The sequence below is a fragment of the Mauremys reevesii genome, linkage group 1 (assembly GCF_016161935.1).
Source record: "Mauremys reevesii isolate NIE-2019 linkage group 1, ASM1616193v1, whole genome shotgun sequence".
NCBI classification, from domain to species: domain Eukaryota; kingdom Metazoa; phylum Chordata; order Testudines; family Geoemydidae; genus Mauremys; species Mauremys reevesii.
The window spans coordinates 252,018,096-252,089,292 of NC_052623.1; the positions used below are offsets into that span (position 1 = coordinate 252,018,096).

Genomic DNA, 71,197 nt, shown 5'->3' on the forward strand with positions numbered 1-71,197 from the left:
TCCTTACGGATTCAGGGAACTAATTTCCTGGCAGGGACCATGAAAAGCCTGTGGGAAGCTCATGGGGTGAACCACTTGGTTGCCACCCCTTACCACCATCAAACAAATGGCCTAGTGGAGAAGTTTAATGGAACTTTGGGGGACATGATATGTAAATTCATAAATGAGCACTTCAATGATTGGGACCTAGTGTTTCAGCAGCTGCTCTTTGCCTACAGAGCTGTACTGCCTCCCAGTTTAGGGTTTTCAACATTGGAACTTGTGTATGGCCACGAGGTTAAGGGGCCATTACAGTTGATGAAGCAGCAATGGGAGGGTTCTATACCTTCTCCAGGAACTAACATTCTGGACTTTGTAAGCAACCTACAAAACACCCTCTGAGACTCTTTAGCCCTTGCTAGAGAAAACCTGAAAGAGGCTCAGGAAGAGCAAAAACCTGGTATGATAAACATGCCAGAGAGCGTTCCTTCAAAGTAGGGGATCAGGTTATGGCCTCAAAGGCGCTCCAGGCCCATAAGATGGAAGCGTCATGGGAAGGGCCATTCACAGTCCAAGAGCACCTGGGAGTTGTTAACTATCTCATAGCATCCCCCACCTCAAACCTAAAGCCTAAAGTGTACCATGTTAATTCTCTAAAGCCCTTTTATTCCAGAGACTTAAAGGTTTGTCAGTTTACAGCCCAGGGAGGAGATGACGCTGAGTGGCCTGAAGGTGTCTACTACGAAGGAAAAAGTGACGGTGGTGTGGAAGAGGTGAACCTCTCCATGACCCTTGGATGTATGCAGCGACAGCAAATCAAGGAGCAGTGCACTAGCTTTGCGCTGATGTTCTCAGCCACCCTAGGATGGACCGAACGGGCTTACCACTCCATTGACACAGGAAATGCTCACCCAATTAGAGCCAAACCTTACCGGCTGTCTCCTCATGCTCAAACTTCTATAGAACGGGAAATCAAGGATATGCTACAGATGGGTGTAATCCACCCCTCTGACAGTTCATGGGTATCTCCAGTCAGGGCCGGTGCAAGGATATTTTGCACCCTAGTTGAAACTTCCACCTTGTGCCACCCCCCCGGTAACATCGGTTCATGGAGGGACAAATCCCAACGAGCCTTTATAGACCCCAGGGGCCAACTATGCCCAGAGGCTGCTCCCCAGACCAGGTTCCCCCCTCCCCGCCCCCTGAACTCCCCTGGAGGGTGCACAGCCCCTCCCCTCCCCACCCCGGTGGCCCCCACCCTGAGTCCACTCACTGGTTTTGCTGGGCTTGGGCCGCTGCAGCTGCTCGGCATGGAGGAGCTGCCTTCTGGGGGCTCCTGCAGCAGATGCATGCTGGCAGAGGCCCCTGGGCGCCCTCCCACCCCGGTCTCCCTTTGCCACCCTCGGGCTCTATGGCTCCTGGGAGTGTGAGCTGCTGCCGCGCCCTGGCAGTGACTCACATGCCCAAGAGCCACAGAGCCCAAGTGTGGCGAGGGGGCAGCTAGGGGGCGCACGGGGGCCTCTGCCTGCGTGCATCTGCTGCAGCCTGCAGGAGCCCCCCGGGGGGCGCCAGGCTGCTCCCTGGGCAGGAGGGGCAGGAGGCATGGCTGCTCCCTGCTAGCGGCGCCACCGCCTTTGCAGGGTTCCTGCCCCCGTGTGCCGTGCTGGCTCCTCCATGGCTGGAGCTTGCCCCCCCCCCGCAAGCCAATGCTCTGGCTCTCTGGTGCCTCCGGAAGACGGCTCCTCCCTGCGGAACCAGGGCCATCCTTAGGATTTATGGGGCCCTATGCAGTATTATTAAACTGTTGCCCCTATGCCCGACGGCAGCCTGAGTTTGCAGCCCAGCGGGGGCGGAGGGACAAAGCAGAAAGAATGACAAGATGCCCGGCCCGCCTCATGGTGGCGGAGAGTCACAGTTCCCCGCAGAGACCGCTGTACCCTCCCCGTCACGCGGAATGGACATGTAGAAGGTTCCTAATTAAAAGCACTAAACTTAATAAAAAATGTCAGTCACAGGTTTCTTGATATGCCCTGAAGTTTGTCAGACATTTATTTGCAAAAACTTTGTAGTACGGGTGAGTCAGCTGTCTTGCTGAATACAACATTAAATATTATTGAATACATGATGCAGCTCTTCTCTGTTTTACATTTTCTTAATCAGTATTTCTATGCTGATTTTATATTTTAAATGTGCTCTTATGCCTTCATAAAGTAATCATTTCAGATTTAACTCACTGAAACAGACATTAATTTAAATTAATCAGTCACAGAGATTTAGGCTGCTTAACTTAAGCGCGCTGCACTTCAAAGCGCTGCAGCGGCGCACAGCGCTTTGAAGCGCTTAGTCAGCGAAGCCAGCGCTGAGGAAAAGCTCCCAGCGCTGTCCAGCTCTCCCCTCTGTGGGGGAAGCTGCGCTGGCGCTGGCGCTGGGCTCCAGCGCTGGGGGGCTGGGCACTGGGAGCTGTGGCGCGCCGCAATTTGCAGTGCAGAGGTGTGTTTTTCACCCCTGCTGCAGCTGCAAATTTGTAAGTGTAGCCAAGAGCTTAGTGTGTTCATAACAAAGTTCATTGCTTTTAGAAAAAAGGAACACTAATTTACTGTGTGTGATCTCCATAACAATACACATGTTTATGAAATTTCACCAACTTTAAAAAATATGTTTCCAAAGATTTTAGGCATAACAAAGGATTTTATATCGTACTAAGGTACTGATTTTGCTTAAAGCTAGTTCATCAGAATAATCAGAAGTAAAGAAAGGGAAACTCTTTGTCCAGCTATCTGGAGGCAAAGGGCTGTTGCTTCCTTCAATGGGGTGTGGGGGGAGAAGGGGTGAAAGGAGAAATGGGTGGACAGAAAGACTTTGGAAGTAAGTTTTTTTACTATAGTAATTAAAATGTGTATTTTAGATAAGGGTGATCTTTTGAAGAATTTATTTAAAAAAACTATATGACTGAAGATCCAAGCATTTAAGGCTAAAGATGATTGTGCATCTAAAAACCTATGCAAGGATTTTTTAGAGATGTGATTTTATAATCTTCACCAACTCACTAATGAAATATTTTTAAAGCAAATTTTAAACTAAGGTCCTGTAGACTGACATGTTCTGAGTAAATATTACAGTCATGCACAACTGTTTTTGTCAGTACATTCAGAAATAATAATTAGAGATATATCAATCTCCTAGAGCTGGAAGGGACCTTGAAAGGTCATCAAGTTCAGGCCCCTGCCTTCACTAGCAGGGGGTTGGCAAATGCCTGTTAAATGTCATTACCCCTTGAATGGCTCTTTAACAGGTTCAGTGTTGTGCTAATAGGTCTGGCAGGCTGGAGACTCTCTCTTTTAAGTACTAGATTCCCTTCCCAGGAAGACTCAGGCTATGGCTACACTTGCATTTCAAAGCGCTGCCGCAGCGCTGGGAGAGAGCTCTCCCAGCACTGTCCGTACTCCACCTCCGTGTGGGGAATAACGTACAGCGCTGGGAGCCGTGCTCCCAGCGCTGGGGCTTTGACCACACTGGCGCTTTGCAGCGCTGGAGACGATGTGTTTTCACACCCTGCTGCAGCGCTGCAAATTTGCAAGTGTAGCCATAGGCTCAGAGCCTGCAGTATGTGATTGGCTCTCTCTCCCTGGTATGTAGGTGACCTACCTGTGCACTCTCTTGTGTCAGCCTCCTGCTTTTTATGTACTTATAAACCGTTTAACTTGTTCCTTTTGCTCACACCCCCTCATTTTGTGCCTTTACCTTCCTGACTTTACTTCTGAACCTCTCTACTCTTTGCAATTTCCTTTCCCCATTATTTTATATCTACTGTTCCTTTTTTCAGTGTCAGGGCTCTAAATGCCTCTGGTGAAGTCACACTGCTCTTTCCCAGGTGCAGAAGGAGAGAGCTGTCCCAGCGCTGTCAAAAGAACTGCCATCCCAAGTCTGTATAGTTAACTACCTGATAAACTTAAGGGAGAAGGATGTCCCAGAGTCACTGACTAGGATGGCTTTGCCTCCGTGTGCAGAAGAGAAATGAGAAGTGCATTGTCCCAGGTGTGAAGAGAAGCCACCTCAGGAACGAAAGGGGGAATCACTCCAGAATGCAAAGGCAAAATCCTTTCCCATATGCTTTACAAGTGAGTTTCCTTCTCTGTGATTATGAGCACTTCCTTGGCTGATGGGGATGAGATCCTGTATTCTGCTTTGGGGCTCTCCAATCGTTCAGACACGCTAGCCCGGTGCTTCTTTGGCTGAGGCAAATCCTCCGCTGGGGAAGTGAGTTGCTTTAGCTTCTGCAGAGAGACAGGCAGACAGAGGGAATCTCTGTTAATTGAACTGGTAAACAAACTGACACCCAATAGCAACCCACAGTAATTGCTGTGGGCAAAGGCATTTCAGAGAGCTAATCCTCTCCACTTTCCATTCCTCTCACCCACCCACCCACACGGCTGGCTCTAGTTTTTTTGTTGCCCCAAGCAAAAACATTTTTGCTTGCCCTCTCCCCCTCACCGCTTTTTTTTTGGCTTTTACATGTTTGCACTTTGCAGTTTTGTTTTGACTGTTTAAACTTTTTAAAAAATGAAAACAGAATTTGTAGTTAGTGAAATAAAACAATTTCCTACTAGGGTAATTTTAACATATAATTTTAACAAAAACACAATTACAAACAATTTGAGTTCAACTATACACTGTAATGAAAAACATTAGTGTCTTCCAGTTTCTCATAATTAAAAGAATTTATATGAACTGAATTTTTCTGGTTTTTATACTTGCGGTCTTTTAATAAGTCAGTGAAATCTAATTTTTTTGCAAAAGTCCTGACATACGATTTTGAGACACGATGGACCTCAAATAATTTTTTAGTAATTTCAATTTTGAGAAACTGTGCTCACCAGAAGCCACTGATACTGGTAATGTTAAAAGAATGCGTAATGCTATAGCAGTGTTTGGAGTGAAAAAATCATTTCTTGCTATAAATTCTAATACTTTTAGAGGAGAAGTTTTAGGCCTTATTAGCTCAGATACAGTAGAATTGTATGATGAATTAATAGCTTTATCAATGTCAGCAGCATTATCAGTACTGAGCGCTAAATGTAGGGCTTGGCACTGCTTCATGAGATCTTTGGAAAACTGATTTTTAATATTTCCAATATCGTATAAAAATTCAAAAGTTTCACAATGACCATGCAACTGACAAAATCTTTCTTCAATGGAAGTTATAGCTACATCCAAAATACAATAGAAACATTCAACTTTAAACCTTTCGTTTGGCTCGAGAATAGGATCATCATGATCATCATAATAAAACTGCCTTGTTTTTTCCCCGAGGATGAATGAATCGTTGAGGTGCAAACGTCAGTTCAAAATCAAGATCCTCTGCTATTGTTGTTGCTTCTTTGTCAGTTTCTTCAAAACCTTCATCTGAACGGTATATTTTTTTAAAAATATTCCAGCGTTTTATTCAAAATAATCTTTCCCTTGGATATGTCTATGGTTATGTTCTGCATAACTTTGCTGGTCAAATTAATTTTATTTAGAATATTGTGCCAAATAACTGTGCAACATGAAAATTGAAACTGCATCATCTTCTGAGCCAATGTTTCAGCTTCATGTTGAAATGAAGGATCATATGACAAGTCCTGGCTTATTTTGAATAGTGCATCGTAAATCTCTCCTGATGAATATTGGAATGGTCTAATAGCATCTATCCTGCTTTCCCATCTAGTTTGACTTAGAGGTTTAAGTGTGAGTTTTTCTTCAAGATGCTTCTTCAAGACTGCCCAATGGTGTGTGGAAGCACTAAAAAGTTGTAAATTGCTTGCACTGTGGTAAAATATGAAACGGCATCTTTAGATGATTTGGCGGCATCACTGAGAACCAGACTGAGTGAATGCGCATGGCAAGGAATGAAAAAAGCGCGATTGTTTAAATTCAATATTCTTTGCTGTACACCTGCATGTCGTCCTTGCATGTTTGAGCCGTTATAGTACCCTTGGCCGCGCATATTTTCTAAAGGTATTCCATAGTGTTCCAATCTCTGTAGACTTACATGTGTGAGGGCTTTCCCAGGAGTTTCGTTCACAAATTTCACTTCTGCATTTTCACCAATTTTCAGAAATCGTAAAACTATTGACATTTGCTCTGTTTTGCTCAGATCTTGAGTACAATCAACTATAATTGAGTAATATTTGGCATGTTTCAAATTCAATAAAATTTCATTACACTCCATTAGAAGTTAATTCTTTTATCTCATTTTGTGTGTTTTTACCCAAATAATGGGTGTGAATCTCTCCATCTTTCACTCTTCGTACATGCTCAGCCATAACATTATCAAATTTTGCCAATAACTCAACCAATTTTAAGAATTTCCATTATTCTCAAATAAAATATCCGAGGATCCACGGAATGCGAGGCACTGTTGGGCTAGTAAATTAATGATTGCCAGTAAACATTCCAACACTGCTTGCCAACGCAGAATTTCTGAATTTTGCTGATGTTGCTGTACTGCATCGATTGTTGTACCGAAACATAATCTGTTTGACAGCTACATCCAATTTGTCAATGAGCGTAAATGATTTTTCATGTTTTTTCAAATGCTGATGCAAATTTTGCCAGTCATTAAAACCTGCAGTTGCCAGAAGAATGTCTGAGTTACAGAACAGTTGGCAGCAACAACAAAACACTACATCTTTGATCTGTGAATACACTAACCATGATCTATTAATCTGTTCCCCATTTTTCATTTTTTTCCTTCATACTGGATGGCATAAATCAACGATTCGACTCATTAAATGGATATTCAAATGTAGGATCTAGTTTTGAAAGACCTTTTTTCACAATAATAATTCGCATTGCATCAGTAATTATTGTTGGCCACGTACTTGGATCTGATCCTATGTCAGGCTCTTCACCTTCCAATAATTGTTCTTCAGTTTTAGATTTGGATAATAGTTCTTCATTTCTGGACTTTTCAGCTGAAGTAGTAAATCTTTGGATGGATTGTGATTGTTCGTCTTTATCAGTTAGCGAAGATAATCTTTGGTCAGATTGTTGTTCATCTTTATCAGTTGATAAAGGTAATCTTTGGTTCGATCAGTCTCCATCAGTTGATGAATAATCACCTTCAACACATTGCTTAGAGCTTTCTCCTTGATTGTCAACTTTATTTAAAATACTTTTTTGAAGTACGAGGTTTTTCTAATTCTTTTTGCTGTTTCTCTCTTTGTTGCTGGCAAGCAGCACCGGAAAGTCATTTTCGTTTTTGTCCCAGCATTTTAGCCCTATAAACACTGGCATCGACGCGAAATGGAAATTAGCACAAATGGCGCCAATAGGGCAGCACCGTACACACATGTAATCGTGATTTGAGTGACTGTGTCACAACGTGACATGATATTTTTCACATCATACTCCTATTACTTACAGTAAGTACAGTAGTGTAAGTTGCTAGTCATTGGGGCGAGAGAGCTCCCCACGAGCTCGCATACACATTGGACCCAGCCCTGCTGGGAGTTTCCCAGTGCTGAGGCCACCCAACTAGGAGCCCAAGGAGCATGCAATGGAGAGAGCTCTGGGGCTGGAGGAGCCAAGGAAGAGGTGCTGGGCTTGCTGGACAGATGCTGCCCCTCTCTGCCAGGTCACTCACCCCCTGCAGGAGGGGAGGCAGAAGGAGACTCCAGACACTGGAGTGCTGTGAGGGGCTGGGGAGGGAGGCAGCAGCCTCTGGGGCTCCAGCAGGCAGAAGCTCCCCAGAGACCCTCCTGCCTGGCCCAACTCTTACCTTGCTGCGGATCTGGCCCAAGGTGGATTCATCTCCCATCACCACCACTCCCAGGCCCAGGGGTTGGGGCTGCTGCTGGATCCCAGCCCCACTCATCCTTGGTCTTTGCCTTGGCCCCGGCACAAGCTGGGCTCAGCCCAGGCTGCTGCTCTGCTCCCCTCTCCCCTCCCCTGGCAGGAAGCGGCACAGAGGGAAGGAGGAGGAGGAGAAGTCAGAGTCAGAGGCGGGGACAAGCCAAGGAGGAGCGGCCTGCCCAGGCGCCATGTTCCCTCCGTTCTCTGCAGCCGGAGCAGGGCCGTGCTACCAGCTCCCGCCTGAGGGGTCGGGGGTGGCCGCCGCCCACAGGAGAGCAGCAGGGACACGGTCCCCACTTAACCGGCTCCCTGCCCCGCCGCACCCAGCGGCAGAACAACAGGCTGGTTACCGCCCACAGGGCGGTCAGGATATAGCCCAGGATGGTGCTTCAGGTATGAGCTGGGGCCCCAGCATTATGCTGCCCCATATATTTTGCCGCCCTAGGCACCTGCTTGTTTAGCTGGTGCCTAGAGCGATCTCTCTCTCCCTCTCTCACACACACACACACACACACACTTTACTTATCTTTAGCCAGTTCTCATCCATGATTATTCAACCTCCAGGCTTACAATGTTGCTATTTGTTTACATTTTGGGACATGTATCACAAGGTGCACTAGAGATGTATTTATGGGAGGAGGGACGGTCTTCTGTTTAAGGCACAGGAGTGGGAATCAGTACACAAGGGTTCTATGCCTGGTCCTGCCTCACATCTCCAGTGGCCTCAGACAAGCCCCTTGTGACTTAATTTGTCTGTGGTGCTGAGTAGTCACAGCTTCTCCTGCCGCCTTCAATGGGAGTTGTGGCTCCTCTGAACTCATCCGATTCAGAGGGCTGATAATAAAGAAGTGCTGCTCAGTCACAGATCCAGTTCACGTCAATAGAAAAATCAGCATCTTCAGCTCTTTGTACCCATGTCATCAACTGTAAAACAGGGTTACTAATACTGCCCTCCTTACAGGGGTCCTGGGAGGCTTTCATTAGAGGCTGTGCCATGCTTTGTGATCATTGGATGGAAAACGCTAGGTAATATTATTATCCCACTGCACACACCTACTCATAGAGCAGTCTCAGAGAGAGATGCTTTTAGCTACAGATTTCTTCCCCCTCCCCCCACTCCATGTTTCTAGCATTCGTCTCACACCCTATACCCTCCTGAGACCCTGCACTCCCTGGGACTACCACAAAGTGGTTTTCAGAGTCATTGAGCACCAAAACACTTCTCTAATAGACATTGATATTCATAGCTACATGGGTCTTTCTATGCAGACTGTCTGGCTCAGCACACACCACTCATCTGATCACATGCTTACAGATCGTATCACAAACAAGGCTGAGCAATTAACTCACTTATATAGCTAATTTTGACACTCTTGCTCTCTGTTTGTGAATTTCCTGCCAACAGATTATTATTTTCTCTAATTTATTCAAAAATATTCATCCAGTAATTTCTGGCATAGTTCTTGGTCTGTAGCTTGTTTGTGATTCCATGTTTGGAATTTGAGCTGTTTTTAACTGGACACATAAGGTAACAATGTTTGTGTTTCCTGATTGGCCCAGTGGAACTCTGGGAGTCAGCTTGCTGGTGTGAAAAGTCACGATTACCAATTAGAAATGTGCTTTCCATGAATATACTGCAATATTCACTTTAAATACAGCATGCTGTTCCTTGGAGCTTTGCTGCCAGTACATGCATTGCTTAAAATATTCATAGGCAGTAAATGAAAGAGGGGCACAAGCACAGTCAGGGAGACTCCGTTTCAAAATTAGAACAAATATTCATTGAGGATTTTTTGGGGGGGTGGGGGGAGGGGCGGGGAAGGTGGACAGACCCCTTCCTGCATTTCTAATCCATGTCCTTGGAAGCTTCTTTATAAAGAGGCAGTTAAAAAGTCCATGGAAGTTATATCTGACATTTTATAAAGTGAGAGGTAAACACAAAAATCCCTTATCTGTACTTGACTAAATCAGTCACTTGAGCACACTATAAATTAGCACTAACGCATCATAATAAAATATTTGGCACCTACTGGAACTTTTTGGCTGTAGATCTCAAAAGGCTTACCAAAGGTGGATAAGTATCATTCCCATTTTACAGCTGGGAAAGTTAAGTCACAAAGGCCCCCCAATCTGTCTTTAATAGCAGACAGTTTAACCTCTTTCAGTTGTGTAAGATGGTTGTGTTGTAGACTAGGTAGCTGAAGCCTTGTCTATAGACAAGTTTTACCACTTTAATTATATCGGTCTCATTAATGCAATAACCACTCCTCCAGTGTGAGGACAGCTATAGTTTCCCCAGCAACTGCACCTTGATGTGGTGCATATGCTTGTGTGCTCCAGATACCCTGAGAGCTATGTTGGCAGGTGTAGAACTCCTGGTAGGGTCATCCAAGACAGAAAGGTCAAAGGGTAGGAGCCAAACTAAAGGCTGTCCACTGGTCTCACAAAAATGCTCTGTTACAGAAACATCCCAGAGACAAGATGAATCTGTCACAGATTTGCAAATACAAATATCAACTGTGGAGAATCATGATGTGCTGGATGTAAGACAAACTAGTACTGATCAACCCGCAAATCCGTCTGACATTCTGATGCTGGAGAATCAAATCTGCAAGGAAGTTGTTAATCTGAAATGGGGTATCTTCACGCTAAAACTAAGTCAAGAATTGGGAGTTGGAATGATAGATCACTTCAGAGCACAGGCAGACTGACACAAGTTATCGAGAAATGAAAATCTCTGGCCCAAGTATACTTGGAGTGATTGAGATGAGGTGGACTGGACCCATCTAATTATCATTGGAAGGCATGGTTGAAGAGAAGATGATAAACATTGGGAAGGTTAAATTTAGCAAGGAAGCTACTACAGCACTGAAGGAATGGGTATCTGCACATTCAAGAATACTGACCGCTCGCTTTATGACAAACCGAGCAAAAGTCACACTTGTTCAGTGTTATGCACCTAACAAATGATTGTGATGAACAAGGCAAAGATTGTTTCTCTGAAAGGTTGCAGAGTGTCCTTGGCAAGATCAATAAATATGATATTGTTATCTCTATGGGAGATCTAAATACACAGGTACTGGATCTGAGCACATTATGGACAGAAATGGCATATTAGAACAGACTGACAATGGAAAATGTTTTTATAATTCTGTGTCCTATGCAGTCTATGAATTTTCACACAAGGAAAGACAAACTGACGTGGAGATGAAATGATGGCTTCACCCAGAAACAGCTTGATCATGTTGCCTTTAGCAGGTGCAAGAGAAGATCACAGTTGAACACCAGGCTGTATAGGAGTGCTAGTATCAGAAGTGACCACCATCTTGTTTTTGGACAATCAAAATAAAATAAATAAAAAAACAACAAAAAACAAAACTAGATACTAGAAAGTTAGAAGATCCAACAATGAAGGCACACTTCAAGATCCAATTTAGCAATAGATTTGAAGAGTTAAAGACACAGATGGATGACAGAAAAACAATGGGAGTTTTTCAAAGAAGCAAGTGAGGATGCATCCAGGACTACCATGTGGGATGAGACTATCTAAGAAAGAAGAATGGCTCCAACCAAATACATGGAAGCTAGTTGAATAGAGGAAAGAATTAAAGACAAGAAAGCAAGAAGAATGAGACAGCAGTAAAAGAACTATTCTGCAACAAGAATATGTGGTGACAAGACAAGGAAGGTAAAAGATTAGCCAGAAGAGATCTTAGAGAATGGATGGAAAATAAAGCAAGAGACACTGCGGAGGCACATAGGAGAGAGGATTCTAAAAAGCTCTCTAGTATCTAAACAACTGACATCACAATGCTCTAACCTTTGTAGAATTGTGTAGAAAAGCTCAAGATTGTACGATTTTAACCACAAAGGATGGACAGAGTACCCATTGGATGGTACATTTCCAGGCTGTGCTAAACCAGCCAGAACCATTAACACATACTGAGGAATGTGAAGACATAGTGGTCTTATCTATACCACTACAAGTAATCACCTCGGAGGAAGGAACTAAGGCTATAAACCAGCTGAAGAGTGTTAAAGCACCAGGCTAGGATAAAACAAATGCTGAAATGTTAAATGCTGGGGAGGAAGTGCTGGTGAATTACATGTGCAGGCAGTTGGAGTGGTCTGGAGAAGGGACACCTCTTCTCCAATCTTTGGACAGGTGTTATCTGCAAAATCCCTGAAAAGGTAGAACAGCTTATTTGTGATAACTAGAGAAGGGTGATACTCCTAGCTGTACCTGGGAAAGTGTTTTGTATTATCATTTTGAATGGGATGAAAACTGCTTTTGATAAAGTACTCAGAGAAGAACAGGCTGGATTTCAATCTGGTAGGTCATGTTCGGAACAGATTTTCACCTTGAGAAGACTCAAGGCTTAGAATACCAGAAGAGTATAGTTTTAAACAGCCTTGATTTTATTGAAGTATTTGATAGCATGCACAGAGATGCCCTCTGGAAGATCTTGAGACACTATGAAGTTCCAGCAAAGACTGTTAATTTGATAAAAGCTTTGTATGGCGAGGTTGCATCAGGACCAAAAGTAGAGTCACAGAATGGTTTAAGAGTATTACTGGCATAAGGCAAGGTTGCATATTTTCTCTACTTGGCTTCTGTATTGTCATAGATTTTGTGATAAGACTGACAGCTACTGACGAGAACACTAGTATTGTTTAGGCAAGAAATAGGCTGCAAGACTTAGATTTTGCAGACAATATAGTCATGCTGGATACCAACCGGGATGGAATGAAAGGACTCTTTCTGAATCTAAAAGCAGAAGCAGCCAAAGTGGGACTTTGTATCTGTATACAGAAGACCAAAATCATGGAGATAGGAGAGAATGCTATCAACACTGGCAGATGTGTGATTGATGGAGAAGAGTACAAAAGAATTAATGACTTAATCTATTTTGGAAGTACAATATCTGCTAATGGCCATCTCACTAAAGATGTGAAGGTAAGAATTGGCAAAGCCAGAGGATCATTTTCCCATGTGTCAAACGTCTGGAAGAGTAAGACACATCTACACACAAAAATGAGATTGTACAGTTCTATTGTGCGAAAGATCATGTAACCAATGTGGAAGTGTTGCATCACATGGGTCAGCAGACTGAGGACTCAGTGATTCATAGATGCCAAGGGCAGAGGAGACCATTGTGATCATCTAATCTGCCTTCCTGTATAACACAGGCCATAGAAGTTACATTTTAGAAAAACATCCAATCTTGAATTAAAAATTGTCAGTGATGGAGAATCCACCAGGACCTTTGTGACCAGATAGAGACTGGTTTGGCCATACCATCAGGTAACCCCGTGGCATAAGCACAAGGTATGTCTTAAATTGGATTCTTCCTGGGGGGAAAAGAAGGCATGGAGGACAATGAATGACTTATTGCAGGATGATTGAAAATGATATTGCCATCATGGAGACTACAAACATCTTGCTCTGGACAGACAGCAGTGGGGAAAATGAGTTGCCTCATGCCCCACTAGGCTCAGAAGATTCCACAGCTAAAAGCTAAGAACAGTTCCACTAGTATAAAAGTGCTTATGCCAGTCTAGCTTATTCCAGTGTGGGAAGGGGATTAAGGTATGCCCACAAAAGGCACCTTTATATCAATATAATTGCATCCACATTAAGGGTTGTACCAGTATAACCATTCCAGTTAAAAACAACAACCCTAACCAAAATAGCAATACTGCTACAAAATCAGTGTAGACTAGGCCCAGGTGTTAAGGGCCTTTCCAACTGCATAAAGCTGGTCCAGATGATAAAAGCACCCTTTCCCCTGTGCAGAGAGGGCCAGTAAAGCCAAGTCACTTGCCTAATAGCACAGATGTAGTCAATACTAGAAGGCAGGTCTCCTGACTCCCAGTGCTGTTTCCAATCCAGAGGCTGCACTCCTCCACTGTCTTCTCTGCCTTCCTCCCTTCCCCATTCACTCAAGTCTTTTCTCCCCCTCTCCTCTTAATGGGGCTTTGTCTTGTAACTCATTAGGCACCTGAGGTTGGCACTAATCAGCACTGCCACACAGCCTGTCACTTCCAATTAATTTAGAGTTCCTAGCCAGGAAATAAGAGCCTCATGGGCACAGATTCACCTTCCCTGAGGTGACTGAGCTGGAAAGGATGTTGTGAGCCCAGTTTTTTCCCTGATGCAATAGTACTGCAGGGTTCTCCTCTCCACTCATCTCATTTAGCGAGATTTGAATAACTCCCCCCAGCTCCCCAGAGTTACATTCCACCCTCCCCAATTCATTTACATTTCCATCAGCCTGAGCTGTCATTCAAACTGGGACAAACAGGGAGAGATTGTGCTTCTCCAGGTCTTCACAAGGAAGTAACCCAGTGTGTGTGGGCCTCGGAATAGGGGGTGGCCACCTCCATGGCCCCATCTCCCCCCCCAGACATCTTAGGACCTTGCATAAGGCTCTCCACAGGTTCAGGATCCCTGTGATGGAAGAAGAGGGGACTGGGCAGGGGAAAGGCAGCTTTGTATAGACTGGGAGCAAGTCATATGTCCTGCCCATACTAACCCTGGTGAGATTGCCTAGGCCAGGGCAGGGTTAGGTAATACACCTTGTGAAGAGTTATCTGGGGCAGCCCTAGCCAAGGGAGACACTGGTAAGGAGTAAGGGGGAGATCAGAGTTAAGAGCCACTGTCTGATCCAGGACTTGCACTTGGCACAACTCAGGAGGGTGCTCTATGCACCTTCACTCCCCCTGATCCTGGGGGCAGCTGATCTCCACTGGAAATTTAAGCCCAGAAGCCTAGGCCCCCTGAGGACACTTCTGGGAGCCAGGCATTGACGGAGTATAGCATTGCCTCAGTCAAACTCCCTTTTCCATCAACACTCTCTGCACCAGAGAGTGGGAGGGGTAGAGATAGATGCTGCTATGACAACTCTGTGCCACACTGGGGGAATCCTCCACTAGCCGGTTAAGTCAGCATTACGGTTGCCTTGCATCATCATACTCATGCATATCGGTTGCACATAGAACTGCAGATCTGGCCCACTCCAGGTAGGCTGAGGTGCTTGCTAGTCCCCTGGGAGCTGAGCAAATTCATGAGAACCTTCCCAGTGTAGCGACAGCCACTGCAGGTCATTCTGCAGTAGGCAAATGCCAGGCCACCCAGACGGAATGATCAGGGGAGAACTTAGCCAAGGAGGTCCTCACTGAGATGTCCTCCTCTGAGCCCCATCCTGTGAGGAGGTGATCCTGACCACTTTTTTGTGTAATGCCCGTTGACCATGGACTCTTAACTCCTTATACAGGCAAATCTTCCAATGAAGTCACTGGGAGTTTTGCCTGAGTAAGGGCTTCAGGATTTGGGCTCCCATAAACTGGCAGCTACCAAATTAAGGTACCTTTGTCCCACAAAACCTCAACATCACCTTCAGCCACAGCTTCAAATGACCCTGCTGCTTCCCCATTTTCTCCAGCATCCAATCCAAAATGTTCCTCTTTCTTTTTAAAAAACTCTCCACGGACTTGTTCCAGCCAAATGCACAAGTCTGGTTTCTCTCTGCACTCCTTCCAAATCCCTCCATTCATCTACACTGGCCTCTTCCCTATCCTTTCATGGTCTCAAATGATATTGGCAAGAGAACCTTCTCTTACACAGCTCCTTCCATTCTCATCACGTTACAACACTCAGCTAGAGAATCAAAGGGCTGACAGGAAAAGGGATGCATTGGAAAGAACTGACAGATATGGTCACGTGCCTATAGAGAGGTAGATGTTAGGAGACATTTCTATTTGGTCACACCATTGATTCACTATATTCTTTTTGAAGCACTTCCAAACAGTTCGGGCCAGATTCTCCATTTCCCTGCATCTTATCTCATCATTTTACACTACTGCAAATTGCTCCCATTCTAACTTATGCCCACTTTACACAGATGTAACCAACCAACATGGTGTCAGGCCTCAGTGAACCAGGCCCTCCTCTGTCTATCCCTTTAAAGAAATGCTACGCATTGAATTGTTTGAATGACATTCACGATCGTGAAAACTGCTGTACTGACAGTGCCACAGATCAAGGGCAGCATAGTCCTTATGCTGCCTATCTTCATCCCCACTGTCCCACTCATGTATCTCAAATGTGATCCACAGTGACCACCTCTGGGAGCAAGAGGGTACTTTATTCCCCACACCTCTATTCATCTGTGGCCTCTCTTCTAAGCCTGTCAACAAAAGATTCAATTAGGGCCAGTTGCTGAGATGGTTTCGTTCTAGTACAGTAGAACCTCAGCGTTGCAGGCGTCAGAGTTATGAACTGACCGGTCAACCACACACCTCATTTGGAACAGGAAGTATCCAACCAGGCAGCAGCAGAGACAAAAAAACCAAACCCAAATACAGTGCAGTTCTGTGCTAAATGTAAACTACTAAAAAAATAAAGAGAAAGCAGCATTCTTCTTCTTCTGCATAGTAAAGTTTCAAAGCTGTATTAAGTCAATGTTCAATTCTAATCTTTTGAAAGAACCACCATAATGTTTTGTTCAGAGTTACGAACAACCTCCATTCCCAAGGGTTCATAACTCTGAGGTTCTATTGCACTGGATGGAGACCATCTATTATTTCACACAAGCCAATGGGAAGCACTCACAGTCTTTAGTCACTGATGACCTGGGCTGGATTTGAATCTGGGACCTAGAAGTTCCAGACCTTCTTTTACCTTCTTTAGTGATCCCCTGGTTTTCAGCAGGATGAAAATGACGTAGAGTGGAATGCAGATCATGGAAGAGAAAGCCATCAACCAGCCCAGAGCGTAGCCCCACGGAGGGTACACGTACCAGTTGTTGTATGTGAGGGGGGTGTACTTGATCAGTGAAAATAGGAAGGTCGCCTGAGGAATGAAGAACATAAGTCAGAACAGCAGGTGGGTACATGGTGAGTCAGAAACAGGTGGTGAGAGACGGTTCCTGACAAGGGATGTATAAGCAGTAGAAGATTTGTGATCTCCTTACCTAGTTATATCCTTGGTCCTAAGTGTTTGGGAGTTGGAAATATTGTGATGGGTATGTACACTGCTGTTACTTACCAGCCTTAACTGAGTTTTGAAACATTTTTTGGTTTTGGAATTTTCCCTCCCCCCTGTGCTTTTTCCATTCACCAACCCCTCCCCTCCCCTGAACCTTTGGGATCTGAGTATTAGTGCTCTTCTACCTCCTATCCCCCCCACCTTTCCAGCTCCTAACCAAATCCTTACCTTGCCTTGCCCTCTCCAACATGGATCCTCTAAACCTCCAGGAAATTCCCTCTCTCTCCAATGTATGTGTAGGAGGAAGTTCCTTATTTGTAAGCTCTCTGTAGTCAGGGTGCGGAAACTCTGGAGCAGCCAATCAGGGGCTGCAGTTTGGGCACCTTCTCTGGTGACTCCGGGCTTAGTCATGCCTCTGACAGGACTGACTTTTCAGCTCTGAGTAGAGCCCTGGGGCACCCAAGGCCCTCTCTGAAAATACTCATTGAAAGATGAGCTCTCAGCCTGCACCCAGCCCTATAGAGCACTCAAACCACTGAGCTCTCAGCAACTCATGCATGACCAAGCAGCAGCTCTGAAAACTCCCTGATTGTTTTCAACTCCCACTGGAGCCCTCAGGTGGCAGCTCCAAAAGCTATTTGTGCCTATCCAAGCTGTTGAAGATTTTGGCCATAGTGCTCGATCCTGATTCCATTGAGGTCAATGGCAAACGAATGTCATGACGTTCACGGGAGCAGGATTAGGCCCATACCATCTGCTGAAATCAATGGAAACGGAACCGGGCATGAGACAAAAATAGTTAATATCTTTCCTTAATTATAAACGGTTTTCTTCAAACATAGTCGGTGGGTGCATTTTCAAGGTGACTTGACTTAAGGAAAGCAAGGGGCAGGAACAAGATGTTTTTGAACTAGTGGGAGTCACAGAAATGTAGACAGAAGAGAACATTTCAGAACAAGGTAATTCTTTAATGGGCTTTGCAGATACATTCTCCTTTGCCTGCAGAATAAATATGCCAATTTTCAGGCTAAATGAAATTTCTAGACCTAAGACAAGGCTTTACAATAGAAATTGATTTCAGCTTCAATTATGGAGAAGCTACTGCTCCTCCACAGCAATTCAATGAAACAATAGTGCCCCTCTCAAAAGTCCCTTCTTCACTCAGATTCTAGGATCCCTGTACAAACATGCCTCACCATAGTTTGTACCTACCAGGCAAACACCAGGGGTGACAAACTGCCAGCACATCTTAATCAGCGGCCACGGCCGATAACCAATCATGTCCTCGATGTTGTCATAGAAACGGTCCGCACCTTGACCACCAGAGGAAGGGACAGAGAAAGAGAGAGGTAAGGGGTGTGTGTGTGTGTGTGTGTGTGAGTGAGAGAGAGAGAATTTTTGTTCTTCAGAAATTACTCATGCCAAGTCCAGGTTCAGTTATGCTTTACTAAAATGGAAGCTCTAATTCCATACAGCAGGGATTTATTTGATCCTCCAGGTGCTCAGAATTTCTGGAATTCAGGCTGCTTATTTAGATGCCTAAATACGTAGATAGGTGCAGGGGCGTTATTTGCTATGGGGCAAGAAGGGCAGTTGTCCCTTGCTAGACCTTGGTTTTCACCCTCACCCATGCTCCATTAGGTCTTCCACTTTTTGCCCTCCTTTTCTCTCCCCCCTGCCTTGGGATGTGGTCATAAGGAAAGTACATTTTGCCCACCTGAATTTTTCTGAAATGACCCCTATGGCTAGGTGTCTCACTTTAGGCACCCACTCAACAATTTGGTCCTAAAATAATTCCCTAACCTAGCTGACGGCCCCCCCCATAAACCTGTGGGTATACATAGGCTTTGTAATGTGCCCCATAGGTCAACAAGAGACAGTTCTGTGAGATTAACTGTGTGGCTGTGGGTGGAGGGGCTCTCTGAAGAATATTCAGCCCTAGTAACCAGACCGATACACCTGGGGCTTTCAGCTTAATTGTCCTAGGGCTAGTCCAATATTTTCCCTCAAAATGTTTAGGGCAAATTGGATTTTTGACAAAGCAAAATTTTCCATGAAGTGTCAACTTTCCATAGAAAATTGACCTTTTTTGTTTAAAATCTGAAAACTTGGAAATCAAAACTTTTTGCTGAAATAATAATAAAAAATCAATTTGCAAATGTTGACATGGTGCTTAATGGGAGTTGAAGTGGATGGCTCATGGCCTCATTCTCTATGGCTGGGTTCACCAGCTGTATTACATCTTCCATGGTGCACCACATCCATGTGATTCCCATGATGCACTGCAGTGGCTCAGTAAAGGGGGAGATTGGGGGCATATCAAGGGATATATAGTCTGGCCAGGGAGCCCACTGTCCACCCCTAGATAAATTTGGACATGAGGTACCAGAAAACTCCCATGAGGCAGCATTTCTGAATTTCTGACTTTGGCCAGAAATATTCAGTGTGGTGGGTTTCTTTTTTCTCTTGAAAAGTTGAAATTTTCCATACAGGGGAAAAAGCATTTTTTGGACCAGCTTTACGGATATCACTTTCCAGGTTCAAACAGGCCCATGGAATAGTCTGTGTGACATTGCACAATCTTTCCACAGGAACACATTGTGATGTTAAATACAGCATGGGCAAATTCATCCCTGGTGTAAATCTGCTGAAGTCAATAGAGTATCATGAACATAACATAAGAACGGCCATACTGGGTCAGACCAAAGGTCCGTCTAGCCCAGTATCCTGTCTTCTGACAGTGACCAATGTCATGTGACCCAGAGGGAATGAACAGAACAGATAATCAAGTGGATCCATCCCATCAACCATTCCCAGCTTCTGGCAAACAGAGTCTAGGGATACCATCCCTGCACATCCTGGCTGATAAATTCATGGAGGATAGGTCCATCAACAGCTATCTAGTTCTTCTTTAAACCCTGTTCTAGTCTTGGCCTTCACAACATCTTCTGTCAAAGAGTTCCACATGCTGTGCATTGTGTGAAGGAAAACTTTCATCCTGGATTTCTCTACAGGATCAAGTGGAAGGGAAATCATAACTGGGGAAAGAGCTCTTTTTCAAAAGCAAATATACCAAACAATAGCAAGGAAAACACAGAAGACACCTCTGCACAGGAATCCATATTCTACTAATGATATTTAGTAGCAGCATCATTAATAATTCCTTTTCCAAATGTGTTCTAGATAAACACCATTTTCTGTGGTTCCAGCGCGCCCATTGCAAGCAGTGGATGATGTAGTGGAACACGGTGGGATCTGACATGAATGGATTCGGCATGCCCTTGAACACGAGGTTTGCATGATCTAGCTTTCACAAGCAAATGACAAAGTAATCAGGCTGAAGAAGTTATCAGTTCACCCAGTCACCATTGCTTTCTAGCTGAGAAGAAGCTGGAGGCACAGCATGTGTTGCCCTTTCTCCCCAGTACAGATTTGGAAGGATTATATGCATTATGGGAGGGAATGTCCTAAAGATCTCCCCATAGTGATCTTTGCTGGAAGGAACAGAGGTGTCTGCCTTTATCCTGCGCATCCTCAGAGTTGCCATACTGTAACAAAGCAATAGTCCATGAACCCTAATATCGCCTCTGCAAGTGACCCGTGTTGGATGTTTTAGAAGACATAAAAACCCCATTGACAGTTCCCCTAATTTTGCAAACATACCCAGAGAGGAAGTTTCTTTCTGAACCCAGCTGGTGATCTGTTTATGCCCTGAAGCATCAGGATGCAGAGCCTTTATAATGTTTTAATCTAGCCTATAAGAACCGCAGATGCTGTTAAAGTTCAAATGTGTCTAATCCATTTTTGAAGTTATTAAATTTTGGTTCTCTCAAGACTATCCAACAATGATGAGTTCCTCAGGATAATTATACAGTGCATGAGGGGGAAAAAGATTTCCTTCCATCCATTTTAGATTTGTTGCTCTCTGTCTGCCCTTGTTCTTGTATTATGAGAAAAGATTAAAAGGTGCAATTGGTCTACTTATACAGTAACTACCATCCTCAGTTCGATTGCCCTTCTTTCTCTAATTTGAGATTAACTCACCAAAGCCGAAAGCAGAATTCAACTATAGCATAATCATCATTTGCAGTCCCATAGAACCTTTCATTTGAGGATCTCAAAGCGCTTTACAAAAGTAGATATTATTGTCCCTATCCTACTGAGGAGCAAGCTGAGGCACAGAGAGGCCAAATAAATTGTCCAAGATCTGCCCAGCTAAGCAATAGGAAAGCCCAGAATGGAAACCACGGCCCACATCCTTAGCTGGTGCACACTGGCATAGCTCCAGTTGAGGATCTGACCCAAGTTCTTCAGATTCTCAGTTTTTTGAGCTATCCACTAAACAGCAGTGTTGTCGGTTTTATTCTCTTTTCTTAATGCAGCCTCAATCGCATCTTCAACTAGCACCACACACTGAGCAGACATCTTCACTGACATGACCATAGCGATGCCTAGATCTCTTTTCTGAGAGGATGAAACAAATTCAGAAGCCATCAGTGCATGTGTGTTGTGACGGGTTGGATCATAGAACCCCCTTGGGAGCTGCCACCCGATGTGCCAAGAATACCTTTGCTCCCGTTTTCCCTGCCAGCTCAGGACTCCAGCACCCTGTCTTGCTGAGCCAGACACTCCCGTCTGCTCCAACACAGACCCACGGTCTGAATTACTTGCCCCAAAGCTGCAGGATTACCTGAAAACAGCTCACAGAAGTGTGCTTGTCTTTAGCACTCAGATGCCCAACTCCCAATGGGGTCTAAACCCAAATAAATCCGTTTTACCCTGTATAAAGCTTATGCAGGGTAAACTCAAATTGTTCACCCTCTATAACACTGATAGAGAGATATGCACAGTGGTTTGCTCCCCCAGGTATTAACACATACTCTGAGTTAATTAATAAGTAATAAGTAAAAAGTGATTTTATTAAATACAGAAAGTAGGATTTAAGTGGTTCTAAGTAGTAACAGACAGAACAAAGTAAGTCACCAAGCAAAATAAAATAAAACGTGCAAATCTATGTATAATCAAACTGAATACAGATAATCTCACCCTCAGAGATATTTCAGTAAGTTTTTTCTCAGACTGGACACCTTCCAGGCCTGGGCACAATTCTTTCCCCTGGTACAGCTCTTGTCCCAGCTTTGGTGGTAGCTAGGGGATTCTTCATGATGGCTCCTCTCTCTTTGTTCTGTTCCACCCCTTTATATATCTTCTGCATAAGGCTGGAATCCTTTGTCTCTCACTGGGTTTCCACCCCCTCCCCCCACTGGAAAAGCACCAGGTTAAAGATGGATTCCAGTTCATGTGACATGATCACATGTCACTGTAAGACCCCAAGCTTCCATTCCTCCCAGTCTGACTCACAGGAAGGCCTGCTTGCAACCAGAGCTCCAGTCAATTGTCCTGGCTGATGGGAGCCATTAAGGTTCCAGGCCACCATTAATGGCCCACACTTTGTATAATTTGAATAGGCCCTCAGAATTATATTTTATACGTCTAGTCCCAGATACAAGAGTGGTACATTTATACAAATAGGACGATCACACTCAGTAGATTATAAGCTTTGTAATGATACCTTACAAGAGACCTTTTGCATGAAGCATATTCCAGTTATAAAAATATGATAAGTGAATATAATGTAAAACCATATAGAATACACAACGTCACATGTATTTTAAATTATTCCTCCCAACATGCATTTCTTTGCATTTGTCTACACCGGAACTCATCAGCCATGGTGTTGGCTCATTTCAAAAGTGGCTCAAAACTCATTTCAGTTCAGGATGGGATAAAGGGGAGCGGGGGAGTAGAAGTGTGAGCTACTGGGACTTGGGAATCTGCAGATTAAATTATAAGCAATCTGCACAGTAGGCAGAGACATAGCTCTGAAATGTCACATGCAAATGTAGAGCAAGAGTAATCATAGTGGCTGGGAAAGCTGCTAAAGTGGATGCTTGCCTCAGATAACCAGTCCCTGTTATTCCAAAGCAGAAGGAAGAGCTGAGGAGAAGACTCCAGGATGGACAAGAAGCTGCTGGGGAAGCTGAACGTCACGAAGAGTAAGAGGCCTCTCTGTTTGAAGAGATCAGGTTGACACTTAACCTTCCATGGAACAGAAACATGGGCTCTAAGGAAAGTGATGAAGAATGAAGCAGAGAGATGGTGCGTGGTGCATGTGTGAGTGGGAAGAAACCAAGGGCCAGCTTACTGACCTTCAAAAATGCTATAGTCATGGGCAAGAGTGAGCTGTGTCATGGGGTGGAAGAACTGGAAACCAGCACAAGACACGGGCAAAGAGAATTCATCAGAGGTGAACAAATGGAAAGACACTGGCAGTCTCCAATGCAAACCTTATGTGGCAATATTTAGACCAGGATAAAGTCCCCAGAGGCCTTCACCTTGCCTGCAATAGAGGGAGACTGATGAGGTGGCATTAAAGACATGAGTTTACAAAGCATAACCAGAGAGAAGTTAAAATAGGGCAGTCTGGCAAAGAGGCAGCAGAGCCCTGTAAGCAACCCATCCATTGGATGGCAGGGAAAGCACAAGTACCTGTTCAGCAGGCTGAAGCTGCAGAAGGGAAGGGAAAGCAGGAGAGTGAGTGGAGGCATGAGAGGGGAAGGAAAGGGCACCAGCCGGGGATCATGTTATGAAAGAGAAGAGGCGACGGCAAAGATTAGTTGTCCAGGAATCCACGCTGAAGATGGGAGGAGGGCCAAAAAAAAAAGTGTAATTCATTCTTGTGTTAATTACATTGCTGTAGCACCCAATCAGGATCAGGGCCCCATTCTGCTGGGTGTTGCACAAACACACAGGAAGAGTCTCTGCCCTGCGAGTTTACAATCACAATGACAGCAGAGCTCCTGAAACGCAGCACCCCAGTGAGGTGTGAAGAGCTCTCACGCCTCTTGATGGGCTTGGTGCAGCTGGGGCTAGGGCACAGAACTGCCCCCTGGAGCTCCTCAGTCCTAGACTGTGCAAACACAGGGCCTGTTCCTGGCATACATTAGACAAGTCTGGTGGATTCTCTACTACGCATTGACTTCTAATGGTTCCAAGGGGGTGTTGTGGCAGCCAGGGGTCACTGGAGCTATGCTCCCTTCCTCCGGCCTTAGCTCCTGCACAGACTACAGGGAGAGGGGTTGGCATAAAGCCACTACAGCAACTACCCCCTCCTGAGGTTCTCCTATGCAGGTGGAATCCTCCAGTGGCTGGCTACACTGCTTGCCAAAGGAGCAGTGTAAGGTATCCCGGGTGCAGTCACAATAGAGAAGCAATGGCTTCTCTCTCTCCAAACTCAGTCTGACAGTGCTGCCTCTGCTTCCCTTTGGAAGGTTCTCTCCACAATCATAGGAGCTAGAAACCTCTTCTCCTCCCCACCCACCCCTCCAAAAGAGCTTAATTCCTGCAGGAACTGATTATGGGCTTATCTTCATTGCAAAGTTTCACTCAAGTTATAACTCGAGTGTTGCCGCTAACATGAGTCCCATCCGCACACACAAACCCTTAACTCAACTGTGGTGGTGCTTTTAACTCCAGTGGGCTAGGCCATCAGGGGTTACAAGCTAAAACTCAAGGGAGCCCAACGCTGCAGTGTGAATGCAGGCTAGCTCCACTCGAGTGCCACTAGTTCTCAGTTGTCTTCCACAATTCCTCCCCATGTGCCTAGACAGGACAGACATGTTCTCCTACAGTTCCCTGGGAAAGAATTCCAAGTGGATCAGCTTGCTGAAGTGCTAAGAACTCTGGGATATGTTCCCAGAAATCTTAGCCCCACACACAAGTGAGTGCAGCACCAAGGTGGTTTCAGAAACTCAAGTGTTATATCTCAACTGTGCTGCTCTCACTCCAGTGAGGCTAACTCGAGGGGAGTAACTTGAGTGCAGATAACTTAAGCTGACTCTGCAGTGAAGGCTTATCCTGCGTCACCCAACAATACTGTATGGCATGCTGCCAATGCTGGTCAAACTGGCCCCATCCACTGGACTAGAGTAAGGAGTTAGCAACTTCTGCCATGGGTGGGAGAAGCCCTGTTTCTGAACACTGGCAAGGAACCATCTGGGAGGAGCCTGCTCCAGTGAGATGAGACTCCATAATAGACACCCTGAAAGTCCTCATGAGGGATAGAACAAGCACTAGCCTTGAACTCCCTGTAAAGGGATCGACCAGAGGAAGCTCCAGTATCAGGCACCCCAGGAAGAGGATCCAGCTGCGGAGAAAGTCCCAGTAAAGTGCAGGCCTGATTCCCCACTGCCCTCGATCTTGTATATTATTTATCCCTCTGCAAAGTGAGCGCAAAGCCAGCATCAAATGTTACCACTCCCTGAAAGGACAATGAGGCCCTAAAGGGGAAGGATAACCCAGTGGTTTGAGCACTAGCCTGCTAAACCCAGGGTTGTCAGTTCAATCCTTGAGGGGGCCATTTAGGGAATCTGGGGCAAAATCTGTCTGGGAATTTGCCCTGCCTTGAGCAGGGGGTTGGACTAGATGATCTCCTGATGTCCCTTCCAACCCTGTTATTCTATGATTAAAGGTCTGTCTACACTGCACTGGGGAGATGTGACTGCAGTACGTGTAGGCAAACCCACGCTAGCTCTGATCTAGCCAGCTTGCTTAAAATAGTAGTGAAGCCACAGCAGCACAGGCTAGCTGCCTACATAGGGACCCTGGCTACATATATGGGCAACTAGCCTGTGCAGCTGCAGCTTCACGGCTCTCTTTAGCAAGCTAGCTCGGATGTGCCTACATGTGCTGCAATCACACCTCCCCTCCCAAATGCAGCGTGAACAAAACCTCTGTGTATAATAGTGCCCTGCACTGCCTGGCTCACAGAGAGGAGACGGGACCTACTGCCAGTGCGAACTAAAGGTGCATTGTTTTTGCTCGAGTGGCAGGAATCAGTATGGAAGCGAAGGATTCAATCATAACAAATCAATTGCCTATAGTTGAGAACATAACAAAAATAGCCCATTGCACTCAGACCTACTGGAGAGCTACTGTACATAAGACCACTTGTATTTTGTTTATCAAAAAGTGCTTAGAGATCAGACATTTCCAGGCCTGGGGTCTAGTGTTGAGCACCCACATCTCTCCTTGAGTTTAGTGAGAGCTGCAGGCATTCAGCACCTCTTAGAATCATGTCTGACTAGGAGCACAGGATTGATCAGACCAGGTGGGTGGATCATTAAGTCCAGTATCTTATGGTCAGTGCTAGTGCTCCAGAGAAAGGGATAACCCATGCAGTTAGCCAGAGGAATAATGCTCCATGATGGTGGTGAGGGGGATCCCTTGTTCTTCGTAAATCTTTATATGCAGGAAGGAGCCCAGAGCAGTCGTAGATGGACACACATTACAGAAATTAGTGAAAGAGTCCCATAAAGGGAGCTACTCTCCTCACTCCATGTTACTAAAAAGGGAACAGACCCTGGGGCCCAATCCCTGTGTGACTCTGTATCTCCACCAGGAGAAGGTCTGTTTGAGGGATGCATCCTCAAGGTGAAGCTCCCTAGGTGATCTTGTGGAAGAAAACCCAGGCTGTGTTTAAATTCTAGGGGGAGGATTCCATTCATTCTATGGCAATGAGATTTCATTCCCCTATTGCAAGGCTTCTCAAACACTGCCAGGGTGTGGAGCACATTTACAGACAGAGGGCCTCCTGAGCATCACGCCTCCTCATTCACAATTCCACAGGCCACATCCCTTCCCAACTGTGATCATAACACATCCTAGTGACAACCTCACCGATTGCTCCTGTAGAAAAGTAGTACTAGCAATGAAGTCTGTGCACTCTTAGGAGTCTGTAATGGGACATAGCAGCTGGGAATGAAGAAGAAAGCCAGCCCTGTTGGGAGCCACTATCCTGCTGAGTGTTAGCATGCATGCTTATTCATAGAATCATAGATATGTGAGGCGGGAAGGGACCTCAAGAGATCATCGAGTCCAGACCCTGCTCAGAGGCAGGACCAAGTGAACCTAGACCATCCCTGACAGGTGTTTGTCTAACCTGTTCTTAAAAAACTTCCAGTAATGGGGATTCCACAACCTCCCTTGGAAGCCTATTCCAATGCTTAACTACTATTTATAGTTAGAAAGTTTTTCCTCATATCTAACCTAAATCTCCCTTATTTTACATTAACCAATTACGTCTTGTCCAACCTTCAGTGGACCTGGAGAACAATTGATCCGACTTCTTTAGAACAGCCCTTAATATATTTGAAGACTGTTCTCAGCCTCCCTCCCCCACCCCATCTTCTTTTCTTAAGACTAAACATGCCCAGTTTTGTTTTGTTTTTTTAACATTTCCTCATAGGTCAGGCCAGGACAATACATGTTGTGATTGTAATGGCTTTACTTTAATTTGCACTTGCTGGCTTCATTTCTAAGAGTGTTGAAATGGAGTCTGTAGAAAAAAATGGGGGAGGTGCACAGCTTTAGTCCTGTAAACAAACCAGGCTGTGTCAAACCCACTGATTGTATATGCCAAATGGGAAGCACTAATGTAATTTTTTCCCAGCTCTGAAAACCGAGCTTAGAATAAGTTGATAAGTTTTCGGAGCTCTGAATTTGAAGGCTGATGCCACAACAACATGGTGCAGGGAGCATTCTCCAGACAACTCCAGAAGAGAGCTCACATATAGTCCTCTCGCTGCATTAGAGCTGAGATTGAAACCATGAGGACTGTTTTAGATAACCAGAGCACATACGAGCTGAAGTGATGCCCTAAGGCAGTATTTTCGGTGGCCCTGCAATGAATCCATGCTCTGTTTATTGCATTTGTATAAATCTCTCACACAGACACATGCACACACAGAGGGAGCAAGCACAAGCTTTGGGGGTCCAACCTTGCTCCTCTTGAAGTCATTGGGAGTTTTGCTATTGATTTCACTGGGCGCTAGATCAGATCTTTAATTTCATTTGTAACTGTGGCCAGACACTATGCAAATGAGTTTTATGCATGCTAATTCACAGTGTGTATGTATATGGAATTTCAGATTAAATAAATTGTCAGGATTAAATTAACAGAAAGATGGAGGGAGATCACATGACAGGTCAGCCATAAAATGGCAGCCACTGCCACTCGTACGTGGAGAATCCTCTTCTGCTCTAAATGAGCATAGTCTGTGTCAGCCAGAAAGAGCTAGAGGTCCACTGGCAGAACAGCACAGTGCGTGGGAGACAGAACCTCTGCCTGAATGAGCAGGAACACTGAATTCACTTCTCTTCCTGGGAAAATCCCTTTCCAAGCAGAGATAAGAATCATTCCTACGCTAAGCGTATGGGGACTGAGGAATCCCATGGGTGAACAGATTAAATCAGAAGCATGAGGCACTTCTGCTTTTCCCGGAGGCTGACACGGCTATTCCCATCCCTCCCATAACAGCCTGGGTCCTTGTGTTCTACTTACCATACACCCAGCCAACACAGATGACTTCAAAAATGGTGAGGAACAGTAGGCACATACCACTGGCAGAATAATAATCAAACAGCTGGAAGACGTACATTCCACCCTGTGTCAGGCAGAGAAAGGGGAGACGTGGAGGGCTCAGCAAAAGGGTAGGTGCAAGAGAAAATGGCTTGGCTGGAATTTGGACAAATACAAAAACAAGGCTGAGGGACAGGGGAACTGCACACAGAGCAAAGGGGCATAGGAGAAGGGATCTCCCTCTAGGCCTGTCCACACTAGGAAATTATACGAGGTACCACCTTGCACTAAAATGATCGTCAGGCATGGGGCCAGGATGATGTTTCACAATCATTTCATAGCATGATTTCAGTGTCCACAGAGAACAGGGATTTGGGTTTTTTTTTAAAACGCTGCTATAGACCATTCTCCCTGGCAAGTTTCTAGCACTGTTTCTGAATGTGGTCCCTGGCTATGTTGAGCTTTGGGAATGAGCCGCAAAGTTTAGATCCAGGTGTGAACTACCCTGAAGTTCAGTATGTTTAGATGCTGGGTTTCTAATTTGAGCCCATCTCTACATGTTGCAAGGGTCCCAAGCATAGTTGGAAGCCCTGTGGGGGCAATGGCCTTTGGCTCTCTGTTGTGCAATGACAGTACAATGGACTGAGCATTTGTTCTACTCTCAGGAGAGCTATCTGTACAATCTGACTCTTGTGTTCTCACACCTTGTTTTGACAAGAAAATAGCACCTCCAAGGAAAGAAAAAAGTGGAGCAGACACATTGGAAAATTATTCAACCCCTTGAATGGCCCTGAGACAGAAGAAAAGCTTTCCTATTAATCCCACCAAACACTGAGCCGGCTTTGTGCAGTGTTTAGATTATCCCACAGCAATGAGCAATGTGTAAAAGCCCCAGGGAAGTTAGATAGGTCCTGAAGTTCTGATGCAGTTTTCACCCAGTCCTTACTCAGGCAAAACTCCTATTGCCTTCTGCTGGAATTCGCCCACGTAAAATCTCAGCAAGGACCTCTGACTTTTCAGATGACTGCAGGAATACCAACTAAGAGAGGTTAAGGGTTGTATCAGATAGCAAGATCTTGCTGTCTCCAGAGTGTGGGGAGCAGTTATCAATGACTTCTTTCCTCTAAATCAGTGGTTCTCAACCAGGGGTACACGTACCTTGGTGATACTCCGAGGTTTTCCAGGAGGTACATCAACTCATCTCGATATTTGCCCAGTTTTACAACAGGCTACATAAAAAGCACTAGTGAAGTTAGTACAAACTAAAATGTCTTACAGACAACGACTTGTTTATACTGCTCTATGAACTATGCACTGAAATGTAAGTACAATATTTATATTCCAATTAATTTATTTTATAATTATATAGTAAAAATAAGAACGTAAGCCATTTTTCAGTAACAGCGTGCTGTGACACTTGTGTATTTTTATGTCTGATTTTGTAAGCAAGTCGTTAAGTGAGGTGAAACTTGCGGGTACACAAGACAAATCAGATTCCTGAAAAGGGTACAGTAATCTGGAAAAGTTGAGAGCCACTCCTCTAATTTAGTCTAGGACCTGCTATCAACAGCCTTCATACCCCAAGTCCTGTTTTCCACGGATGATAGCCAGCCAACTGTGCCTTCCCTTGGAAGGCCTCCACCATGGCAAAGACTGGCAACATTCTCATCTCACGTGTAGCTCCTCTACTTTTGACCTGAGAGCCATCAGGACTGGAGTTTGGTTAGAAAGTTCCTTTCAGGTGGCCCTTCCCTGGTGCTAGGTTCGGGGGTAGGCAACCTATGGCGCATGTGCCAAAGGCAGCACGCAAGCTGATTTTCAGTGGCACTCACACTGCCCGGGTCTTGGCCACCAGTCTGAGGGGCTCTGCATTTTAATTTAATTTTAAATGAAGCTTCTTAAACATTTTTAAAACCTTTTACTTTACATACTATAGAAAGAGACCTTCTAAAAACATTAAATTGTATTACTGGCACGCAAAACCTTAAAGAGTGAATAAATGAAGACTCGGCACACCACTTCTGAAAGGTTGCTGATCCCTGTGCTAGGTTCTCTCTGAGACATACCCCAGAGGAAGGCTCAGCTATGCAGTATGACACCATCTCACCTGGCACTATATAAGAAAGATATGCACCAGCTAATAAACTAAGCTAAAGAGAGAGAGAAAGAATAATTAACAGTGTGAAATAAAACTTGCTGCAGATAATACTGCTCCAAACAAGTCCATATCCCTCTCCCCCACCATGTACTTCCCTTCTTACCTCAGTGACTAGCATCAGCCCAAGCAGGTAGCATATGACTGCAATGGCCAGGATCAGCAGCTCCCGGCGCCCTTTCCTCTGGAGAACTTCTGGGTACATGTCAACAATGGCCGTCACCAGGCTCTCAACACAGACGAACTGCAGAAGAATTCATGTCAAGAAACCAAGGACCTAATGTCTCTTTTCCTACCCATCCTCTTTCCCACTTCCATTCTTCCACTCAGTTAGTCTCTCTCTTTTTCCTACACCTGAAGCATGAACTGCTTGCAAACAGGGAGGTGTAGCTGCATCTGAGTCCCAAAGGAAGTGGAGTTACCACTGGTGAAACATCAGGAATTGAGCACCCCAGAGGAGTGACTGGAACCACATCTGGAACCGAGTGAGATTATCCCAAGCCTTGCACCTGGAGTAGGGAGGATGTTCAGGTACAACAGAAATGACACATGGAACCTGGAGACAATAAGGGAATTGCACCTCACCACGAAGGATTATCAAGAAATAAATGGTGTGTCACAAGGAACCACTGTGGTATAAAAGAAGTTACTGCCAGGAAGCAGATACTCTGGAGCCAGGAGACAGTGAGGTCACAAGTCACACCTAGAATCAAGAACACTCGTAGTACAGTTGGAGCTGCCATCAAACTACCATTACAGATGGGGCTTGTCACAGTACAAAGGGAGTCCTAGTGAACTTAGAGGAGATTGACACAAAATGTGTAGTAAAGTGCCTGGTTCATGAGGGATGACTGCTAGCCCCTAAGGGCAGACTTTGTGACAAGGACAAAGAAGTGTGGCTGCTGATTGTCACTGGATTGTCAGAGACTTATGCTGGAAGGTACAGGTGCTTCAGGTCACTGGTAAGGAGTAACACCTAACACCAGCTGGGATGTACTGGCCAGTTCTAAGTATTAACATTCTGAAGTAGTAACATGGATGTGTGACAGGTGTTCCAGGTGGCTGAGAGGCACATCACCATTTCCCACCCACGAGTTATGATCTACATGAGGCTCTCAAACATGTGACAGACACCTTGGAGTTCGAGGGAAAGAGGAGGGTTATTTACTGTACCTGGCTGTCCAGTCCCAGGAAGATCAGCATAAGGAAAAATAGACAGGACCAGAGCTGAGACACAGGCATCATCGTTACAGCCTTTGGATATGCAGTGAATGCTAGGCCCGGACCTGCTCATCAGATAGCTGAGTAAGGATGAGGTTTCTCCAACATGACCCAGCAACACAGAGACCAGTTTGATGTGCCATTTAAAAAAAAACTTAGCCTGCTAAGACCTCGCTTCCCCAGAATGTATCGTGCAATGGTCACTGACGTACAGGATAATAACTGCTGACACGGGCTGAGCGGCTGGTTTTGGAAAGAAGAATCAGTGATTTCAAAACAACGGGGAATGCAGCTCTGCTTCTGGACAGTGGCACTAAGTACATCAGGATAGCAGAGAATAAAGCAGTGGTTCTGGATGACAGGGCCTCTGAGTCCACAGAAAAGGCAGAGGCTGTTCTTGGCAACTGGACTGGGGATACTAGCAATTACAGAGGATGTAGGATTGGTTCAAGGTAGCAGCACTGCTAACCTCATGGGTTGGCTTCATACTCAAAGGTGTCAATTCCTAAAAAGTCCACCCATGCTTTAAGTTTTCCTTTTGGCCCTGCCACATTTAGAAAGCACCTACCTGACTCGGCCACTTCTGAAATGGGCACGCCCTGTTCTTGTGCCATGAAGCCCAGCACAGAGAAGATAGCAAAGCCGGCCACAAAGCTGGTGGCACTATTCAGGAAACACAGCACGAAGCAGTCCCTGTTGGGGCAGAACCAAAGAGAGAGAGAGGGCATTGTTTTCCTCTGCAAATTTACCACTTTGGGCAATTGCTTTTGTGCTCAGCTTTCTGAATGGGACATGAATCCATGCACTTGCTTACACTAACACTAGCCTGAGACTAGAACAGCCCAAAACAGAACTCAGCAGTCTACAGCCTTGACCCCTGGCACTACAAGAACTACATGATTATACTTGGCAATAAAAATGACAGAGGGCTGCAGCTATATATTGTAAGCAGGATGCCCCAGTGAAGTCACTAGGGACTTGGCACAACAAGGGGCAACAGGAATCATATGAGGGTAGAGCAATGGAATAATTATTGAGAGAAAAAGGATCCTTAAATCACAAGGGATCTGATCCAAAGCCCTCTGAAACCAATCGAAAGACTCCCATTGACTTGAATGGGCTGGGGATCAGGCCTGAGACGAAAAGGGAACTAGAAGCAATAAGCATTGGATGAAAAAGAACCTGTCATGCCAGACAACCTCTCTGTTGCTCTTTTGGATCGAATGGAAAAACACACGCAGGGTGCACTAAAGGGTCTGGGATTTTAATAAGGCATTTGATGCCATGGGGCAGATTCTCCTCTTCTTTAGACCACTGTGAAGCCGGCTAATTCCCCCGAGATCAGACCCAGGTAACTGAACTGAATTTGGCCACATGCATTACTAAATCTTATTTCCATATCAGGTAACATTTACAATACCCACATCAACTCAACAGTGGCACCTCCAGGAGTCCCATGCCCCCTCTCCCTGCCCCGGTGGCAGAGTGCCACCAGCAGAGCCACCAAAGGCATTTCTTGTAGCCCCTGCGTTTTCCTGGGTAGTCTCCTATCCAGTCGCTGAGCCCTGCTTAGCTTGTAAGAGCTGCCAAGAGCATAGGATGAAATGACGTGGGCCCCACGTGTGATTTCGAAGCAGTGAGTGCCACAGCTCCAACTACATTCTGCTCGCCTGCCCACACGGCCCTCAGCTGGATGTGAGAGGGAGAGAGAGGCACAGGCTGCTCCTACCTGTAACAGTTGTTGTTGTACTTGTTGTAGCTGCCCAAAGCGGTCAGGCATCCCAGGCAGATAGCATAAGAGAAGAAGATCTGAGTGCCTGCATCCATCCACACCTAGAACAGAAGAGGACAGTGGTTTCCAGCCACGGCTAAGGAAATAAATGGTAAAGTCCTGTCAGGGTACACACACTTCGGGGCAGCAGCTTGTCAGACATGGAGAAATCTACATCAGGCAGAGAAGGGAAGAATCCATACAGGGTGTGACATGTCTCTGGATTGATTGTCCCAACTTGGGGGGCTGGAGTGAAGATTCCACCATGAAAAGGGAGGGTGCATGGGGATGTGGCATGGTATAAAGACTGTACCAGCACAAGTTGGAGATCACGTAGCTGCTTGGTAGTGAAAAAACTATGAGTATCTCACAAAGCCATCCCAAACAAGTGCCAATAAAACCTCTATATGACACCACACTGCCTCGTATTCCCTACACATGAGGATGGAGGGAGATCAGGACAACGGGAGCAGCCAGGAGATGTTGGGTTCATAGTATCTCATCACCACCATGGTTTTCATTAACTCAGCCCGGCACCCATTGAGAGCAGCAGAGTTTGTTGTTTATTTCAGCCTTCAGCTGCTGGCTCCTCCTCCACTGTATTGATAGCACTTTCTCTCACACAGTGTGATGCTAGTATACAGAGCCACAAAAGATGGGCTGCAGTGCTCAGAATCTTCCACACAGCCAGGGAAGGATACTAGTAGCAAGTTAACAGCCAGGAAGGAATACCTTGTCCACTATCCTTGCTGTCCCCTAAACAGTGCCAAGCAGGCTTCTAAGTGGCTGCAAATTGGCAGGCCTTCAAATACATGCAGCCAGCCACTGCTGTTTGAATTAACTGAGATCCCTCATGGATCCAGACCTACAGATTCACCCAGATTCATCCCTGCTTCTCTTCCCACTCCACCCCCCCCCCCCATTATAATCAAGGTCCAACCTTCTCCACAGCAAACTGGACTCAAATTCCGCAGCAAGGTGTCTGGCTCCTGCAGCTCTCCCAGGTGGCAGACCAGAAATTCCCTATCATCAACTTCATTTAGATTAGAAAATGGAGGTTTTTAGTGAATTAACTGAACACAAATAAAACACTCAGCCCCTGCGTTGTTTATTTTCATATTAAAATTCCATTTAACTTAAGCTGTCTCCACGTTTTCAACATGTCACCGATTTTTGTGTTGACAAGACATAACTGCATCTGAAAGTCATCAGGGGAAGCTGGAGGTGTTAGCAGCTGGGTAGGGAGCAGTTGGGCCTTTTGCCATCCAGGAAGATGTGGGAGACAGTTTGAGGTTGTGGGAAAAGCACATTAGCTGAATGCTTCTGCTACAATGATCAGCAGTGAAATAATTAATGTTTAAATACTCTCCGTTAGGTCTCAGAATTAACACCCTATTGGGATGCATGGAACAATAGTTTGGAGATCTGCAAACTCAGGGAACTAACATTGAATGCAAGTTACACAGTTTCAAGCTCCCCCCCCCATGGATGAGGGCTAGAAACAATGGTTTTTAAATTAAAGCTGAGATTCTGGAGCACAATTCTGCAAGAAGGTGCTGATTTCACAGCAAATGCCAGAAATGCCGAATCTCAGAATAAAGGGGCCCCTGTTTATAAAAACTGACCATGTGTAGCTCCAATAGTTACCTACACACCTACTGCAGTTTGTCTTATACTAGGAAGCTCGTCTCCCTGAGGAAGCTCCAGCCTCTTCCAAGAAAAGCTCAAGCTGGGCCAGAGAGCATGAAGAGAAAGTTTTTTTCTCCTTTTGTTCATCATCATTTCACTTAAGGCTCAACAAAACCATCTGTCATACACTGAATATTTAATAGATGCTTCTGCATTTGCCAAGCCCCTAAATGGCAATGACCTAAAATGGCAATGACCTAACACATCCATATGTTTAAAATACACTGACAAAAAGGCTATGTTTGTGCTGGGCTGAGATTCCCCCATCAACCCTTTTAAAGAGGCCTCAGTATGTTGTCGGTCTCTTAGGGGAGGGAAGTCCAACCTGATCTAGATAACAGTCAATTAAGGCCTGATCCTGCAAGGTGCTGAACCCCTGCTTTTCCTGTCACCACTTTGTTGGAGTCTCTCCACTCCTCACAGTATCAGGCTGTATTCACTCACCTGTGGGTCTGCAAGCCTGGAAATGTCAGGCTTCAGGTAGAACGTGATCCCCTCAGCAGCACCAGGCAGGGTGACCCCTCGAATCAGCAAGACAAAAAGCATCAAGTAGGGAAATGTGGCAGTGAAGTAAACAACCTGGAAGCAGAGAGAAGGATCAAAAGAAAATGTTGTCACCCTATAGATTATACATCCAAAGCAAATCCCCTAACTCTATTATTAACAACACAAAACCTGAGTCTTTACATCCCCAAAGCCTCTGCTTTCACTGAATTCTAATTAAAGGTCATGAAAATATTTCTATTCATGGCCAAGATTTCCAAAAGTGAGCAGTGAATTTGAGAGGGACAAGGCAGCAATTTGAGACACCCGGCAGAGGCCTGATTTTCAAAGAGTGATTGCTCATCACACTGAAAAATTCTGCCTTTTTAAGGAATCTCAGCTTGAATCTTAGAGTTCACAAAATCTTGATGTATTTTTGAAACCCTTGACCACAGTTTTTGTAAAGCCCCCCCATCCTCTCTTTTGTGTGGGAAATAAATGCATTGTGATTGGTCAAATAAGTCAGATGGTGCTGTTTCTGTTTCCTGATTGGAGGAGCACACAAGCACTTCTGGCACTGAAAGTTGTCTCTGAAATTCACTTTTTGTGAACATTTATGCTAGTAAACCAGATTTATTCAAAGTATGAGGAAAGTGAACTCAAAAGGAACACAAATGTGGCCAAAGTGAACTGGTTTTAAAAAACTACACATTCAGACTTTTCATATGAATTATTCTCCCAGATCTGGTATGTGGTACCAGGCCTTTAAGTATTGACTATTAAAAATTAACTTTCAGTCAAGAGTTGACTTCCTGTTGACTACAAAGTGATGGGAGCTTCATGGATGGAAAGAGAGAAAATCGTGAGAAACATCTTTTATGGAAGAAGGGGATTGAAGAAACTGGCCACTCACCCCTCAGCAATTGTCACAGGTCCTCTAGAAATGTGCAAGACTAACCCTGAGTTGTATAATCCACCCTCACCGCCGCTCAGGGGGGTTATACTCCAGCCCTGCACCATTGAAGCCTGAGTGGCTTCTTTAAGCCTCCTATGTGAAATACGTTATGCTCATCCAATCCAGGAATAGAAACAGTAACATGTGACTTACGCAATCACAGCCAGCCAGCCCAGCTCACATTTTCAGTATTGAGTGTGGAATGCTCACAGCAGTGCCCTGTTTGTGAGCAATCCATTGGGTTAAAGAAAAAAAGACAGAAAAACCCCAAACTGAGCAATTACAAATAATGAGGAAGTGGGAGGTAACTGCGATGAACCCCGTAAGGAGATTAGTTCTAGTGGGATATTCACTCAGCTCTGGTGTTTAATTATTATTGGTAATTGGAGATTTGACACTAAAACAGGCCAATGTTGCAAAAGCCACCAGACCACTTGGGGACTGTGCATCAGCAACTGGATGATTGTCTGTTGCTAATGGTGAAGCAGCGTCTTTCACAAGGCTTCCCCATTACAGTGGGCCATGCTGGTCTAGGACTTCACCATTTCTTCTAAGATCCTTCCCTTGTCTCCCCTCTGATTGACTTTCTTTGCTCTTCTCATAATGGACTAAATTCAGACCCAGCGTAAGCAGCTGTGACTTCAATGCAGTTGCACCCACCCATGCCAATCCGAGTATGGCCCTATGTCTTGTGTGTTCCCTGCCTCCTTTCTTCTTCTCCTCTCTCTGTATCATGGAGAAGACTAAGAAGGTAGAAAAAGATATAATGGCAGCTTGGAGGAGGTTTAGGGGCTAAGGGGATAGAGTTTGCTCTTACTTTGCCTGTGGACTTGACTCCTTTCCAGATGCAGAAGTAGCAGATGACCCAGGCGAACAGGAGGCAGAGAGCCAGCTCCCAGCGCACAGTGCCCAGATTGTGAATACCATCTGAGAGTCCCAGGACTCGCTTCCTGACAGTGCAGGAGGTGAGAGAGGTTAACATCCCAGACTTGCAGCCCCTCTCCCAGAGTTTTCATACACATCCCATAGCACAGCTGCCCAATCTCCTCCATCACTCCTGCTTCCAGTCACCCTAGCCCTGACAGCAATACTGTGTTCTTGGTCACCATAATGCCTTAGGTGTCTCTGTGATCCCCTCACAGCCTGGCCCCTGCAGTTCCACTTCACCCTTTAATCAGCGTGGGCTCTCCAACAATCCCAAAGCTCTCAATAGCCCCACTGCAGCCCCCAATCATTCACAGCACAGTCACTCCCGATCTCACATCACTGCCATCCCTTTGGCTGCCTCACAGGCCACACTCCATCAGCAGCCTCCCCTGCAGCCCCGCCCCGGTAGCATCAATGGCTCCTAATCATCTGCTGGCTACTATGTTTCCTCCAACCACCCCATGTTCTATGTCTCTCTCCAGGAATTCTTATGGCTATGGCCCTCATTCATCCCTACAGGTTCCCCTCAGCACCCAGGCTCCCTAAGGCTAGGTCTACATGATGAGTTGGGGAGGGAGGAGGTGAGTCCCATTTCACCCAGCCATACTCGCCCTCACCTGAGTTGGCACACTGACAATAGCAGTGTAGCCATGGTAGCATGGGCAGGGGTGGCTTGTGCTAGCAGCCCCCACTATGTACCCATGGAGTTCAGGTGGGTTTGTACTCAGGGCATCCAGCACGGTGCTGTCTCTGCCCATGCTACCATGGCTACACTGCTACTTCTACTCTTTTAAGCACTCTAGCTCAGATGAGAGTTGGCATCAGTATATCTACAAGAGCTGGGACCACCACCCCCGTTCATAGTGTAGACATAGTGTAACAGGGACCATGTGAGCCTGCAGCCTCTCACTACCCTAATATCTATGACAACTCTATGTCCTCCTGGCCAAACCTCCCCCCAGAACTCTAGGGGCTCCCTTGTAGCCGGCAATGTTGTACTGAAATCACAATGGTTTTTGTAGCTATTGATGGATGGGCCCAGGGCACGGGAGCCTGACACAGTTCTTCCTCTGACTCATCCTGTGGCATTCTACAAGTCACTTCACCAATGGGGAAGCTGAGACACAGCAAGGAAAAACCCTGGCAGCTGGCCCGCACCACCTGAGTCAGGCTCGTGCGGGGTGGGCTGTGGGGCTGTTTCACTGCAATGTAGATTCCTGAGCTCGAGCTGGAGCCCAGAATCAGGGACCCTCCCACCCGGAAGGGTTCTAGAACCCAGGCTCCAGCCCAAGCCTGGACGTCTACACAGCAATGAAACAGCCCCGGAAGCCCGAGTCTCCTGGCACAGGCCAGCTGTGAGTCTCTAGTTGCTGTGTAGACATACCCAGGCAGGCTAAGTGGGATAATGGATACTGATCACCTTTAGAAAGCACTTTGAAAGCAATGGATGAAAATGTGATATTGTGATTGAGCCCCTGATTCCCACTTGCTCCCTGTCACTTCCCTAGATTAGGTGGGGGCACGGTTGTGAGTGCGAGTCCTTAGAATTACAACTCCCATATTGTTCACACCCCCTGAGGGCCGGTGCTGGATGATTCCCTACAGTGAATTCTGCAGCGTTTCTCCTGTCAGCACTCCTCTTGGGTGCTACGTCTGTTTGCCCTCTGGGTGTTTTCATGGGTGTGTAGGTGCCCAGCAGTAAAGAATCACAGAAAAAGTTGCTTTCCTCTAACACTGAACAAGGAACTCAATTAGAATAAGGGGAAAAGCTACTTTGTCTCTTCCTGCTTCACCGCAGAGCATCTTTGCAGAATCTCTTCCAGCCCCCTCCAACCTGGCCTCCTGCTCTAGATAGATCATCACACTTGGTGTGCATACATGCATGCCCGCTAGGTGTCTGTCAGGGTGGCCCTGCCAACATGTGTTCAGGCCCTGTGTATCCACAACCTGCAGGTGCTGAGTGCATCTGTCATGTTGGAAAGGATGTGTTCGTGTGCGTAAATGCATGTGTTTCTCGGTAAGGGTCAATGTCTCACCTCTGGGGCTGTGTGGTGCATGGGATGAGACAGCGTGTGTCTTGGGAGTGCCCACGTGCCCCATGGATTTCTGTCAGTCAGTGTGCCCAGTCAGTATGCAAGTTTGCATGTGCAGTGAGTGTGCTCATGTGCCCCATGATGTGCGATGTGCCATAGGTCTGGGCTCCGAGATGTGGCCTTACAGAGACTCCATTTGGAGTATTCACACTGCAGTGACCGCTTGAGGAGAGAAGAGTCTGAAACCGGGGTACGTACTCCCAGAACTCAGTAACGGGGGAGGTGGCATTAGCAGGCGCTGTCCAGTTCTCCACGTTAGAGTGATTCAGAAAGTCCACGCAGCGATCTACAGAGGAGGAAGCAAGTCGGTGAGCCTGGAGAATTCTCGTGCTTCTCAGCCTTTGTGCTCCCTCCCGCCTCCTCCCTGTTCACTCCAGCTGCAAACAAACACTTCACGCTGCCCTGTAAAACATCACTCTCCCCGCACCCCTGCCAGAATCCTAGTCCAGGAACAGTCAGAGGGATGGGGGAAGTGGAGGCTCCTTACTGAATAGAACCCAGGTGGCTGTGGAATGCAGGGTACTGTGGGGCAGCGACTATGGTTACCCAGGCTGGGAAGTTACTTAATGTTAAGAGAGAGCTCAGAGAGGAATTTCCCTGGCTTCCCCACAAATAAAGCTCTGCTTGTGGAGCTGCGAGAGTCGGCTCCTCCTTTGGGGAAGGCAGTGACCCCTGTCAAGGCTATGGCAAGGGAAGGACTGTGAGTCGACTGAACATGGAGAGGGAACTTTCATAAATCCACAGATTCCATGGCTAGGAGAGACCACTGCGACCATCCAGTCTGGCCTCTTGGATGACACAGGCCATAGACTTCCCCAAAATAATCCCCAGAGCAAATCTTTCAGAAAAACATCCAACCTTGATTTGAGACTGAGTTTTGCCAGGAAAGCTTATTTTACTCAGGGAACAAGGGGTGGAATAAGCGATACTGGACAAAGCACAATTTTGCCAGTATAAGCTGCAACCACATGAGATGTGCTTTGCCTGTACAGTACACTGGTGCAGCTATACCGACCGTGCACTCCTAGCAGAGACCTGGCCTGAGTAAGCCAAAGACTGACTGAACGAACAGTTCTCTGCTGTGACGGAGGCTGGCCCAGATGCTTGAGGGTCTGAGGTGCAGTGAGTGATTTGTGCTGTACCCCGTTACACTAGATAAGGGCAGTGCCAGCTTCAGTGAAAAGCTCCTTCCATGGCTTAGAGTTGGGTGAGGACTCCAGACTAAATCTGGTCTGAAAATGGGCTTTTTTTGCTGCTGAAAATTTTGAATTTCCCATGAAAAAAAATCAAAAACCATACATTTTGATTCAGAAATGCTGCCATAGGAGCAGGGGCGGCTCTAGGTATTTTGCCACCCCAAGCATGGCAGGCAGGCTGCCTTCGGCGGCTTGCCTGCGGGAGGTCCCTGGTCCCACAGATTTGGCGGCAGCCTGCGGGAGGTCCGCCGAAGCCGCGGGACCAGCAGACCCTCCGCGGGCAAGCCGCCGAAGGCAGCCTGCCTGCCGCCCTTACGGCGACCAGCAGAGTGCCCCCTGTGGCTTGCTGCCCCAGGCACACGCTTGGCAAGCTGGTGCCTGGAGCTGCACAGGAGTTGTAGTTTGGCTGCCGCATGCTCCTGCTATGAGCTGACTTCCCCGGTCAGACTACCTGACCCATGATGCACCATGGTCTGTCCTCATGGTGGCAGGAGGCTGTTGCATCCTGGCCATGGTGCATCATGGGAGAAGTAGTCTAGCTGGGGAGCCCAGCCCATAGAGAAGAATGGGCACATGAGCAGGGCTGGATTTCCCATTAGGCTCAGTAGGCATGTGACTAGGGATGCCTAAAAATTAAATTTTTATCACTCCCAGGTCCTAGCACAGGTGGGGCCAGAGTCAGCTGAGCGAGAGACGGCCCCATGCAGCCCTGCTGGATCACTCCTCACTCAGCCCAGCAGACACAGTGCACTCACCAGCCCCACTGGGAGGTGAGTCAGGGGGCAGAGCAGGTCTCTGGGGGGTTGTGGAGAGGCTCTGGGTAGTGGGGGGATTGTGGAGGGGCACTGGGCAGTGGAGGTGGGTGAGGGAGGTATGTGTGTTTGGGGCAGTGCGGGGTCTGTGATGGAGGGGGTTGAGTGGCAGTGTTGGTGTCCGTAGGCCTAAGTAAACCAAAGTTGTGACTTTGGGCCTGAGTGAACCAAAGTTCTTCCATGCTGTGAACTTTAACCAGCCTAAGATGCTAACAAACAGCAAGCAAAATGTGTAACTGTCAGCTTTCTTAGCTTGCAGCTGTAGGACAGCTTAAAACAGCAAAAAGCGGCAGTAAGACGGGGGGGAGAAGGGGGAGGAAAATCTGTATGCGTCTGTGCTGTGAAGGCCATAGATAAATATGCGAATGAGAACAGTTCTAACAAGCTACATTATAGTGTTAAGTGTAACTGTTGCAAGTGGGAGGGAAAAAGGGGGAAAAACAAGGGTGGTATAAATGCTGGGACCCCGCCTGCGTGCGGATGTGCAGGATTTGAGAATGCTTTTTCTCCCTGGCACCTTTTTTGAGCTCAAATAAACTTGGTTTGCTTCTCCACCCTGGTGTGTTAATTAGTGCAACGCACACCGGGCAACGAACCCCCACTGTTGCTCTTCCTCGGGCCCTTTGGGCCAGCAACAGCAGGATGCCTAAAAGTTAAAAGTTGCAGTACCCCCACTGTCCACAATGGTTAGGTGCTCCGAGCCACTGTGGGGGTATCCCACAGTTCCCATCTGCTGCCAAGCAGTGGGGACCCCTGGAGCTCCTGGCCAGAAGTGGATAAGGGGTTTGTGGGGCTGTGGGCCAGAGCAAGTGGGGGATACACCCCACCCCTTACACTTACAGTCCCTCCCACCCCCACCCCTGCACTACTGCTGGGGAAATGGGGTCAGAGTACAGGGGCTTATCCCGCTACTCCTGCTGGGGAGAGGAGTCAGGGTGCAGGGGGCTTCTCTCACTCCCCATCAAGAGTGCCGGGTGGGTGGGGGCAGTGGGGCAAGCCCCTGCGCCCTGACCCTGCTCCCGGGCAGGAATGCCGGGGCAGGCAGTGGAACAGGTCAGGGCACCAGAGTGCCCATTTTTCCAGGGGACCCCTGTTGACCAGGACCCCTGGACATGGGCCCTGTTGGCCCAGTGGCTAATCTGCCACAGCTTCCAGCTGCTGCGGGTGGCTGGGAATCACCCCACAGCTCCCGGATTCTTCCTGGCAACGGGGGCCCCGGATCTCTGAGCTGCCACAAATGGTGGGGGGACTCTGCTGCTCCTGGCTGCCATGGGGGGGGGACGCTGCTCCCAGCCTCTGTAGGCAGTGGGGGACCCCAGAGTGCCGAGTCATGGGTGGCAGGAGACTCTGGAGCTCTGAGCCCCTGTGGGCGGGGGTGGGGAGCTTGGAGCTAGGGGGCCCCGCAGCTGCCTAGACACCAGGGAAGGTGTGCAGACCCTGCCTAGGGACATGCAAGGTGTAAATCCAGCCCCGCACATGAGGAAACCAAACACCCATTTGGCCCACAACTGCATATTGAAATCAAAATATTTTAGTTTTCAGCTGAATATTTCAATGAAAATTCAAAATTTTCCACATAAAGCAAACAATGTGAAAAAATGTGTTTAGTCAAATACCTAATTTTCTGTCAAAAAGCAGTTTTGATCGAAAGTTTTCAAACCCAGATCCTCTTTCCAGAAGCAGACTAGCTGAAGCTGTACCTGAGTTCCAAGGATTATTACAGGTGGCCCAGGGAAGCACAGCAGTAAAGGAGCTGAACAGGTAGAAGATAGCCCAGGACAGGATGACAATGTAGTAGATATTCAGATAGGATTCGATGACTTGTGAGGCGTATCCAATTCCTAAGAGGGAAAGGGACAGGGGTTAGGAAATGGCCCCAGGCTAGCCCCAAATAGATCAGACTTTAGCTTCAAATAGTGCCGTAGGCCATCCCACTGGAGTTGCAGGTGGGGCAGATTAATGAGCAATTTGGTTCACCAAAGAATCCTGTAAGACTCAGGTTAAGGGTGGGCGATCCAGATGTGGTTTATCATAGTGGAGAAATCAGAAATAAGAAGGGTTTTCACTGCTAATTACATCCCACGCCCAAACAATGGGGCCAGAGCAAAAGCATAGGATCAGGAAGGTGGTGGAATCTCCATCCTTATTGTTTAAGGCCCAGCTTGACAAAGCCCTGGCTGGGATGATTTAGTTGGGGATTGGTCCTGCTTTGAGCAGGGGGTTGGACTAGATGACCTCCTGAGGTCCATTCCAACCCTAATCTTCTATGATTCTAGGAGGTAGATTCTAATCCTGGCTCTGCCAATATCAGCAAATGCCACTCTGAGCAATTCATTTAATCTTTCTGTGCCTCAGTTTCCCCCACTGTAAAATGGAGATCATAAAACTTCAGGATAGTTGTGAGATTAATTCTCTGCGGTTTTAAAGTAGAGCTGTCCAGAAAACAAGAATTCAATTTCACAAAAAAAGGTCCAGGTTTTATCATTTGTTTTTGTTCTGCTTCAGAACAAGAAATAGACATTTTGAAATTTTTCACACAAAACCCCATGAGACCCAGAAATTCCATCGTGGACCCAAGAAACCCATTCATTGACTCACCTTCAAAGAGAGGGCAGATCTTCCGCCAGGCGGTGACCCCTCCCTGGCTGGTGTACTGCCCTAGCGCTGTCTCCAGGAAGAACACTGGGATCCCACAGGTGAAGAGGAAGATGAAATAGGGGATAAAGAAGGCACCTGCAGAGAGAGAGCGAGAGAGTGGGTAGCAAATGGAGGAATCTTTACTTCTCGACATTATCATAATCACCCATTACCAGGCACACTAAGAAGCGAGATGCACCATCAAGGCTCAGGTAAACACCCTTGAATGTAAATGCCTATCTGAACTAAATGGACCTGGTGGACCTGCAAAACTGTGCAGATCTTGCAAGAGAAAAGCCTCTCGGCTTTGTTCTTCTTGTCCTGGAAATACCCCATCACCCCTGTCCTCATGCTATTTCAGCACTGCCGCGTCTGGTCCTGGCAAGAAGACCAAAAAAAGCCACAGAATAATAAATGTTGACTATATTTTTCAGCCTTTAAAACCAGTTTGAGCAAAGGTTTGGGAAGATAAGAGGAAATCTTATTGTATCCAAACTGGGTCCTCCTTACCCAGCAGTCACAGGACAGCTCTCTTCAGTTGATTCTAAACTGCTGCCAGGATCTCGTTTAGTCTCCAGCCTTTCCTTCGCCCATCTCCTAATTTACCTTTCCAAAATGCAGCTGGACTCCACACTTCAGAACCCACCCACCCCAGTCTAATGGCAGACATACGGCAGGCAAATGCCATTCTCCCCCTGGTTAAAACAACAGCCCTCAGGGCCTCATCAGACACAAGGAACAAATGATAAGTGAATATATTCCCATCCTTTGCCCCAGTCCTCTGATAAAATCACAGATGTTTGGAATAAAGATTTGGGCTCCTTCTCTCAAAAGCAAATCTGGTTCTTCTTAGATCTGTTTCTCCCTTGCCAGAATCAGTCATGCAGACCCACTTTCCTTCCCATGAAGGATAATTAACAATTAGGTCTAAATAAAGAACATTTCTCCTTGTTCTTATGCCAGTAATGTTAAAATAAAGAGCAACATCAAAACGTTCCCTAAACACAGATGTATTATAGTTGCAGGGGACGTAGGGCCAGCAGACCCTTCATATCTAGACAGGATCAGTCCAAGTTCATGAAGTAGGAAACATAGATCCTGTACGTATTCAGCTAAAGGCAGCTGCTCCTTTCACAGCCACATAAAAGACCTTCAGTCAGAGTTCTTCGGAGACAACAGTATTATCCAGTACTTGATTAGATGAATCCTTCAGGAGATCCCATACCCTGTTTTCTGATTCTGATCATCCTAGTTGCTGATCAATTTAATGAATAATCATTTCTAAGAGTGCCACCTTACATTTATAAAGCTTCTTTCCATTCTGAAGTTCCCAAAGTGCTAGCCAGGATATCAGGGTTAACATCTATTTTTGCAAAAAAATGACATGGAAGCTTTCATGACTGTACAAGTGGTCAGCCGATCCCCCAACACAGTTCTGAGCCATTGTTTCTCAGTGGGAAGGGTGCTTTGTATTAAAACATGAAAACCACTTTCTGCAGCATCCTGAATTTTCTGTGGTAGTCTCCCAGCCAAGTTTTGCCCAGACCTAACTGTGGTCAGTTTGAGAGATCTAACAAGATCACAGCCTGATATGTTACAGCTACATTAGAAATAATCTTGAGGCAAATAATTTAGTAATTTTTAATGCAACAGACTGTATGAAAGTAGCCTTTTCAGTTACACTGGTCAGGATAGAGACTGCAAGGATTATCAGTCCTGATACTCCTGCTTCACCTGGCAGAAGAGACCCAAATGCAAGGTCACTGTAACCTGGCCTTTACTGAATGGGAAGTCAAAGGGGGAGTGGTATATAGGACTGTAAACATTATCTCACGACCTGCCCGTGGAATGAGAGAACAAGATGTGTTCTTAATACCTTGCAGGACTATATTATTTTAGTTTTCCTTAATAAACCAAAGTCCAACCATTTTTATAAACAAACTCGTGATGTTCAGTTCTCTCCCTCACTCGGTTTCATTTTACGGTCACTAGAAAATCTCATTTTTAACCATGTAAAAGATCTTACTGCAGTTTTACTGGAATAAGGAATTAAGCAAGTCACACAAGAAGCAGCAGTAAAGGGGGATGGACTCTCTCTGTGGGAATAGGTTTCAGAGTGGTAGCTGTGTTAGTCTGCATCAGCAAAAAGAACGAGGAGTACTTGTAGCACCTTAGAGACTAACAAATTTATTTGAGCATAAGCTCATCCAATGAAGTGGGTTTTAGCCCACGAAAGCTTATGCTCAAATAAATTTGTCTCTAAGGTGCCACAAGTACTCCTCGTTCTTTTTTCTGTGGGAATGTTTCCCCTGGCCAGGGGTTAGCTACTTATAGATCTATTACTGGGGAAGAAGTAGAGGTAGTGGTGTCCTTTCCTTTCTCATTCTCCCAGGCACACCCTCCTGAAGCTCCTCAAATTCATCTTTACTCCCAGGACTAGTGCCTTGCCCTGTAGCTTTGAAAATCCAGTGACCTTACTCAGCTTTAGAATTCACTGGGGACAACACACCTCTGTTTGGATAAGTGTTTTTCCTGATCCCCGATTACCAGAAATACCAAAGTACTGGGACAAAGGCTACAATCATGGGCCAGTCAGGCCTGAAGGGTGAGTTTAGTGTGGACGGGAGCATCACCTGGGTCACAGAACATACAGGATGAGGGGCAGTTGTCCAGGTGCCCTTGAGGAGGAGCCCAAGCCCTGAAGGAGATCACAGAATATCAGGGATGGAAGGGATCTCAGGTCATCTAGTCCAACCCCCTGCTCAAAGCTGGACACATCCCATCTAAATCATCCCAGGAAGGAGATCCCACCACCTCCCTAGGTAACCCATTCCAGTGCTTCACCACCCTCCTAGTGAAAAAGTTCTTCCTACTATCCAACCTAAACCTCCCCCACTGCAACTTGAGACCATTACTCCTTGTTCTGTCATCTGCTATCACTGAGAACAGTCTAGATCCATTCTTTTTGGAACCCCCTTTCAGGTAGTTGAAAGCAGCTATCAAATCCCCCCTCATTCTTCTCTTCTGCAGACTAAATAATCCCAGTTCCCTCAGTGTCTCCTCATAAGTCATGTGCTCCAGCCCCCTAATACTTTTTGTTGCTCTCTGCTGGACTCTTTCCAATTTTTCCACATCCTTCTTGTAGTGTGGGGCCCAAAACTGGACACAGTACTCCAGATGAGGCCTCACCCAGTGATGAGCTGCCAAAATCATAACAACCGGTTCCCTCCTCACCCCAGGAGGAGTCATGGCCCACCCCCCCGGGACTCCTGACCCATCCAACCCCCCGCGTTCCTTGACACCCCCCCACCCCAGGGACCTCTGCCCCATCCACCCCTGTTCCCTGTACCCTGACTGCCCCCTGCCGCCCCATCCAACCCCTCCTCTCATTCCTGATGGCCCCCCAGGACCCTTGCCCCATCCAACCACCCCTTCTCTCTGTCCCCGACTGCCCCTGGAATCCTTGCCCCTGACTGCCTCCCACCACCCCATCCAACCCCTGATCCTTTCTGACTGCCCCACCAGGACCCTTGCCCCTATTCAATCCCCCTGTTCCCTGCCCTCTGACCCCCCAACCCCCAAACTCCCCTGCCCTCTCTCCAACACCCGCTCCCTGCCCCCTTACCACGCTGCCTGGACGAGGCTGGAGCTGGGAGCCCGGGGACGCGGGGCCGGGGCAGGAGTCGCGGGGCCGGAGCCGGAGGATGTGGCGGGAGCCGGGCGGCCAGAGGCGGGGAGGGCTGCAGCCAGAGCCACGTAGCCGGAGCTGGAGCATGGCCGCGTGGCAAAACAGCAGAAGCCAGGCGGCTGGAGCCATGGGGCCAGGCTGGGCTGGAGGGCTGTGTCCGGAGCCAGGCATCCGGGTAGGTGGGGTCGCGGCCGCCGCTGTGCCCGGACCCACACTACCGGAGCTGGGCCGCAGCTGGGGACGCGAGGCCGGGCAGCCGGGGAGGGTCGGGGACGCGAGGCCGGGGACACAGGGCCGGTGGCGGCCGGGTGGTCGGGGATGCGAGGCCGGGGCCGGAGCCGGAGCCAGGTGGCCGGGGAGGGTCACGGCCGGGGACGCGGGACCGGGGACGCGGGGCCGGCCGGTCAGGGACGCGGGGCCGGCCGGGACCAGGTGGTCAGGGACGCGGGGCCGGCCGGGACCAGGTGGTCAGGGACGCGGGGCCGTGTGGCGGGGGAGGGTCGGGCTGGCTGTTGCAGGAGCCCAGTGAGAGGTCCGAGCGCGTGGAGAGGTGGTACCTGGCCGAGGCGGGGCCGCAGCCCCCCACCGCATCGTAGTCCGGGTAGGAGCTGCCCAGTACGCCCGGCTCGTCCGCCACCGTGGAGGTGTTGTCCCAGTCATCGTCGCTGCCCTGGGTGGGCTAGTAGGAGCCGCTGTAGGGCGCGGGCGGGAAGGCGGGTGGCAGCGGGAAGGGCTCGGCCGCTGCCGGAGGGGGGAGCTGCTGGACGGAGGGGTTGAAGGCAGCCAGGGGCACCATGGGCTCGGAGCCGCCGTGGGCCGGGCGGGGAGGGTCACGGCCGGGGACGGCCAGGTGGTCGGGGACGCGAGGCCGTGGCCGGGTGGCCGGGGAGGGTCGCGGCTGGATCCAGGCGGTCGGGGCCGCGGGGCCAGGCGGTCGGGGAGGGTCAGGGACGTGGGGCCGGTCACGGTCAGAGCTGCGGAGGGCCGGGGAGGGGGGGCCACGGGGCGCACGGCCCTCCTCGTTCCCTCTATCCCTACCTCAGTGTTGTCTTCCTGGGTCTCAGCGGGAAGCCTGCTTGCTTCTCAGCCCTCCCAGGCTTCCCATGCGAACAGCTGATTCACGGGAAGCAGGGCGGGAGGAGAAGCAGGGAGGAGCATTCATGGCAGGAGGTGGAGGCAGAGCTGAGGTGAGCTGGGGCAGCAGCAGGGAGCGCTTGTTAAATTTAGAAGCCCTTTTAGAACCAGTTTGTCCCATGGGGAACAACCGGTTCTAAAAGGGCTTCTAAATTTAACAACCGGTTTGCGCGAACCGGCTGCAGCTCACTACTGGCCTCACCAACGTCCAATAGAGGGGAATGATCACATCCCTCGATCTGCGGGCAATTCCCCTACTTATACAGCCCAAAATGCAGTTAGCCTTCTTGGCAACAAGGGTACACTGTTGATTCATATCCAGCTTCTCGTCCCCTGTAACCCCTAGGTCCTTTTCTGCAGAACTGCTGCCTAGCCATTCGGTCCCTAGTCTGTAGCAGTGCATGGGATTCTTCTGTCCTAAGTGCAGGACTCCGCACTTGTCCTTGTTAATAACAGCAACAAAGTGTTTTCCCCTGCCAGAAGATCAGCTGTGATCAGAGAGATCTTGGGAATAGCTGGGAGGAGGGGGAATGCATGGGGGCTGGGGAGGAAGGGTCCCAGGGACTGTTGGGTGGGGGAACTGACAGGGTGGGTTCCCTGGTGGAGGGAGCCCCCAAAGGTTCTGATAATTCAGCTGTGTTTTAGATAAGCATCTCACCTGTTGGCTGCCTCTACAAATGGCAAAGCTAGAGGTTCATCCATTATTAAAACGGGGAGCCTACTGAAAGCTGGATTGCTCCTCTCCATCTGGCAGAGCTACTCTGAGCATCCACCTGTGCAGTGAGATTTGTCTCCCACAGCCCAGCTTACCTCACTGTGTGATTGCTTCACTGGAGGTATGAGGGGTGGGTGTGCTCTCTGTGTATGGGCGTGTATATATGAACAGATGGAAGTGCCTGCTCTGGTGCTCATATTCCTGGGCCAACATCTCACGCAGCCTGGGCTTTATGGACTTACCACCTCCATTTTTGTAACAGAGATAAGGGAATCTCCAGACATTGCCCAGGCCGATGATCTCCCCAGCCATGGAGAGCATAAACTCCATTTTATTACTCCACTGGCCTCTTGGCTCCATTTCCGGCTTCTCCTTTTTAAGCAGCACCATGCCGCCATTGGGATCAGCCTCTACAGGTGCTTTACTCTCTGTGGCCCAACGCAGCAGGGAAAACTGGGAGGGAAAACAGAGCACAGACTGTAAAAAGCTGTTACAGGACACACAGGGGTAGTATATCCCTCAATAGTATTCATCACCATGTGTTTTTGACAGGTTTCCATGCCCCATTCGGGGCTTTTGTCCCACCTTCCCACCCCATTTCCGTTGGCGCCAAAGTTTGGTGGTCGGCCATTTTGAAATTTGTGTGTGTGTCTGTGTGTGTTTGAATAGAGGAAGTGTTGTGTGTGTTTGTGCTTGGATACATTGAGAGAAAGGTTGAAAGACTAGAGAGAGTTTAAAGATGAAAAAAGAAAGTTTGGGTAAGGTTTAGAGAAAAAAGGAAATTTGGAAGAAGAGAGGTAAGTTATTCAAGAAAAGAGATGATGGTGAAGGCCTAGTTTGGTATGCTATTAAAGAATAGAAAATTTTGAGATAAATATAAAAGGTGTATTAACTATCAGGGGGGTTAAGAAAAAAGTTAAATAACATTGAAAACTAGGTTTAAAAAGAAAATTTACTAAGGCAAAGTCTGTTCAGTAAGCACATGGTAAAAAAAAGTGATTAAAAAAAGCATTCAATACCAGTGTAGGTATATATAAAAAAAAAGTCAGAGAAAAAGAACAGGGCAAGAAAGCCCCCTTTGCAAAGGGCAAAGATTGAGAGTACGTGGTTGAATCGGAGAGAGACAGAATCTTTACTTTTCCTGTCTTCCTGTAGAATGAGGCAACTACTCGGTTCAGAAACTTTCAGGCTTGTTATCAGCACCATTGGATTGGACCAATCAGAGTTTGTTCTATAGCAGCGTCATATAATTCATTTTCCTGAACCAATCCTATAGTCTCAAGATTTTAAACAAGAGCCAATTCCCTTCTCTCTCCCTCCCCTCCTTTCTCCCCGCCTCCCTTGTAAGTGTCTTATTCTTATCTAAAGAAACAGACCCCCAACATTTTTTTCACCATGTAGCCCTTTTACATCGGGTTTTTTTATAAAAAGTTAAATCCATAAGCTTTTAGTAACAAACAATTTTTAAAAGTTTTCCTGTAGATTTTAAACTAATGGGGTTATTTTTTTTTAGTAAAAACAATGTGAAGCTGCAGCAAAGCTCCTGTTAGCAAAACAGCATCTGCGAGTCAGCGGATCATAGAGAAGGAGTTTGCTCCTTCACCTGCTTTTTAACAAACACAAGTAAATGTTACATTAAGTTTTGCAGAGGTATAATTACTTGAAAAGACAAACCTATCTGAAGACACATCCCTTTTGCATGTGTTTCAATAAAAAAAATCATGCAGAAGCACCCCAGGTTTAAAGCCACAGGCTTTTAGTGACAGTTCATATTTTCCTTATTTTGTAAAACACTGGATCAGAGAGAAGAATTTTGTTGTCCCCCCCTTTAAAAAACAAACAAAAAAAACAAATAGAGGTGAAAGGTTTAGAAAGGAATAAACACTTGAAAAGACAAGCCTATCTGAAGACACATTTCTTTGGTATAGGTGTGTTAATAACATGTGAGTTTGCAGAAATAGTCCAGGGTTAAAAACAGAAAGCCTGTTTATAAAAATAATGTATAGTGATAACGTTTTTCCCTAGGTTTTAGACTAACGTGGTTATTTTTTAGTAAGTCCAATATGAAACAGGCTTTTTCACCAAAGCCATTGTTAGCAAAAACAGCCTCTGTGATTAGAGAGAAGGCCAGAACATAAGAAAGCCCTAGGCCTGCTTTTAAAACAAAATTATACTCAAAACTTGTACTAAAAAGAATAGTAACTTTAACTGTAAATAAGCTTACTATATAAAATAAAGGCTTTTTACAATAAAAGTTTTAAAAAGCTAAAGTATGTAGCTAGAGGCCCTTCGTGTTTTTTTCAGAAAAGGACCCCTGCTCTGTTCTTATCTAAACAATCAGGACCCTGTACCAAAGCTGACCAACACATACTATAAACAATTTTAAAATGTGTTTTTTAAAGTAATGTCTAAAACCCCCTCTTTTTAACTTATTAAATAAACACATGAAAAAACAATCCTACCTGAAGACAGATTCCTTTTGCATATGTTTTAATAAAATAGAGCAGGCAGAAGCACCCCAGACCTAAACCCACAAAACCCTTACTAAGGGTATGGCTACACTGGCGATTTGCAGCGCTGGAAAGCCTCCACCAGCACTGCAATTAGTAAGTGGCCACACCTGCAAGGCACTTCCAGCGCTGCAACTCCCTGGCTGCAGCGCTGGCCGAACACCCCTCTCGGCATGGGGAATAAGGATTCCAGCGCTGGTGCTGCAGCGCTGGTCATCAAGTGTGGCCACACACCAGCGCTGTGATTGGCCTCCAGGGTATAAGGATGTATCCCAGAATGCCTGTTCAGCCACTCTGCTCATCAGGTCAGACTCTACTTCCCTGGCCTCAGGTGACCCGCCCTTTAAATGCCCCGGGAATTTTAAAAATCCCCTTCCTGTTTGCTCAGCCAGGTATGGAATGCAATCAGTGAATCTTTACAGGTGACCATGCCTCCACGTGGCAAACGAGCCCCAGCATGGAGCAATGGCGAGCTGATGGACCTCATCAGTGTTTGGGGGGGAGGAATCTGTGCAGGCACAGCTGCGCTCTAGCCGTAAGAATTATGATACCTTTGCCCAGGTATCGAGAGCCATGATGGAAAGGGGCCATGAGCGTGACGCGGTGCAGTGCAGGGTAAAAGTAAAGGAGCTGTGGAGTGCCTATTGCAAAGCACGTGAGGGAAACCGCAGATCCGGCAGTGCCCCCACGACCTGCCGGTTTTACAAGGAGCTGGATGCGATTTATGGGGGTGACCCCTCTGTAAATCCAAGGACCACGATGGACAGTTCAGAGCCAGTAGAGGAGGGGGAGGGGGAGGCAGACAGTGAGGCTACTGTGGTGGGGGAAGACACCCCGGAGTTCCAGGAGGCATGCAGTCAGGAGCTCTTCTCAAGCCAGGAGGAAGCTAGCCAGTCGCAGCCCCTGGAACTTGGTGCAGAAGAATCACAGGAGCAGGTCCCAGGTAAGCAGCTTTTATTGCAATGCAAAGGTTTTGGGAGAGGAGGGGGCATGGTATGGCTGCATGCCTGCATGCCTAGACATGGAATATCCCATTGATGTGGTCTATCACGTCGCAGTAATTTGCCTCTGTAATCTCTTCAAAAGTTTCTGCAAGAGCATAGGCAATTCACGTGACCAAGTTTAAAGGGAGAGCCATTGTGGTCCCTGTCCCATTCAGGCTAATGCGTCCGCGCCACTGTTCCAGGAGGGGTCGGGGAACCATGCTTGCACAGAGGCACGCTGCATAAGGACCCGGGCGGAATCCGCATTGTTGTAGGAGGGTAACCCGCAGAAGGGAGATATCTTCCAGTATTAACTCCTGTGGGAAATGGAGGGAGTGTTTCAGTGTTGGTTTCCCCAACTGCATAGCGTGGCAGGCAGGAACCCCAGGGTTAACAAAGCCCCGAAACAGGCAGCCTAGCCATTAAGCAAGAAGCACCCTGCTCGAGCACACCGCGGAAGGAAACCCCAGGGTTAATTCCTGAGGGAGATGGAGGTGCTGCGTTTAACAAAGCAGCAGCACCCTGCTCAAGCACACCGCGGAAGGAAACCCCAGGGTTTATTACCATTACCATTTCTGGGAGGCTGTGAATTCTCTAGCAGTTGCTGAAATGTGTGAGGAATGCTTGTGAGACTTTAAAATAACTTCAGATTATACACAATGGAAGCTCTCTTAAAATGTATCATTTGCTGCATTTTTACAGTGACCTTGAGTAGTCCTGGGCCAGTCTTATCAGTGACTGAAAGAAAGCTGCAAAACCTGAGGAGGAAACCGAACAAGAGCAAAGAAGAACTGTTGAAGTCAGTAATGAACCAGTGTGCAACAGAGAATAAAAATGCGCAGGAATGGAGAGAAAAGATGCATCACTGGAGGCAAACAGAAAGCAGGAGAAAGGCGTTGACGCTGAAGAAAACCACGAGGCAGCTTATAAACCTCATTGCGCGCCAAACAGACTGTATGCAGTCAATGGTAGCAATGCAGGCAGAGCACTACCGTGCCAAACCCCCACCCTCCCAAACCTCTTTCCCCTATGCACCAATGTCAGCTCCAAGTCCCGTTCCCCAGCATCCAGGTTCTTACCTACACCATCACCAGCTGCCCCCGACACCTGTACGGTCACCTATGAGCCCAGAGAACTACGACCCTTACTCTCTGCACTCAACCCCCATCACCATGCAACAGTACAATCCTGAGGTGCACAGCACTCCTGGCAGTACATATGAAAAACTATGAATGTACAGTTCAACAACCAACCCCCCTGCCCGTGTACTTCCTTTTTTTTAAATAAATGATATCTGATTATGAATCAGTTTTTATTATTGCATAAAGTGAAAGATAACAAACCCCAATGAAAACACAGGTAACAAACATCAAGGAAAACACAGGCACTTAAAAGCACTGTAACCAGTGCACGTCACTCCTGGTCAAGGCAAAAAAACATTACTGTTGGCTTTCAGACTCAAATTTCTCCCTCAAGGCATCCCTAATCCTTGTTGCCCTATGGTGGGCGTCTCTAGTAGCCCTGCTGTCTGGCTGTGCAAATTCAGCCTCCAGGAGTTGCACCTCGTTGGTCCATGCCTGGCTGAATGCTTCACCCTTCCCTTCCCAAATATTATGGAGGGTACAGCACGCGGATAGAACCGCAGGGATGCTGCTTTCCCCCAAGTCTAGCTTCCCATACAGACATCTCCAGCGAGCTTTTAAACGGCCAAAAGCACACTCCACAGTCATTCGGCATCAGCTCAGCCTGTAGTTGAAACGGTCCTGGCTCCTGTTCAGCTTCCCTGTATATGGTTTCATGAGCCAAGGCATTAATGGGTAAGCGGGGTCCACAAGGATCACAATGGGCATTTCAACGTCCCTTACTGTTATCTTTCGGTCTGGGAAAAATGTACCTTCCTGCATCTTCCTGAACAGGCCACTGTTCCGAAAGATGCGTGCATCATGCACTTTTCCAGGCCAGCCTGTGTAAATATCAATGAAACGCCCACGGTGATCCACAAGCGCCTGGAGAACCATAGAGAAATACCCCTTGCGATTAATGTACTCGTAGGCTAGGTGGGGTGGTGCCAGAATAGGAATATGCGTCCCATCTATTGCCCCTCCACAGTTAGGGAAACCCATTTCTGAAAAGCCATCCACAATGTCCTGCACGTTCCCCACAGTCACGGTTCTCCTCAGCAGGATGCGATTAATGGCCCTGCAAACTTGCATCAACACGATTCCAACGGTCGACTTTCCCACCCCAAACTGGTTCCCGACAGACCGGTAGCTGTCTGGAGTTGCCAGCTTCCAGATTGCAATAGCCACCTGCTTTTCCACCGTCAGGGCAGCTCTCAATCTTGTGTCCTTGCACCGCAGAGTGGGGGCGAGCTCAGCACATAGTCCCATGAAAGTGGCTTTTCTCATACGAAAGTTCTGCAGCCACTGCTCGTCATCCCAGACTTCCATGACAATGTGATCCCACCACTCACTGCTTGTCTCACGAGCCCAAAAGCGGCGTTCCACGGTGCTGAGCATTTCCGTTACCGCCACAAGCATTTTCATGTCACCCGCTTTAGGAAAATCCATATCATCATCGGACTCCTCACTGTCACTTTGGAGCTGAAGGAGGAATAGCTCAACTGCCAAACGTGATGTGCTGGCGACAGTCAGCAGCAAATTCCTCAGCAGCTCAGGCTCCATTTCACAGCGTGCTGAACTCACAATGGCAAGAAACGTGGACGGCGAAACTGAGACTGCTGGGAAGTGAAGCGATGCACCACGGGGCGTTGGAACAGGAAGCGGAATGACCCACACACTTCCTTCCCCTTCCCACAATACTCAGCGCCAAAACGGCGCCAAAACGGGATGAGGTGCTCTGTGGGATAGCTGCCCACAATGCACCTCTCAGTACAGCGCTGGAAATGCTGCCAATGTGGCCACACTGCAGCGCTGGCCCTGCACAGCTGGACGACCAGCGCTGCAAACTACCAGCGCTGCAAACCGTAAGTGTAGCCATACCCTAAGAAAAAGTTTTTCCTCAAGGTTTTTAGTGAGAACCATTAGAAACAGCCTTTTGAAGGCAGTGGATTAGAAAAGAAGACCCCTTTGAAAAACAGGCTATATTACACCCTGGGCATAAGTGTTTTAATAAAATGTAAATCTGCAGAAACAGTTCAGGGTTAAAAACCTGTTTATAAAAGTAAAGTTTTTTCCTAGGTTTTAGGCTAAGGTGGTTATTTTTTAGTAAGCACAATGTGAAAACAGCAGGCTTTTGCAGCTGTCAGCAAAAACAGCCTCTGTGACCAGAGAGAAGGCGGCCCTAGGTCTGTTTTTAAAACAAAATTATGCCAAATACTTGTATTAGAAAGAATAGTAACTTTAACTGTAAATAAGCTTACTATATAAAATAAAAACCTTTTAACCATTAAAGTATGTAGCCAGAAGATTTTTGCCTTTTTTCTCCCGCAGAAAAAAAAAACAAGTAAAAGGGCCCCTGCTCTGCTCTTATCTAAACAACCAGGACCTTCTTCTCCCCCCCCCCACTGTAACGAAAGCTGACCAACACATAATATAAACAATTTTAAAATGTGTTTTTTAAAGTAATGTTTAAACCCCCCCATCTTTTGTAATTTATTAAATAAACACTTAAAAGACAAACCTACCTAAAGACACATCCCTTTGTTTACAGGAGTGTTTCAATTAAAAAAAACAAACAAAAAAAAAACGCACGCAGAAGCACCTCTGGCCTAATCCCTGACTAAGAAAAAGGTTTTAAAAGCTTTTCCCCAATGTTTCTAGTAAGAACAACTTGAAACAGCCCTTTGAAGGTACTGGATTAGAAAAGAAGACGACAACCCCTTTGAAAAACAGGCTACCTGAAGACACTTTTTTTTTTTTTTTTAAATTTAGCCCCATTGGCATAAGTGTTTCAATAAAATGTAAGTATGCAGAAACAACCCAGGGTTAAAAAACACAGAAAACCTGTTTATAAAAGTAATGTATAATGATAAAAAAGTTTTTCCCTAGGTTTTAGGCTCGCATTGGTCATTTTTTTTTTTTAAAAAGGACAGTTTGAAACAGTAGGCTTTTGCAGCAAAGCAGCTGTCAGCAAAAAACAGCTTCTGTAAACCAGTAGATTAGAGATAAGAAGGCTGCTTCTTTGCCTGCTTTTTAACAAATACAAGTGAAAGTTATATTAAGTTTTGTAAAGGAATAAACACTTTAAAGCACAAGCCTATATGAAGACAGAGCCCTTTATTTAACATTTTTACAAGTGTTTCAATTAAAACAATGAGCATGCAGAAAACACCCCTGAGTGAAAACCACAGAACCTTAGTAACAGCTAGTTTATATGCCCCTTATTCTGTAATCCAGTGGATTAGAGAGAAGTTTATTTTCCTCTCCACTTTTTAACAAATTCCTATGAAAGTTATAGTAAGCTTTTATTTTCCTAGGACTTTTAGATTTAAGTATGAATTTTTTGTTGCATTATCAGAATGCTTTTGTTTTTAAATGTTTGCAACCCGTGTGCTGAGACACAGGTACAAGCTCCTGTGTTTGTTTTGGGTCCATAGATTTTATTAAAATAATACAACACAGGCTGGAGCTCTCTCTACATTTTAAAAACAGATAAGACTAGTTAGACTAGCCAGTGCTCCATGTACTATAGTGTGTATTAGCAAGGCTCTAGGGCTCACTCCTTCAGTTTGCTTAGTTTTTTTTTTTAAACACAGACTGCTTTCCTAACTTTTTATATGCTGTTAAAGTTTTAAAAAATCATGAGATTGCATTGAAAAATACTTTATGAAAGTTATAACAAGTATTTTATTCCATTTGCTGATTGTAAAAGAAAAAAACCCACCACTTTGTGACTGCATGAAGCTTAGAGATAGCCTATCTGAAGAATACCTCACCCCCTGATTCCCCCCACATACTTTTAACACTTGCTAAACATGCAGTGTTTTATTATATAAAGGTTTTTAACATGAAAATACAGAATTGTCTGAGATGTAACTTAAAATGACCTCTTTAAAGGATATTCTGTATGCAGTGAGAACTATTTGAAGCATTATGTTTTTTATAAAGTTTATTATGAAAAAGCAGTATTGACTGTGCTGTAACAAACAAGGCTCCTCTTAGAGATATTTTGTAGAAGTTTAGTGAACTAAAAAGGCTTAATATACTATCCTGTCCTTTTAAAAATATCAAAACAACAGCTGGGTAAAGAATATGAAAACTGGCAATTGAGGGGAGTTTACATATGTGTTTTAATAAAAAAAAGATTGCTTTTTAAAGTTTGGATTTATACAAAAAACAGAAGAAAAAATAGCTTATGTAAAAAAAGTTAGCTTTTTTTTTTTTAAACCAGAGATATGGAGCCTACCTTCCTCCCTCCCTCCCCCACATTTCTTCTTTTTTAATTTTTTTTTCTTAATTTAAACCAAGGACAAACAAATTTAAAAAAAAGCCAGAGCCACAGAGATTAGGCCCTGGGGGTAAGAAAGCTGTCCTGAGTTTTAGGGGGCATGTTGATAACTCTTTCAGTGAAACGCTTTTGCAGGCAGCCAGTCTGTGTTAGTTGTTATGCTTTAGCATGGGCAAACATTTATTATTCAGAGGCACTTTCCCACTTTATGAGGTATTATCGCCCTCATTTTACAGCCTATCAGAAATATTAACAAAAACAAGCTTAAAGATACTGTGACAAAGTTCCTCCTCTATCTTGGTGGGTCCTGTACTTATTGGCAGATTTGCTCACCTCAGTGATCTTCCCCACAGTCAGCTCCTCCTGTGTCTGATCAGGAGTTGGGAGGTTTAGGGGGAACCCAGGCCCACCCTCTACTCCAGGTTCCAGCCCAGGGTCCTGTAGATTGCAGCTATCTATAGTGTCCCTGTAACAGCTGCATGACAGCTAGGACCTTCCTTCTGGTGTCTGATAACACTTGTACTCCTCAGTCCTCCAGCAACACACCCTCTCACTCTCAGCTCCTTGTGCCTCTTGCTCCTAGCTTCTCACATACACTTCCTGTCCTCTGGCTCCTCCTCACCTGACTGCAGTGAGCTCCTTTTTAAACCCAGGTGCCCTGATTAGCCTGCCTTGATTGGCTGCAGGTGTTCTAATCAGCTTGTCTGCCTTAATTGGTTCTAGCAGGTTCCTGATTACTCTAGTACAGCCCCTGCTCTGGTCACTCAGGGAACAGAAACCTTTTTCTCCAGTGGCCAGAAGACCTCCCTTCTGCTACTTTGCTGTAGAGGGTAGGAGGGAGAGGGCTGCTACTGCTCTGGCTGCTCCCCTGGCTGGGCTAGACACCACCACCCACCCCCTTTCTCTGCTATCTGCTTGCTGGCTGGCTAGTAGATTCCCCACCACCACCACCCAGTTACTGTTGTTACTCCACCTACAGCCCCTGGGGGGGGGGGGGCTGCTGGCCTGCTCCCCGGAGGAGGGGAGTGAGGGACCCCAGCTCCAGTTGCTGAGGGCTCCACCACCACCATCTTCTGAGCGGGGTCCCTCCTGCCTGGCCACCAGACCACCGCCTGGAGCTGCTGTGTTTGCTGCTGGGGAGCTGCTGGAGCCCCGAGGAGGGAGAGGAGGAGGAGAGAGCCGCCTGCTGCTGGAGGACCTCATGAAGACTCTGCAGACCACCGTGGAGGGGGCACTACAGGACTGAGTATTTTTCAGACTGTGCTCTTGTGGTGGGGGTTTGGACTGTGTCTGTTGGGATGCCGGGGGTGTGGCGTGGAGCCTGCCCCAGGTCCATCCGTGTCCCCCTTCGCCCCCACCACCATCGTTGCCCCCTCCACCACCCCCGCTGGCTGTTTTCCTTCTGCTTCGGCCTCCTGCCTCTGGGACTGAGCTGCTCACCTGGCTTGCCACGCCCACTTCCACCATTTGGGCCTGCAGCAGCAGCCAGCTACCATTGACTTTTTGCACAAGTGCCCGTGGGCGCACCCCCCACCCCCACCCCCTTGGCCTGGCCCCCTCTCCTTTGCCACATTTGTCTGCCCCACCCTTTTCCCTCTGTGGCCCTGATTGTCCTGCCCCAGCCCTGCAGCTAGCCCCGTGGTCCCTCTGCCCCATTCCTAGCTCAACTTCCCCCCCTCCCCTGCGATTCCCCAGCCCTGATTAGCTCCTCTCCTCGTGCGCCCATGCCCCCTCCCATGCGCTTGTGCCCTTCCCCCATTTGAGTTTGCCCTTGTTCACTCACCCCCCTATGCTGTTAGCCCCCCTGATCCCCTAGTGCAACTAGAGGAGCCGGAATTACCCTCTGGGTTGGTGACCTGACACCCTCCCGCCCCTGGGTCCTCGATTGCTCCCCACGCCCCTTTAGCCTTCCCTTTCTGGCACCCTCCTCCCCTGCCTGCAGCCTAGCGGGGAGGGGTGGTCGCTTCCTCTCCCTCCCCTCCCCTCCCCTCGCTGTTTGTCCCCCTCCCCGCTCTCGTTATGGTGGGGGACGCGGCGGGGGAAACCTCTCGCGATGCTCCCACCGCCCCTCCTCCAGAAACCCCTGTGTCCATTCCCCAAGCCTCTACCTCGACCGCCGCTGCCAGTCTATCTGCCACCACCCCCGCTGGGGCACCGGCAGCGGCAAGTACCGGGGAGACCTCTGCTGCTGCCACGTCCCTCGCCCCTTCTGATTCGGGGGGAGCCCCCCCAGCTAGTGGGAAAGGTCGGGGTGGGAAGAAGGGTAAGGGCCCCGCTAAAAAGACCAAGCCCTCCATGGCAGGGACTACCCCCGCTGCCGTGGCCCCGCTACCAGCTGCGACATCCCTCCCTGCTGCTCCCTCCACCAGCTCCGCGGGTGTCCCTCCCCTGGCCCCCAGGGCACACGCCCAGGTGGCGGCGGCCCCCCCGCCTGCCGCTGCTCCTCCGAACACCGCTTCCGCTACCATCTATAGCGGCCGGGGCCCCTTCCCCACCTTGACCAGGAAGCACGGTGCCCGCTGCCTCCTGGTGCCCGCCTCGCCCCACGTGGAGACTTACGTGCGGGCATTGGCGAGGGTGATGGGGCCCACGGCCATCGTGGCGGCCTCCAAAATGTACGGGAGGGTAGTCTTCTTCCTGGCATCGGAGGCCGCCGCCCAGAAGGCGGTAGAGACGGGTCTGGCGGTGGGGGATGTGTTCGTCCCCCTGGAGCCGTTGGAAGACCTGGGGGTCCACTTGATCCTGACCTCCGTCCCTCCCTTCCTGCCCAGTGCCGCCCTGCTGCCTGCCCTTTCTGCCCTGGGTCGCCCTATCTCCGTCATCAGCCCTCTCCCATTGGGCTGCAAGGACCCCGCCCTCCGTCACGTCCTCTCGTTCCGCTGGCAAGTGCAGCTTCAACTGCCGCCGGTGGTGCGTGATGGAGAGGCGCTCGAGGGGTCCTTTCTGGTCCCCTACCAGGGAGCCTGCTACCGGGTGCATTACTCGATGGGGGAGGCCCAGTGCTACCTCTGCCGGGTGATGGGGCACGTCCAGAGGGACTGCCCCTTGGCCCGGCATGGAGGAGCGTCCGGGACCCCCGAGCCCCGGCAAGGCGCCGGCCCTGTCACCGCTGATGCCTCTGGCTGCCCAGCACCTGAAGCTGCCCCTGCTCCTTCTCAGTCCACCGCTGTGGAGGAGGGTGCGGCAGAGATACCACCAGGCGTGGGAGAGGGCCCGCCCCAGGGAGTCTCCTCCCTCGTTCCTGCTGCCCCTCCATTGCCTACCTGAGTCCTTGAGCCATCGCCCTTGCCCCCCGACCCGACCCCTGTTAGCCAGCCCCCAGATGATGCCATGGAGGGCTGGTCCTTAGTGCAGGGGAAGCAGGGCAAGCGGAAGGCTTGGGCCCCGTTTCATTCTTCGGATTCGGAGACCCCCCTGGAAGAGCAGGAAGGCGGGCACCGATGACGAGCCTTCCGCCTTGCCCCCTGACGATGCCCATTTTGTGGTGCCCGCTGGGGACATCGTGGCAGCACCGGAAGGTAACACTGCCCCTCCTCCGGGGTCCCTTCCCGTGGAAGCCCCCAAGGGAGCCCCTCTCGCCCCCTTGCCATCCGAAGCCCCTGCGAGAGCCGAGGTGGGTGTTGCTTCGGGTGCTGGCGGGGAGGGCCCCGGGGTGGCGGACGGCGATCTCCCTTCCATTTACGAGGAGATTGAGGCCCTGGGTCTGACCCCAGTCACGCAGGGGGAGGACGACCCTTTGCCAGCGGGCCTCGATCTGAGAGACCTCACCTCAGTCCCCCTGTCCCTGTGTTCCCTTCCCCTGTCTGCTGCTTCTGCTCCCGCCTCTGAGGGTTCCCTGGGGTCTTCCATCAGCCCGGCTGCAGGTGGCACCCCACTGACGGCCGCCGAGCCCATTAAGGTGATGGCCAGTGCCCCACTGCCTGGACCCACTTCCCATGGGGTGTCCCTCTTGGGTGTGGGGCAACCGACCTCCTTCCCGGACAGGGACCCCATTGATGACCTTCCATCTCCGGATGCCGTGGCTGCCGCACCTGCCATAGTGGCTGAGCCCGGCATCGTTAAGGGTCCCCCTCCCACCCCCCAGATCCCTGAACCTGACCGGGAGGGACCACCTTCCTGCGGCCCGATTACTGAGGCTCAGGATCCTGCTTCTGCCCCTCTCCCCGATTCTCTTCCTGATCCCACCCCTACTCCTGACCCCTGCCCTATCCCTGTCCCCTCCGCCTCCTGTGATGCCATTGCCGCCCCTGGGGATATCCCCCAGGGAGCGGCCTTAGTAATTTTCCCCTGCCCTGATCCACCAGGGGCTGCTGTTCTCCTTTCACCGCCCCCTGTTGAACCGGGGAGCGGGGCAGGCCGCGTGACGTCAGCCCATCGGACACCATGTTGAGGGTTTGCCCCATGCCTGCCCGCTTCGGTGGGCCACGGGGCTGTGACCGGGGCCCCGCTGGGGGACGGTCGTCGATCCGTTACCCCGCCCCCCCATGCACTGAGGGAGTTGCTGCGGGAGTTCCTTGAGGACATCCGTGGCTCCCGTAACAAGGTCCAGCTTGCGCTCCAGCAGTGGGGGGATTTCCATCAGATCCTCCGGGCCGTGAGGGCCCTCATGGGGGAGGGTAAGAGGACTGGGAAGCAGGCTGCCGTGGCCTACCAGCGGGTCCGCCTCTTCCGTGACTCTTTACTCACCTACAGGGTTGGTCACAGATTGCTGCGCGGCCCGACGGTGGCCGTGGGCGTGTCTGCCGGTGAGGATCCCCCCCCAGTCCTCCTTGTGGCACCGATCATCTTTGCCACGTTAAACGCCCGGGGCTGTAGGATGCGTCTCTGCAGGAGCCAGGTGCTCTCCTTCCTTCTGGAGGGGAGGTACTCTGTGGTTTTCCTGCAGGAGACCCATACGGATCTGGCCGCTGAAGCTAGCTGGCGGCTGGAGTTGGGGGACAGGGTCTACTTTAGCCACCTCTCAGTTCGCACAGCTGGAGTGGCAACCCTGTTCTCCCCCGACCTACGACCCGAGGTGCTGGGGGTCGCCGAGGCTGTGCCGGGCTGCCTGCTGCACCTCCGGGTCCACATGGAGAGGCTTGTGCTAATCTTGTCAACGTCTACACCCCGACATCAGGCCCGGAGAGGTTGCGTTTTTATCAGCAGGCGTCCATCTTCCTCGGCTCCCTGGATCCTCGTGAGTGCCTGGTCCTGGGCGGGGACTTTAACACCACCCTCAAGGAATGGGACCGCTCGGGGACTGAGCAGTGCCCGGCCGCCGCGGACGTTCTCCGGGAGATCATTGAACGCCACTCCCTGGTGGACATCTGGTGCGACCACCACCCGGACGACGTCTCAACGTTCACCTTCGTCCGGGTGGAGGCCCATCGGTCGCGCCACTCCCGGCTGGACCGCATTTACCTGTCACATTTCCACCTTTCACAAGCCCACTCCTCCAGCATTCGGCTGGCCCCCTTTTCGGATCACCACCTTGCCACCCTGACGGCCTCTCCCTGCGTGGAGAGGCCGGGGCCGGCCTATTGGCACTTTAATAATAGTTTGCTGGAAGACGCGGGCTTCATGGCGTCCTTCCGGGAGTTCTGGCTGGCCTGGCTAGGGCAGAGGCACGCCTTTCCCTCGGCGCGCCGGTGGTGAGACCTGGGGAAGGTGCGCGCCCGGCTCTTCTGCCGCGACTACACCCGGAGCGCCAGCCGACGGAGGGATGTGGCGATAGAGCAGTTGGAACGGGAGGTCTTGGAGCTGGAGAGGCGTCTGGCCACCTGCCCCGAGGATCCATCCCTCTGTGGAGCGTGCTGGGAGAAGTGGGAGGAGCTCCGGGCCCTCGAGGATCATCGAGCCCAGGGTGCCTTTGTTCGATCCCGCATCCGCCTCCTTCGGGAAATGGATCGTGGCTCCCGCTTCTTCTACGCCCTGGAGAAAAGGAGGGGGCCAAGAAGCATGTCACCTGCCTCCTGGCGGAGGACGGTGCCCCCCTCACGGATCCGGCGGAGATGTGCAGGAGGGCCAGGGCCTTCTACGCGACTCTTTTCTCCCCGGATCCGACCGATCCTAACGCTTGCAGAGTGCTCTGGGATGGACTCCCGACGGTCAGCGCGGGCGACCAGGACTGGCTAGAGCTGCCTCTCACTCTGGCCGAGTTCTCAGAAGCCCTCCCTCGCATGCCCACCAATAAATCTCCGGGCATGGACGGGCTGACCGTGGAGTTCTACTGCGTGTTCTGGGACGTCCTTGGCCCAGACCTAGTCACCGTCTGGGCCGAGTATTTGCAGGGTGGGGTCCTCCCTCTCTCGTGCAGGTGAGCCGTGCTCACCTTATTGCCGAAGAGCGGGGACCTCCGCGACTTACGGGATTGGCGTCCCATCTCGCTCCTCAGCAAGGACTACAAAATCATTGTGAAGGCCATCTCGATGCGGCTAGGGTCCATGCTGGCGGACGAGGTCCACCCGGACCAGACCTACACTGTCCTGGGCCGCATGATATTTGATAACCTGTATCTGGTCCGGGACCTTCTGGAATTAGGGTGTAGGGATGGTCTGTCGTTTGCCCTCTTATCCCTGGATCAGGAGAAGGCGTTCGACAGGGTAGACCACGGGTATCTCCTGAGCACTCTGTGAGTGTTCGGCTTTGGACCCCAGTTTGTGGGTTTTCTCCAGGTGCTGTATGCTTCCGCGGAGTGTCTGGTCAGGCTCAACTGGACCCTGACCGAGCTGGTCAGCTTCGGGCAAGGAGTACAGCAAGGGTGTCCCCTCTCGGGTCAGCTGTACGCTCTGACAGAGGAAGGTCGAGCCCTTCCTCTGTCTCCTCCGTCGGAGGCTGACGAGGTTGGTGCTTTGAGAGCTGGAGCTGCGGCTGGTCCTGTCGGCGTATGCAGACGATGTGCTCCTCGTGTTCCAGGACCCAGGCGACTTGGTGTGGGTGGAGGCTTGCCAGGCCATTTACTCGGCGGCCTCCTCCGCCCGGGTCAACTGGGTCAAGAGCTCTGGTCTGGTGGTCGGGGACGGGTGGCAGGCGAGCTCCCTCCCACCCACGCTTCAGGCCATCCGGTGGAGCGCGGGTCCGCTGCTGTGTCTCGGCGTTTACCTTTCTGCCACGCATCCGTCTCCACCGGAGAACTGGCACGGTTTAGAGGGCAGGGTGACAGAGCGGCTCTGGAAATGGACAGGACTACTCTGGTGCCTCTCTCTCTGAGGGAGGGCGCTGGTGCTAAATCAACTAGTCCTGTCCATGCTCTGGTACCGGCTCAACACCCTGGTCCCAGCCCTGGATTTCCTGGCCAACCCCCGGAGGGTGGTTCTGGAGTTCTTTTGGCCAGGAACGCACTGGGTCTCTGCAGGGGTGCTCCACCTGCCCCTGGAGGAGCGGGGACAAGGCCTGAAGTGCCTGCACACTCAGGTCCACGTCTTCCGCCTCCAGGCCCTGCAGAGGCTCCTGTATGGTGCTGGTAGTCCAGCGTGGAGCGTATTGGCGCATGCCTTCCTCTGCCGCTTCCGAGGGCTCTGATACGACCGGCAGCTCTTTTACCTCCATCCAAGAGGTCTTCTGCGAGACCTCTCTGGGCTGCTGGTCTTCTACCAAGACCACCTCCGGACCTGGAAGCTCTTTTCAGCGACCAGGTCTGTGGCGGCCACCGTGGGGGCTGATCTCCTCGCGGAGCCCCTGCTACACAACCCCCAGCTTTGTGCGCAGGTGGCGGAGTCCCGCGCGGTGCGCCAGAGGCTGGTCTTGGCGGGAGTCACCAGGGTCAGAGACCTCCTGGACTACGACCGGGGAGACTGGCTGGATCCCCTGATGCTCGCTCAGCGCATGGGGCTCTCCGGACCTCGTACTCCCCGGCATGTACTTCAGGAGGTGAAGGCCGCTTTACTGCCTGCTACTCGGGCCTACCTCGACTGGGTCCTGCGAGAGGGCACGCCCTGCCCACCCTTCACCCCAGGCTCCGTAGACCTTTTTATGGGGCCCCTGCCCCGTGGACCCAATCGGCCCCCCCGCCCTTTCACTGCAAGCCGGCTGCCCGATCTGCAGCTGGTTCTGTTCCAGACCGCACCAAGGAAACATCTGTACACGCTCATACTCCACACTCTTCACTACCTCACCCTCGCGTCCCGCCCCGATACAAAGTGGCGGGACCTCCTGCCACCTCTCAAGGGTGAGGAGCCCCGGTGGGCCAGCCCTGGTCCTGAGGCCCACCGGGGATGTCAGTTGGCGGCTCCTTCACGGGGCCATGAGCATGGGCGTGTACTTGGCGCGGTTTACCCCTGTCCCCAACACCTGTCCCTTTTGCAGCATGAAGGAGACCCTGGTGCACGTTTATTTAGCGTGCGCCAGGTTGCAGCCTCTGTTCCGGCTCCTCTTGGATCTCTTATTGCATTTTTGGTTGCACTTTTCCCTTCACCTGTTTATCTATGCACTCCCCATCCGTGGCCCCACAAAGTCGCGGGATCTCCTTGTCAACCTCCTCTTGGCCCTGGCCAAACTAGCCATCTATAAAACTAGGGAGAGGAGGTTGGCCAACGGGATTTCCTGTGACTGTGGGGCCTATTTCTGCTCCTCCTTCCGTTCACGCATCCGGGCAGAGTTCCTCTGGGCGGCATCCATTGGCTCTCTTGACGCCTTGGAGGAGCAGTGGGCGTTGTCTGGGGTTCTCTGCTTGCTGTCCCCATCAGCGTTTAGCCCTATGACCTCATTCCCGATCGTGTTTTTTTCATTGGTTGTCCCACGTAATTAGTTGGTATCCCAGACCTGTGGATCCTCCCCTTAGGCTGGGGCGAGGTCCTTTAGCAGTGGGCGGGCTTTGCCCGCCCACTTCCTGGATACCAATAGGACCAGACTCCTGTACCCCACTAGTTTGGGTCTGTCACTATACTTTATAGCAAGGTCTGCAAAGCAGTAATTACTATCTTGTCTAAGCCCCTAGAGAATATGTTTTGTTTTTATAAAACTTTTATGCAAACTGTAACCCTAGATGATGTACAGCATTAAATATGAAACAGTAGACGAGAGACCTGAGACATTGTTGAAATGAGAGGGGCTATGATTAAGTCCTAATGCAGAGGGCCTTGGGTTGGAAAATGAAAAGCTGCCGCCGAAGCGGAAGATGGTATATTTAAGAGGGGGTCTAGGGCTGCTTTGCAGCGGTCCATAGGGAGCCTATAACCCTCATGTACAAACACCAGGGCTGGGTGAGGTGGGTGGGCCTTTGTTAGAGGATCAGGCTATTCATATACCTTTTACATAAGAACGGCTGTACCGGGTCAGACCAAAGGTCCATCTAGCCCAGTATCTGTCTACCAACAGTGGCCAATGCCAGGTGCCCCAGAGGGAGTGAACGTAACAGGGAATGATCAAGTGATCTCTCTCCTGCCATCCATCTCCATCCTCTGACGAACAGAGGCTAGGGACACCATTCTTACCCATCCTGGCTAATAGCCATTTATGGACTTAGCCACCATGAATTTATCCAGTCCCTTTTAAACATTGTTATAGTCCTAGCCTTCACAACCTCCTCAGGTAAGGAGTTCCACAAGTTGACTGTGCGCTGCGTGAAGAAGAACTTCCTTTTATTTGTTTTAAACCTGCTGCCTATTAATTTCATTTGGTGACCCCTAGTTCTTGTATTATGGGAATAAGTAAATAACTTTTCCTTATCCACTTTCTCAACATCATTCATGATTTTATATACCTCTATCATATCCCCCCTTAGTCTTTTCTTTTCCAAGCTGAAGAGTCCTAGCCTCTTTAATCTTTCCTCGTATGGGACCCTCTCCAAACCCCTAATCATTTTAGTTGCCCTTTTCTGAACCTTTTTAGTGCTAGAATATCTTTTTTGAGGTGAGGAGACCACATCTGTACACAGTATTCGAGATGTGGGCGTACCATGGATTTATATAAAGGCAATAATATATTCTCAGTCTTATTATCTATCCCCTTTTTAATGATTCCTAACATCCTGTTTGCTTTTTTGACCGCCTCTGCACACTGCGTGGACATCTTCAGAGAACTATCCACGATGACTCCAAGATCTTTTTCCTGACTCGTTGTAGCTAAATTAGCCCCCCTCGTATTGTATGTATAGTTGTGGTTATTTTTTCCAATGTGCATTACTTTACATTTATCCACATTAAATTTCATTTGCCATTTTGTTGCCCAGTCACTTAGTTTTGTGAGATCTTTTTGAAGTTCTTCACAATCTGCTTTGGTCTTAACTATCTTGAGTAGTTTAGTATCATCTGCAAACTTTGCCACCTCACTGTTTACCCCTTTCTCCAGATCATTTATGAATAAATTGAATAGGATTGGTCCTAGGACTGACCCTTGGGGAACACCACTAGTTACCCCTCTCCATTCTGAGAATTTACCGTTAATTCCTACCCTTTGTTCCCTGTCTTTTAACCAGTTCTCAATCCATGAAAGGACCTTCCCTTTTATCCCATGACAGCTTAATTTATGTAAGAGCCTTTGGTGAGGGACCTTGTCAAAGGCTTTCTGGAAATCTAAGTACACTATGTCCACCGGATCCCCCTTGTCCACATGTTTGTTTGACCCCTTCAAAGAACTCTAATAGATTAGTAAGACACGATTTCCCTTTACAGAAACCATGTTGACTATTGCTCAACAGTTTGTTTTTCTATGTGTCTGACAATTTTATTTTTAACTATTGTTTTGACTAATTTGCCCGGTACCGACGTTAGACTTACTGGTCTGTAATTGCCGGGATCACCTCTAGAGCCCTATTTAAATATTGGCGTTACATTAGCTAACTTCCAGTCATTGGGTACCAAAGCCGATTTAAAGGACAGGTTACAAATCTTAGTTAATAGTTCCGTAACTTCACATTTGAGTTCTTTCAGAACTCTTGGGTGAATGCCATCTGGGCCCGGTGACTTGTTAATGTTGAGTTTATCAATTAATTCCAAAACCTCCTCTAGTGACACTTCAATCTGTGACAGTTCCTCAGATTTTTCACCTACAAAATCCAGCTCAGGTTTGGGAATCTCCCTCACATCCTCAGCCGTGAAGACTGAAGCAAAGAATCCATTTAGTTTCTCCGCAATGACTTTATTGTCTTTAAGCGCTCCTTCTGTATTTCGATCGTCAAGTGGCCCCACTGGTTGTTTAGCAGGCTTCCTGTTTCTGATGTACTTAAAAAACATTTTGTTATTACCTTTGGAGTTTTTGGCTAGCTGTTCTTCAAACTCCTCTTTGGCTTTTCTTATTACACTCTTGCACTTAAGTTGGCAGTGTTTGTGCTCCTTTCTATTTGCCTCACTAGGATTTGACTTCCACTTTTTTAAAAGGAAGTCTTTTTATCTCACTGCTTCTTTTACATGGTTGTTAAGCCATGGTGGCTCTTTTTTAGTTCTTTTACTGTGTTTCTTAATTTGGGGTATACATTGAAGTTGGGCCTCTATTATGGTGTCTTAAGAAGGGCTCATGCAGCTTGCAGGGATTTCACTTTAGTCACTGTAGCTTTTAACTTTTGTTTAACTAACCCCCTCATTTTTGTATAGTTCCCCCTTTTGAAATTAAATGCCACAGTGTTGGTCTTTTGAGGTGTTCTTCCCACCACAGGGATGTTGAATGCTATTGTATTATGGTCACTATTTCCAAGCGGTCCTGCTATAGTTACCTCTTGGACCAGCTCCTGCGCGCCACTCAGGATTAAATCTAGAGTTGCCTCTCCCCTTGTGGGTTCCCGTACCAGCTGCTCCACGAAGCAGTCATTTAAAGTATCGAGAAATTTTATCTCTGCGTTTCGTCCTGAAGTGAAATGTTCCCAGTCAATATGGGGATAATTGAAATCCCCCACTATTATTGGGTTCTTAATTTTGATAGCCTCTCTAATTTCCTTTAGCATTTCATCATCACTATTACTGTCCTGGTCAGGTGGTCGATAATAGATCCCTAATGTTATATTTTTATTAGAGCTTGAAATTTCTATCCATAGAGATTCTATGGAACATGTGGATTCGCTTAAGATTTTTACTTCATTTGATTCTACATTTTCTTTCACATATAGTGCCACTCCTCCCCCTGCCCGAGCTGTTCTGTCCTTCCGATATATTTTGTACCCCGGAATGATTGTGTCCCATTGATTGCTCTCAGTCCGCCAGGTTTCTGTGATGCCTATTATATCAATATCCTCCTTTATCACAAGGCACTCTAGTTCACCCATCTTATTATTTAGACTTCTAGCATTTGTGTACAAGCATTTTAAAAACTTGTCCCTGTTTATTTGTCTGCCCTTTTCTGATGTGCCAGATTCTTTTTTATGTGACTGTTTATCATCTGATCCGGCCCTCACATTCTCCTTTTCCGTCCTGTGCTCCTGACTATAATCTGGAGATTCCCTATAATCAGACTCTCCCCTGAGAGAAGACTTGTGGCCGATCCACATGCTTCTCTGCAGCAGTCGGCTTTCCCCCATCTCCTAGTTTAAAAACTACTCTACAACCTTTTTAATGTTTAGTGCCAGCAGTCTGGTTCCACTGCGGTTTAAGGGGAGCCCATCTTTCCTGTATAGACTCCCCCCCCATCCCAGAAGTTTCCCCAGTTCTTCATGAACGTGAACCCCTCCTCTCTACACTATCGTCTCATCC

At 48.2% G+C, this 71,197-nt stretch overlaps 1 protein-coding gene and 1 long non-coding RNA gene across 6 annotated transcripts; one reads left to right on the forward strand and one right to left on the reverse strand.

Annotated features, from left to right (window-relative positions):
• Positions 1-3,481: 3,481 nt before the first annotated feature.
• On the reverse strand, positions 3,482-59,033 carry LOC120409342 (sodium- and chloride-dependent betaine transporter-like). 5 transcript variants are annotated; one of them, XM_039547272.1, is made up of 15 exons: positions 58,935-59,033; positions 49,942-50,152; positions 44,124-44,258; positions 43,226-43,366; positions 39,716-39,803; positions 37,315-37,447; positions 35,504-35,638; positions 33,329-33,432; positions 32,168-32,292; positions 31,552-31,664; positions 30,485-30,622; positions 28,206-28,308; positions 18,017-18,117; positions 16,499-16,669; positions 3,482-4,253 (listed from the first exon to the last, which is right to left on the reverse strand). In XM_039547272.1, the coding sequence occupies exons 2-15, from the start codon at positions 50,087-50,089 to the stop codon at positions 4,092-4,094; spliced, it is 1,797 nt and encodes a 598-aa protein (XP_039403206.1). In that variant the 5' UTR covers positions 50,090-50,152; positions 58,935-59,033; the 3' UTR covers positions 3,482-4,091. The 5 variants fall into 5 exon arrangements, with proteins under 5 accessions (XP_039403206.1, XP_039403168.1, XP_039403196.1 ...); XM_039547242.1 differs by lacking the exons at positions 3,482-4,253; positions 16,499-16,669 and adding an exon at positions 16,984-17,561 and having other exon boundaries at positions 58,935-58,973; XM_039547234.1 differs by lacking the exons at positions 18,017-18,117; positions 28,206-28,308 and having other exon boundaries at positions 58,935-58,973.
• Positions 11,676-18,151, forward strand: LOC120409356. The gene is made up of 3 exons (XR_005601262.1): positions 11,676-13,144; positions 16,526-16,702; positions 18,020-18,151. It is a non-coding gene; the product is annotated as an uncharacterized LOC120409356 (long non-coding RNA).
• Positions 59,034-71,197: the final 12,164 nt, after the last annotated feature.

Coding starts and splice junctions, on each gene's coding strand:
- LOC120409342 (XM_039547272.1), bottom strand. CDS start 50,089: ATGGTGCTGCTTAAAAAGGAGAAGCCGGAAATGGAGCCAAGAGGCCAG. Junction 31,665..32,167: donor TTCAGAAGTGGCCGAGTCAG/GTAGGTGCTTTC, acceptor TCTGATGAGCAG/GTCCGGGCCTAGCATTCACT. Junction 16,670..18,016: donor TCACCCCTGGTGTTTGCCTG/GTAGGTACAAAC, acceptor TTCATTCCTCAG/GCGACCTTCCTATTTTCACT.